We start from the raw sequence: 72089 nt of genomic DNA, 5'->3' as shown, positions 1-72089 counted from the left end.
ATATAAAATTCCTGTAACCTTTGTTTTTTCAGTGAATTTCTAAGGTTTTTGTATTCTATTTCCTAACTATAACATCCCTGTAACTTCTGTTTTTTCAGTGAATTTCTAAGGCATTTTTAAATGTTTTTCCCTAACTTTAATGTCCCTGTAACCCCTGGTTTTATAAATAAAATGCTTAGGTTTTTTAAATTGTATTTCCTAACTGTAACCACTAGCCTTTGACAGTGAGTTTGTGAGAGCATACATGTCTCAGTAGTTCTGTGAGTGGGTGTGAGAGCATCTGAGTGGGTCTGTGAGTGGGTGTGTAAGTGTCTGTGTAGGTCTGTGAGTGGGTGCGTGAGTGTCCACTTGGGTCTGTGAGTGGGTGCGTGAGTGTCTGATTGAGTCTGTGAATGGATGCGTGAGCCTAAGTGGGTGTGTGAGTGGGTACATGAATGTGTGAGTGGCTAAATGAGTGTCTAAGATGGTCCATGAGTGTGTGTGTAAGTATCTGAGTGGGTCTGTGAGAGGGTTCACGAGTCTCTGAGTGGGTGCATGAGTTTCTGAGTAGGTGTGTGAGTGAGTGCTTGAGTCTCTAAGTAGGTCAGTGAGTGGATGCATGAGTCTCTGAGTGGGTATGTGAGTAGGTGCATAAGTCTCTGAGTGTGTCTGTGAATGTCTAAGTGGGTCTGTGAGTGGGTACGTGAGTGTCTGAGTACGTCTGTGAATGGGTACATGAGTCTCTGAATGCATCTCTGAGTGAGGACATAAGTTTCTTAGCGGGTCTTTGAGTGAGGGCATGAGTCTGAGTTGGTCTGTGAGTGGGTATATGAGTCTGAGTGGGTCTGTGAGTGGGTGGATGAATGGTTGAGAGAGTCTGTGAGTTGGTATGTGAATGTCTGCATGGGTCTGTGAATGGGTGCATGAGTGTCTAAGTCAGTCTATGAGTGGGTGTGTTAGTGTCAGTGGGTCTGTGAGTGAGTACATGAGTCTCAGAGTGGGTCTGTGAGTGGGTGCATGAGTGTCTGAGTGAGTCTATGAGTGCATCTGTGAGTGGGTGTGTGAGTGTCTGTATGGGTGTGTCAGTAGCTGTCAGTGACTCAGTCACGAAGGAACCTCAACTGCCCTTTTATCCAACAAGACTCCACAGTTTTTTACAAAATATCTACCCGAATTGAGTTCTTTCTGTCTTCTTGGGTAAATGTCCTCTCCACATGCTCCCCCACCTTCTATTTAGATGAGCCGCCCTGGGGATGTGGTCGGCCCCCTCTTTTTTTTTTTAAAGAAAGCTCTGGGGAGGTGGTGGTCCCCTGGGTGAGGTGGGGGGCCTGCTCCACATTTAACTCTGCCCCCGAGAGGTGGTGGTCACAGAGGTGTGGGGTATGCAGCCCTCCCCCCCAGTCAATGTATTTTAGGCCAGGGAGGTGGTGGTGTGTGAGTGGGTGTGTAAATGGCTGTATCGATGTATCAGTGGATGCGTGAGTGTCTGTATTGGTGTATGACTGGGTGTATGAGTCACTGTATCAGTATATCAGCATGTGTGAATGGTTGTATAAGTGTGTCACTGGTTGTGTCTGTGACTGTTTTGGTATGAGTGGGTGTGTGATTGTATCAGTGTGTGAGTGGGCATGTGAGAGTATCAGTGTATGACTGGGTGTGTGAGTGTCTGTACCGGGTTACGACTGTATGTTAGTGGCTGTAAAAGAGTGTCATTGGGTGTGCCTGTGGCTATATCAGTGTGTGAATGGGTGTGTGAGTAGCTGTATCTGTGTGTGTCTGGGTATTTTAGTCACTGTTTCTGTGTATGAGTGTGTGTGAATGACTGAATCACTTGTTTCAGTGTGTGAGTGGGTGTGTGATTTGGCTGTATCAATGTATTGGTGGGTAGGTGAGTGTCTGCATCATGTATTACTGGGTGTGCAAGTGTCTGTATCAGTGTATGTCAGTCTGTGAGTGGCTGTAACAGTGTATTGGATGTATGAGTGGCTGTATCAGTGTGTGGCTGGGTGTGTGAGTGACTGTATTGGTGTATGAGAGTGCGTGAGTGGCTGTCTCAGTGTGTCACTGGGTGTGTCTGTGACTGTTTCAGTGTGTGAGTTGGTGTGTGATTGGCTGTATCAGTGTATGTTTGGTTGTGTGGGTGTGCTGCATCAGTGTATGGCTGGGTGTGTGAGTGTCAGCATTGGTGTCTGACTGTGTGTGAGTGGTTGCATCAGTGTGTCGCTGGGTGTGTCTGTCGCTGTATTGGTATGTACCTGGGAGTTTCAGTATTTGTTTGATTGTATGGTTGGGTGTATCAATGGCTGTATTGGTTTTTACCTGGGTGATTGAGTGTCTGAATCAGTGTATGGCTGTGTGTGTGTCTGGGTGTCTCAGTGGTTGTATTGGTATGAAGGTGGGTGTGAGAGTTTATCAATGTGTGGCTGATTGTCTGAGTAGTCATATCAGTTTATGAGTGGGTGTGTCAGTGGCTGTACTGGTGAAAGTATGGCTATGTGAGTGTGTCTGTTGTTGTGTGACTGGAACTAGAAGTGGCTGTATAGGATTTTACATGAGTGTCTCACTTTGTAAGTAGGTGCATCTTTTTTGTAATTTTACTCCTGAATCCCCTCACAATATAATATTACACTGCAACAATGAAGGGATTGATATTGAGCTATATTACTGCAATTCATTGTACCACAGATCTCTATAAAAAGAAGAAAAATAGAATTGGAATACATAAAATTAAGAATTCAATGTAAAAAGTAAGCATTCCTTTTTCCCTTCTTCTACTGTTCTCAGGTTCTATAGTTAATAAACCATAATTGATGTACTGTATATTGAATCATCCTTTAACAGTGGAGAAAAAAACAATCATAAAGATTGTAGAAAAAAATCCAGATCTGCACAGTATGCCACTATAATTAAGCAACACTGTATAATGCAATCACAACAAATCTTCAAACTATCATTTTACCTATACTTGCTCAACTAATCTAAAGAAAAATATGCAAAAAATAACTAATTCATCATCAGAAATGCTACATTACTACTAATAGATATGAGGCACCAGCATATGGAAAGCCTTATAAATACATCACCCCTGGAAGCCCAGAGGATGTCATAAACACTGATAATACATCTACTCTAAACACACTATTTCACTTTTTCATAATTAAATCCTCCTTAGATCCTTGGTTCCAGAAATAAAAGAAAAACATTTGGTAGATTTTAAGACAATCTTAGCTTGATTTTAGGGTCGCTGTCATGACATTGTGTCAATCCACTTTTACTCTTTCAATACACAGTGCAGTGCCCAGATGTTGTGGAAACTGGCTAAATAATCCTTTTTGTATTTTTCCAGGCCTATCCTCATTCTGTGATATGCAATGATGGACAGGTCTGCAAAAAGTATGCAAAAGTTCAGATGACCTTCATTAAACTAATGTACACTGACAGAATGCCTGTAATGCAAGGCTTGCTAAAAAAGAGACACCCCACGTGACATGCATTGCTTCATTCAGCCAGCAACAGACAGACAACTGGATGGCCACATAGGTCTGGAGAGGGGTTGTAAAGAAATTGTTTTGTTCAAACCTTGGAAACTCCCAACCATTTCAGTAAATGTAAAGGTCACGCTTGTGGTCATCTTATATCACACTGCCATCCCTAAATGTTGTTTTACTGTGATTGGTTAGATGCCTAATATATGTGTAACACCATGCATCTTCAGTTCAACAGCACACCATGTGTTTGATAAAGAAATCTCCTTTCTATTGTTCTGACTGGACAATGTGTTTTCGTGCCGTTGTGATTTTCCTGCATAAAAGACATGAGGGAAATTCTCCCAATTGGACATGTTATTTCTAAGCACATGGCCCCATGAATTCATTAATAAAGCTCTGTATGAAACTTGACATTGCCTCTGTCTCTTTATTTAGCCTCAACAAAGTAACAGCAACTTCTTCATTAAATATAATAGCAATAGTAGTATATCTTTTTCCAGAAATAAATGTTTGTCCTGTTTTAAAGTTTGTAATCTCTGTTCCCAATTTAGTGAAATTTTCTCTGCTTCGCTGTAGCATTAACCATACGCCAGCATATGGAAAGCCTTATAAAGACTTAACCATGGTAGGTTGTAAAATGTCAGAAATGTTAATAATATATCTACTAAAACTACACAATTTCATATTTTCAATTGAAATCCTCCTAAGAACTTTGGTTCAAGAAATAAAAGATGAGAATCTGGTAGTTTATAAGGTACTCTTTGCTTGAATTTGAGGTTGCTGTCATGACATTCAGTCCATCCACTTTTTATTTTTTAAATAAACTGTGTAGTGTCCCAATGTAACACTGACTCCCACGTGAAATATTACAGCCATAGTAGTATATGTGTTTTCAGAAATGGATATTTGTCCTGCTTAAAGTTTGTTATGTCTGTTTCCAGTTTACTGCCATCTGCTCTGCATGATTGTAGCATTACAAAAAGATACTTGCTGCTTCTTTGTATGCATGAAGTTGATAGAACTGATCAACACTTTTGGAAGGTATTGTTTTGTGTAGCTTATTTAAACAATCTGTGAAAACTCACAGTTTTGCAATCTGATAGCATTAAATAAATACATCACTCTGAAACTACTTTTGTACTTGACGTGAATGAGCAATCTTCACACTCATGGTTTTACAAGTAATTAAGCCCAAATAACTCGTCAATAGGTTCTTCCTTTTGTTCTAAAATAGCAAACATCACCATTTAATACTCCTGGGCCTCTTCTTAAATGTTTCACGGAAACTGTACAGATCTACTGCACACTTCTACACAGTCTTTAATGTGTGATGGAAAATGTGTTTTAGTTCTGTCACTGCAGTGACGTTGCAACAAAAGAAACAGTGCAAAACATAATGGCCCTCATTACAATCCTGGTGGTAAATGGAGCTTGCCGCCGTGCAGAAGACCACCAACATACCGCTGCAGCCGCGGAATTCCGCTACAGCTATTACGACCCACAGCTTGGAATCCGCCCTAATCCAGACACCCACACAAGTCCCCACACCAAAGGTCAGTGATAAACTGGCGATAAGGAAACCTCCACTGTCACGCCAACAGGAATACACCCACACTATCACAACCCACGAATCCACGCGGCGGTCTTTCAAACGTAGTATTCCATTGGCAGTACACACCGCCGTGCTCAAAATACACACACATTTACAAAACACAACCACATTGGACAATTCGAAATACACACACCTAACACACATACACACACCCACACACCCAATCCAGTTTAGAACACACACCCACATCACCCACAAACCCTTACTACCAGAATTCTGAAACCACGCCAGAGAGAGACACCACCATAAACAACACCAGCATCCACAGACACACAACACCATCACTCACACAACATCCACACACCTCAAACAACACACAACAACAAATCCCCTCACACATCACAACACACACCACCTCACACATCACCCACATCACATCATGGCACCTCAAAGACACCCCAGGTTCTCTGAGGAGGAGCTCAGGGTCATGGTGGAGGAAATCGTCCAGGTAGAACCACAGCTATTGGGATCACAGGTGCAGCACACCTCCAAGGCAAGGAAGATGGAGCTATGGCGCAGAATCGTCGACAGGGTGAACGCAGTGGGACAGCACCCCAGAACACAGGATGACATCAGGAAGAGGTGGAACGACCTATGGGGGAAGGGGCGTTCCGTGGTCTCCCGACACCAGATTGCTCTACAGAGGACTGGCGGTGGACCCCAACCTCCTCCCCCACAAATAACAACATGGGAGGAGCAGGTCATGGCAATACTGCATCCTGAGGGCCTCGCAGGAGCAGCAGGAGGACTGGACTCTGGTAAGTCAAAGCTTTACAACTATATCCCCCACCCTACCTGCATTCCATCACATACTCCCACCCTCACCCTCACCCCATCAATCCAACACCTCACATTTGCCCCACTATCATAACCCACCCATCCCAATACCAAGCCCTGAATGCAACACCAAAGCATGGACACCCATCACCAAAGCATGTCCACTACAGATACCCACACAGACCCCAAGCCAAATATCACACAAGGACCAAGACAAGAATGCAAGCACTGAAGTAAAGGGTCACTCACTCATTGCACACGATGGCACACACAGATACAATAATCATGCCTTTACACCCCTGCAGGACCCCAACCCAACGTCACCGAACAGGAGGTACCAGACATATCCAGTCCCCCCACAGAGGAGACCCACAGTGATGACAGCAGCTCTGCACAACTGGATCAGGATGACCAGCCCGGCCCATCAGGGACCTTGGGACAGTCGGTTCCCCTGACACTGGCACAAGCCACCACAGACCCTCCTCCCTCAGGAAACATCAGCACAGCACAGCGGGCCCATCCCTCTGTCCCCAGGACACGTCAATCAGCAGTGTGTCCACCACTAGAGGGAACCAAGGCAAACCCACCAACCCAAGAAAATCAGGGTCCTGGGGGCAGTGGGCACACGGTACAGGGGACATAGGCTCAGGAAAACAGGGAAACTGGGAGGACTGCTGTGCGAAAGGGGAAGGACAGGCCCAGGGAACCCACTCTCCAAGAGGCCCTCTCCAACATCATGGGAGCTTACCATCATTCCCAGGAGATGATGGCAACGGTACTGGCCAAGTTTCAGGAGACCCATTGGTTGCAGGAGGAACACTATCTGGGGATCAGGGAGGACCTGAAGTCCATAAACAACACCCTGGTCACCATTGCAGGGGTGGTGCAAGACCTTGTCAACACCAGGAGGGACACTGTGGCACAACAAGGGGCCCCTGACACTAGCCTGGATGATGAACAGCCCTCGACCTCCGCCGGCGCTAGTGGACAGGAGGCACCACCACAGGAACACAACACCAGCACCCCACTCTCTGCAGATGGAGAACCACCCCGCAAACGGTCCCTGAGATCCAGGAATAAGACAGAGAACATTGCTGACATCAGGTCTGGCTCCAAGCACGAGCAAGTCTGTAGGTGACTATTATGTGTCTCTCTTCCATTGTCGACAGGTCCACCAGCGGTCTGTACACAGGAGGATGCTGCCATCTCATCACCTGCCCCAGCAGACATGCCCTTTGGACGAGAACAGCGAGCAGAGAGTCAGCCAACACTGAGGTATCACAAAATGTCATTTGCACACATTTATTAATCAGCAATGTGCCTGTTACTGTGTTAAGTCAAGGCCTACATTGGTGTGATGCAGTTAATATTAATGCCATGTGGCCCCCTGAAATGGCGCCTGCCTGACCTGTAAGGTGCGACAAGGGGATATGAGGTAATTGTGCTGGCGTTGAACACCGTCGCAGTAGGCGGTCGAAGACCGCGGCGCAATCCAGCATTGATTAACATTGGACCCTATGGGTCCGAGGAGCCAATGATGATGTATGCCGGCGGTGATGGTACGCACCACTGTGGACCTGACAGCCATTTTCTGTCTGTTCACTTACTTGATACCTGACCTTCAACAGGAGAGTACCTACACTGCATGTGCTGCTGTGACCTCAGTCTGGAAGCGACAATGGCTCATGTGTCTGGAGAAAGGGCCCCTGCCTTCACTTTGGAGGAGTTGGAGAAACTAGTGGATGGGGTCCTCCCCCAGTACACACAACTGTACGGTCCTCCAGACAAACAGGTGAGTACACTGTGAGCATGCTGCATGGGCAATGCCTGTTTGGAGTGGTGTGGATGGAAGATAAATGGGGGGTGGACTGAGGTCTGCATGTGCAGACTGTGAGTGTATGTGCATCAGGGCAAGGGTGGGAATGTGGGCCAATGAGTTTGATGGTCCAGATGGGTAAAGATTTTCCTTTTCCCCTGTTCTATTCCTCTAGGTCAGCATCCACCAGAAAAAGGCTATTTGGCGTGCCATCGCCAAAGACGTCCGGACCCTGGGGGCCCACCAAAGACGGAGCACCCACTGCCGTAAAAGATGGGAGGACCTTCGCCACTGGAGCAAGAAGACAGCAGAGGCCCAGCTGGGTATGGCCTCCCAATGTGGGAGGGGTGCCCGTCGCACCATGACCCCCCCTGATGTTCTGGATCCTGGCGGTGACGTATCCTTAGTTGGATGGGCGCTTGAGGGCATCACAGCAGCCACAAGGGGGTGAGTACACTCTCATTCAGCTGACTGCGCGCATTACGAGGTGTCTGGGTGGGGGAGTGGGTTCCCCTAGGCCAGGGAGAGTTTGGTGGGCAAGGTCCCTTGTGAGGCAGGCTCAGTGGCACCCATCCCCACTAGTGGTTAGTGCCATCTACACCTAGTCAGGCTCCTGTGACTCCATGTGTGCAGCAATCGGGCTTAGGCCTTGTACCCCATGGGCATGTGATTAATCTAGCAACTATAAGTGCATGGCGTAGTGCAGAGGGCTGCTGTGTCTGCTGTGTCCACCAACAGTACTGGTGTTGCATCCACTGAACATGTCTTTCTCCTGTATCCCCCTCCCCTTTTTGTGGTCTCCCTGTTCTTGTGTGCAATAGCATCATCAGGCAGAGGAGCATTGGCACCCAGGGAGCATTGGCACCCAGGCAGGAGGGACCTGCATCCCACTTGGCCCTGGAGGGTGAAACAATGGAGTCTGAAGCCACCAGTGGGACGGAGGGCGAGGGGAGCTCCATGGTGGGGACGGGAGTAGACAGCAGTGACAGCGACTCCTGCTCTAATGGGAACTCCCTTGCAGTGGCAGGCCCCCGTGCCCTCCGCATCAACAGGTACAGCCGCCAGCCCCCCTACCAGCACCGCCCTCCCAGCATCCCCTCAGCGTCTGTCCAATGCCCACTCTCCCAGCAGGGTGGGCATCTCCTTCACCCCAGGCACCTCAGGCCCTGCCCCAGTCAGCCCTGCTGCCCTCAGTGAGGAGGCTATTGACCTCCTGAGATCCCTCACTGTTGGGCAGTCTACCATTCTGAATGCCATCCAGGGTGTTGAGAGGCATTTGCAACAAACAAATGCATACCTGGAGGGCATTCATTCTGGTCAGGCGGCCCAACAAAGAACATTTCAGTCTCTGGCCTCAGCACTGATCGCAGCCATTGTCCCTGTGTCCAGCCTCCCCCCCTCCAACTTCCTCCACCCAGACCCAATCCCCTGTACCTCAGCCTATCCCAAGCACATCTTCAGACCAGCATGCACACACATAAAACACACAAGGGTGGCTCAGGCAAACATAAGCACCACACACCCAACAGGCACTCACACAAGCATCATACCCATGCACACATACCAACATCCACTGCCTCCACTGTGTCCCCCTCCTCCACGTCTCCCTCCTCCTCCCAGTCTTGTCTCCACTCACACCTGCATGCACTACTTCCTCAGCCACTACCTCCATCACCAGCAAGCTGATCACCACACACCGCTCACGTGCAATCACCACTCCCATTACCATTCACACATCCCCAGTGTCCTCTCCTAGTGTGTCTGTGAGCCCTCCTCCCAAAGTACACAAATGCAGGTACACACCCACCCAACAGCCATCCACCTCACAACAGCCTCCAGCCCATGCACCTTCACCCAAATTCAGCAGACGTACACCTCCTACAGACACTACCTCTTCCTCCACTGTCAAACCTCCTCCATCTACCCGTCCCAGTGTGTCTAAAAAACTTTTCCTGGCTAACATTGACCTCTTCCCTAAACCTCTCCCCCGTCCTTCCCTTAGGGCCAGCCTTTCCAGGTCCCAGCCAAGCACCTCCGGCACCACATCCCCAGGCACAGTGGTGCCAGCAACTGTGGGGTCATGGAGTGCGCCAACCATCAGGGCTGCCAGTGTGCCACGGAGCGATGGCAAGGACATTCCAACACCTGCCAAGGTGAAAAATGTGCCCACACCCCAGAGGGAGAAGCAGAAAACACCTGCCACAAAGGGGTCTGGGAAAACAAAAGGGGATAGTGGCAAGACAGCTGCGCCACCATCAAAGGTGGGGAAGGGCCAAAAACTGAAGGGCAGGTCAGGAGAGGGCATAGTGGCACCGACTGAGGGACCAGTGTCACACCTTCTGTCCACGTTGACGCCAACCTGTACGGTGGAGAACTCCACCACCTGCACCGCCACCTGCACTGCCACAGACCCTGCCGCCAGCACAGCCGCCACAGACCCTGCCGCCAGCACCACAGTCACAGACCCCGCAGCCAGCACCGCAGCCACAGACCCCGCCGCCAGCACCACCGCCACAGACCCTGCAGCCAGCGACGCCGCCACAGACCCCGCCGCCAGGACCGCCGCCACACACCCCACAGCCAGCACCACCGCAACTGACACCGCCGCAAGCACCGCCGCGACTGACACCACCGCAAGCACCGCCAGTGGCCCCGCGACATGCTTACACAGTGGTACCACGGCAGACATGGCTACCATCCCCAGTGGTCAATCGTCCAAGGCTGGTGGTGAGTTCCAGGACCCTGGGCAGCTTCCATGAAGCAAAATGTCACCTGCATATGGAATGCGAAGCCGCAGCAGTGTGGGGTATGTCTCTGCCTCCATGGCGTATCATGCTGCCTGTACCTCGGCAATCTCGTGTCACACACACCCAGGTGAGTGTATTGTTCGCACCACACTGCACGTGGAACACTCTGGGCACCTGGCCCCCTCCAGAACCAGTGGAGTATCTCATCCACTACCTCAGTCCTTGGCAGGATGAAGCACTCTGGGGACCAAGCCCCCCCAGAACCAGTGGAGTATCTCATCCACTACCTCAGTCCTTGGCAGGATGAAGCACTCTGGGCACCAAGCCCCCTCCAGAACCAGTGGAGTATCTCATCCACTACCTCAGTCCTTGGCAGGATGAAGCACTCTGGGCACAAAGCCCCCTCCAGAACCAGTGGAGTATCTCATCCACTACCTCAGTCCTTGGCAGGATGAAGCACTCTGGGCACAAAGCCCCCTCCAGAACCAGTGGAGAAAGGCATACACTACCTCAGTCCTTGGCAGGATGAAGCACTCTGGGCACAAAGCTCCCTCCAGAACCAGTGGAGGGTCTCATCCACTACCTCAGTCCTTGGCAGGATGAAGCACTCTGGGCACAAAGCCCCCTCCAGAACCAGTGGAGTATCTCATCCACTACCTCAGTCCTTGGCAGGATGAAGCACTCTGGGCACCAAGCCCTCTCAAAAAACCAGTGGAGATTGTTATCCACTTGAGAGACTGTGGCTTTGCACTCCCCAGGATAAAGCAGTGGGCAAACCACCCACTGAAAAGACTTGAGAGACTGTGGCTTTGCACTCCCCAGGATAAAGCAGTGGGCAAACCACCCACTGAAAAGTCTTGAGAGACTGTGGCTTTGCACTCCCCAGTATAAAGCAGTGGGCAAACCACCCACTGAAAAGACTAGAGAGACTGATGCTTTGCACTCCCCAGGAAACAGGCCACTGTTAAGCCTCTCTTAAAAAAACCTAGTTTGGATTCAAAGCTATTGAATAACTTCCGTCAGATTTCACTGCTACCTATAATGGGTAAACTATCAGAGAAGCATGTACATACTCAGCTCTCTGCTCTTCTGGAAGAGAGAAAGATCTTACATCCCACACAGATGGGTTTTAGGCCATTGCATGGGACAGAGACCGCACTGATCGCGATTACGGAGGAAGCAAAAAAAGAGGATGGATAATGGAATTAAAACAGCCATCATCCTCCTAGATCTGAGTGCGGCATTCAATACAGTTGACCTTAACATTCTTAAAGATACAATGCGGGGGATTGGAATCTCTGGAGTAGCCTTAGATTGGATCCTATCACTTACTCATGGAAGATCCTTCCAGGTGTTGGACAGATCTTGCACATCCAAGCGTATCATAAGCAGCTGTGGAGTCCCACAGGGTTCTGCCCTGAGCCCTCTGCTTTTTAATATCTATATGCTGCCATTAGCGGAGATTGTTCAGTCATTTGGTCTGAACTTAGTATCATATGCAGATTATACTCAACATATTGTCTCCCTTTCCAACACACAACCGGATTTGGGGACAGCATTAGGTCCCTGCCTAAAAGCAGTTGCTGTATGGATGTCGGGAAGTAAATTGAAGTTCAATGATGGAAAAACTGAGGTTATGTTCTTTGGGCAAACACAAAATGTATTAGCTAATCCAATTATAACAACAGGAGTGGCCACTCTCCAGCCCCCTTATAAAAAGCCTCAGGGTAGGGTTGGACCCCCAACTCTCAATGTCGCAACAAGCCAACAGAGTAGCTGGAACTTCCTTTGCCCTGCTTAGGACTTTGAGGAAGGTTTTAGCAATCCTGCCTTTTCTAGCCAGAAGATTGGTTATTCAGGCATTAATAGGATCTCGCCTTGATTATGGCAATGCTCTGTTTGTAGGATCACCAAGATACGTAATACAAAGACTACAGGGGGTGCAAAACGCAGCTGCACGACTGCTTTTAAAAACATCCAAGTAACAATCCATACGGACCGGAATCTCCTCCTTACATTGGCTCCCAGTAGCCAAAAGGCTTCAATTCAAGGCATTATGCCATATTCATAGAGCTTTTATACAATCAAGGCCCTGAAATGCTCAAAACATTGGCCTCTTTCTACACACCAGGCAGACCTCTCAGATCCTCCTCAGCTATGTTAGTCACAGTTCCAACAGTGAAGAAAGCAAGATGGGGAGGAAGGTCGTTGTCATATCAAGGTGCTTTTTTTGGAATAGTCTTCCTCTTAATATTAGATTAAGGGCCAGATGTATCAACTGATTTTGCACTCGCAAACAGCGAAATCGGCCGTTTGCGAGTGCAAAATCGAGGTCTGCAATGCATCAAATGCATTCGCAGACCAAAAAAAGAAAATCGCAAAAATTGCGATTTTCTGCGTTGCAACCTGGATTTTGCGAATCGCAAAGCAATTCTGCAAAAAATCGCAAAATACCATGACCTGCAACCAGGTGGTAACCTGGTGCAAAATTTAAAAATGCATTAAAACTGCATTTTTAAATTTAATATGTAAAGCACACATGCCCTTTTGGCATGTGTGTACTTTACATGTGCAAACAAAAAAAATTGGGGTGCAGGAAAGGGGGCCTTAGGCCCCCAGCACCCTGGCCTTTTGCATTTCCCAAATTGCGATTTCTGTTTCAGAAATCGCAATTTAGGAAAATGGAAAAAATTCGCAGCTGTGGGCCAACAGGCCCATAGCTGCGAATGGGGCCAGTATCGCAAATTGAGATTCGGTAATTGCATTTGCGATTTTTAAGGAATCGCAATTACTGACTCGCAAATGTGATACATGGCCCTTTGCGAGTCGGTAATTGCGATTTCCTAAAAATCGCAATTACCGAATCGCAATTCATACATCTGGCCCTAAGTTCTCAAGAGATCCCCTTTAGGAAGGCCTTAAAAACCTGGCTATTTAGAGCGTGATTTCCTATGTGGTTATGAACAGTGATGATTCTACATTGCAGTATAAGCGCTACGAGGCCCCTGGGCAGTTTAGGCGCTATATAAGCAATTTTAACATAATATAACATAAAGCAATGGGCATGGAACCCCCTCGTGGAGCAGTGGCATTGTGCGTTCATCAGGCTGAGGTGCACCCCTCCCCCTCCCCCTGAGGTGCCTGTATATTTTCTATGTGATGCCCCTGCAGTGTTCTCTCCGTTTGGAGTCAGGTATCATGTGTGGGCCTTGCCCATGAATTTTGGGCCCAGTGGTCCACGGACAATGATTGGTGCACTATCCAGACTTGTGTAGTTGGTGTATATAATTGTATTTACTAGATTTTGACTTTTGACTAATGGATTTATTACAATTGTTACAATGATTTCCTTTTGTCCTTGCGTTATTCAAGGGGGGTGGGGGATGTATATGTAATGTTGCTGCATGTATTTGTGTGTATGGTGTTGTGGGTGAGGGTGGTGGTTGGGTTATTGCATGTTGCGTGTATGTGTCACTCTCTTTTCCTTCCCCTCTCCCCTGTGTTGTGGGTGCAGTACTCACTGTGGTCATCGCCGCCATCATTGGAGCTCCTGATAGAGGAGCAGGAAAACCATCACCGGCAGTATCTGCAATTCGGGCTCCATGGCGTCCTGGTTCCTCGTGGGGTGTGGAGAGGTGAGTGTTTTCCCTTCTGTGTACTGTTTCCGCTGTGTTTTTATTTGTGTTGGTTCTGCCCCGGAAAAGGTGGCTGACAGGCGTGTTGTGATAGGGGGGGCGCTACATTGTCTCCTGCCTGTCTGTTGGCAGTGTCTGCTGCACTGTTTGTTTGTACCGCCATGGCAGTCGGAGTGTTAAAGTGTCTGTCTATGTTGGCGGTTTCCACCATGGTCGTAATCCCATTTTCTTTCCGCCAGCCTGTTGGCAGCATTACCACCTATTTAACACCGACAGCCAGGGTTGTAATGAGGGCCAATGTCTTCTGTTGTTTCTGTTCAATTGAATGAGCAATATGAGGTAATGTAAAATGGACATTTAGAACAGTAGCACAGCAGTTACAGCAGAGGCTTTTGACAACAGGTAACCAGAAATATCTGCCTCCTTGTCATTTTTATTTTTCTTAAGAACTTCCTTGTTGTCTTTCTTTTCCTTCTTTCAACAACATCACTACAGTCCTTTGAATGTTTTTGCTTTGGGCATATGGTGCATTTTTCATAAACAGGATACTGTCCTAAATGAGGAGCATAGACACTTCTTAATCGGCATATTCTTTCACACAACTTGGGTTGCCATTTACTTTGCTATCATCAAATGCAACAAGATACAAACCAGACAACTTCCTAACTCAAGTTAAAGCTACATATGATATAACTTCCTTAAAAGCTGCACTACCAATATTAATAAATGACGAATCTACACTTAAACCTTGAGATTTATGAAGTAGCAGCTTATGCGAAAGTAACTGGAACCTGTTTCTGTCAAACACGTGCCTTTTACAAGCAAAAAAAGTACAATAGACCTTCCAATCTGCTTTGTGCTATCAATCTGATCAAATTTTATTGGCACTCATTCCTGTTAGGAAAGCAAGTGTAATCAATAACTCAAAACATCGCACTATTAACTAAGCCTTTCCCAATATTTAAATTTCAATGCAAAAGTACACTATAGTTCTTGCAAACACTTAAACGTTTTTCCAGTCCTGCAGCTCCTCCAATCCTAAAACAGCTTATTCCAATGAATCCAGTCATGCTTGTAACCTTTCATTTAACAATACTGTCACTCCCTGTTGATCCATTTCATCTATTGCTATCAGCTTCGAATTTCTTCCTTTTCCGAATCCAGCAAATATTTGTTGAAAGACGTGCACTCTGCCATTGTAGGCATTATGCACACAAATGATTGTCCTTCTTGAATGAAAGCAAATATTAGCTCTGATGCTGTCTTGTTTGTTAGAAATAGTTTTTTAAGAAGCTGACTTTCTAGCAGAAGCTTCTCCTCTTTTGAGAGTACACCTACTCTAATATCCGTGAGAATAAACAAATGTTCACATGTCCAATACATCCCAAAGAATTCTGAGATTCAACATGGAGCAGTGTTTTGCAGACAGTCTGTCCTTTGACCAGTATAAGTTCCAGCAGATGCAGAAAACAATTAAGTGTTTTCCTCCAAATAGTACATCGTAATCTGTTCTTAACATCTGCTACATTCTTAAATGTACAAAGGCAAGCATTAAGTTTGAGACCATGCTCACCTCATCGATAATTAAAAGTTGTAATTTTTTTAGTACTCTTGAAGCTTCATGACAAGCTTCACCAGATAACTCTTGATATTCAAGTTTATCATGTTCCACAGACAGTATGTAAGTCAATGTAAAGTAATTCCTTTAATATTGTGTGCAGCTAATCCAGTGGGAGCTGTTACTACACATGACACATTACACTCTGTATTCTTCTGTAGGAAAGCAGTAAGACCTTGTATTAGAACGCTGTTACTGGTCCCAGCCTGACCTCTGACATACAATAGGTTTAAGTGATGTGCATCCAGAGTTTTTCCTGTCTTAGGGGAGTGTATGCTCATCTCTTTTTTCACCTCCATATATATTTCTTTATGCTCATCATTTATTTGTTCAACTAACTCTTCCAAATCAATAGTTTCCTGTCTGGCTTGTTCCATTTTAGTCTCCACCTAATTCATTGCAATGGAAGCTGCATTTTCAATTATTGGCTGCCAAAGAGGATCCTGAGCTAGAGGACCTGAAATGTGGTTGCTTTGTGAACTCTCCTTAGTTATCTCAGAAGCAATTCTTTCTTCCAGTTCTATTTTACCATTTAACATTTTAAGATAGTTAGGATATACTGAACACTCAAGGCTATCTATTGCATCAGTGAAAGAGTCTTCAAAGCAGTCAAACTCGCCAAGTAATTCTGATTTGGTACGCCAAGGTTTAAATAGCTGCAAAAGTGTCAAATAGAAAGATTCTCTTTTTTGAGCAGTCTGACAAGTCAGTTTGCTATTGTTAACTAGCATGCCTTTGCTGTGTCTTGCCAAACAAACAACTACTGCAAGTTTACCTTCATCTAAATTTTCTGTAACGTTGTTTCTATATCTGTAGTTTGAAGTATTTAATAAAGAAATAGATTTTCGAGATGTGAATTCCTTTTTGGATAGTAAGTGTCCAACATGTTTGTTTTTACAATGTACGTACATTCTGGCTGAAATTCTGCTAGGCATTGAATTTCTTGAAAATATCTCAAAACTCTTTTGCTCGGCATGATAGGCCTATACTCACCCAAACAATTCTTCTCATCTTCCAGTATAAACTACCTGAACTTAACTGGTCACAGCACTCAGAGGGACCAATTTCCCTATGTGAAAGCATCTTCCAACTGAAGCTTTACAATTTCTTTGTTAAAGGCTTTTTAGCAGAAATCTCTTCCCACATAACTTTCATCACCGACTTCTCAGATTTTGGTGTGTATGAAACCATAATAATGAGCAACATTTATGGCATTGTCTGCCACAAATTGAAAATCCATACTGGCATTGCACATTTTTACAATAACAGAACTATAGTCATTCATGTATTTGGATGCTTCTATTCTTCTCAGGTTGTATGTGATGTAGGTGATTTTTCGAGTGAGTGTATGTCTCATTTTAGAAAAAAAAACTGTTGTCTCTTCCTTTTGAAATAACAGGTCGTATTAATCCCAAACTACATTTAGTTTAAAATTTTCCTCTGGCTCTGTATTTCCACTAACAATACTTCCCACGTCTATATGACTGAAAATGCAGCACCTATTGTTTTAGGACTTTTTCCTCACTGTCTTTTGGGATGGCACATATAGCACACTTTTCTATGAAAGGAAGTACAGAATCATCTGTACCTGTTTCAAATGTTGGTGCATCTTTTATCGACAAAAATATATGAATATGAGGAGCACCACTTACTTGGTACTCCATAGTTCAAATGAAATCTGTAACTTTCTCCAAGAGGTGGATTCTTTTTGTTACAAGGACAGCGTGGCTTGAAATATGTGGTTAAAATACCTACACACATTTGCAGGATCCAAAGACTAAAGTTCTCTTACTATCATCAAATATAGTCCCTTTATATTACAGTTAGATTCTATCAAAACGTCATGTAAATCATCTCAAGCATAGTCTGCACAACTCAAGGTTACAAACCAAGGGGCATATTTATACACATTTGCGCCAAATTTGCATAATTTTTTTACACAAATTTGGCACAAACCTAACTCCAAAGTTATACTTTGGTGCTAGAACAGTCTAATGCCAAAGTTGTGGAGTTAAAGTCATTTTTTGCCTGCGGGAAACTACCTTGCGTCAATGAGATGCAAGGTAGCCATTCCTGGGCAAAAAATGATGATTTGGCCTTAGCTTGTTTCTCCAGATAACTCTAATTTCAGCACTCCCCCCTAGTTCTTTTAACTTAGAGGTTGAGTCCGTCCAGGTGGCGTTATCCTACCTGGATAGGGCTAGGTGGTCATATGATGGAGCAAGACACTATTATGTGTGTGAGACCACCTAGTCCGTAAAGTAAACTTTCCCTTCCTCATCACAGTTACTCCTGACACACTACCAAATCTCAAAATCTAGGATTCTTGCACTAAGGGCAACTTCGTTGCCACTGGTCCTCTCACCACACCCCATACTCTTTGTGTATATGATATAGCCTTAGCGCCATATCTATCCCCCGTGCTAAAATCAAGCACGGAGGAAGGGGGGCTTAAATAATGGCACCAAGCTTGCTTAGCACCATGATTTACCGCCTTGCACAGGGCAGGCGTTAAGGGACCTTTGTGACTATTTCCATGGTCAGAGACCATGGAGTGGGCTCACAGGTGCACTTCCCTAGCCCCAGGGACACCCCCACCCACACCAGCGGATGGGGGACCCCATCCTCTGGCGAGTAAGGTAAGTACAGGTAAGTATTTTTTTTAAGAAGTGCCACAGGGGGGTCTAACTTGGGACCCCCTACGTGGCACTGTGCCCAATGGCAATGTCCAGTGGACATAATTCCCCTGGGCATGGCCATTGGGGTGGTGGGCATGACTCCTGTCTTTACCAAAACAGGAGTAATGCCCCTGGGGGTTGTGCGTCAAGGGATGATGCTAGTCTGACTAGAGGCATTATTTATGCCTCTGCCCATACTAGCGCCATCCTTTGACGCACAACCTCCTGTTCCGCCTACGCCTCCCCCACCTGGCTGTGTCCTTTTTTATGACGCTAGTCAGGGTTACCGCCGGCTACCATCATACCATAGATATGATGCCCGGCTGGCATCTTGGGATGGCACTAGCCAGCGGTATACTTTTTCACACAAAACTGTATTAGTGCACTTCTGCGTGAAAAAGTATAAATTGGGGCCCAAGTTGTGCACCTAAAGTTCACAACATACACTTCAGCTCACCCTGGCAACTATATCAATATTCATTAGTCCTACATTGGCATTCCATCAAATTCATCTACTCCAACTGCTTGTCTTTCCACATGTATTTTGTCTTTTGCAGACATATTTTGTAGACTAACTCCTGTTTTTAGAATATGGTTAAAAGTGTATGGTAGTGCAGAAAAGTCACTTTCAAGTAACAGATGATATATATGGAACATTTTGTCTAAATCTAGGGTCTTCTAAATATGATCTTGTTGATCTGTACTCAGGAACTTGCAGTGGGCAGTCATCATAACCTCTGTCTACTTCAGCTGGAAACAGTTGTGAAAATCAACAAGTCTATAAACTCCTCTCCAACACACTCATTGGAGCTCCTTTAACTTGTTTTCATCTGATACTGTTCTATGGCATCCCCCATAATCCCTTTTGAATGAGTGGATGAATACTCTAGTGCTATTCCGTCCCAACAAGTTTTGTCCACTTTTTTAAACTGTCCACTTGAAGGCAACTTTTCTTCCTCCATACAAGTTGCTTATGTAAGAACATCTACATCTTTGTATGCACATTATTCTGTTTGAGATACAATGTAGCTTTCGTCACCATATTCAGATCCACTAGTTCCTGTCAGACTTCTTATGTTTTTTTGTGGGCAAACCATTGACTAGAACTATAAGGGGTTCATCTACACCTCTCCCTACACCCACAGTTTCCATACTGCATAAGTCTAAATTTAAGTATACAACTCTACCTTTAAGGCCTTTCTGTAACTCTGTTGGTGGTAGTTTCCCAGTCTTTGGCTCAATACAAAGTATTGCTTAAAAAGGATGTATAGATTACATTCACCTTATTTCATTGGCAATTAGATGTTAAAGCTCCTCTGGTATTTGAACCAACTCTAACATATTATGTATTGCTCTGGCAGGTTTTTTGTTTTGCTCTAATTTGTCAAAGTAATACTTACATATAACATGACAAGTGAAAACATTCTTCCACAAACAAGTACACTGCATATTCTAACCACTTATCTCTATTTCCTATTCAGTTTTTAATAACATATCAACTTTTCTGATTTAAATTTTGTAGTGAGTTTGGACTTTGTAGTGAGTGCGCCGACAACAAATACAGGCATAGAGTAGTTTCCCTATAGAAACTGCATTCAACTTTGCTATTTCTCATGCAAAGTTATCAATACCCATATCTGTGTTCTCTTCCTCAGCACCTGAAAAAAAACAACCCTAATGCTCCCTATGCTCCTTTTCAGGACCAAAGAAACATAACTGAATATCTTCACAAACATTTTCAACTTCAAACACTGTACCATACAACATGGCTTTGCTCATTTCTCCTTAACACAATGCAGGACATTTTACAACACAAGTCTTCTAACTTGATTTAGCAAGTTTAAATGATGAACAGTCAACATTTGAAAATGATGAAAGGTTTTTATACATATTTTCCTTGATAGATATGCCAATGAGTGTCCTTATAAAATTGGTGTATTTCCTGACTTTGCATGGTTCTAAACCTTGAAAGATTGCAATTTTCTGAATCACAATTCTATCTGGAAATTGATGTAGAAAATGTCTTAATATATCAATTGATTCTCGGCGAACACTAAAAATACTACTGCAATACCATTTATACTCCAGGGCATGGCTTTACCTTTCTTGTACTTTTTCAGCTTTCTCTTCCTCTGCATTTCTGGAACTACCTCCTCTTGTAGAATGGGAGTACCATTTTTCCCTTCTAGCATTTACCAGTTGTTTGAACTGCATGCACTAATTTGTTCTCTTGTAAATAGCTTTCTTCATTACAGGCAGCCTCATTACTAGATGTATGCTTCATTTCTCCTTTGAAAATGTTAACAAAAATACTTTTATTGAATATTTTGATCTTTTACTTTTTCCCTTCATATACAAAATGGTTTTATCCAGTGTTCTCATCCTGTTGAGTTTTAAGATAAATAGTTTTTGCTTCAGAGCAAATTCTTTCTCAACCACACTTTTGATATGCTGTATTTGCTTCAATGCTATCCTTCTCTTTCACTCCCTCATATTTCACAGCAAATTCGGTACTACTCTACTTCCAAACATTCTCACTTGTATTTCCTTAAATGTTTTCTGTCTTCTTATCAAACTAGGAATTTGCTGAGAACATTTCCTACTTTCAGTATGAGTTACTACTTCTCCATTGTCATTTGATTTTAAAACGGACTTTTTGTTTGAAACTTTTTCCACATTAAGCACTTTTCTATATACTGTTTTAACAAACCCTTTTGTTCTCTTACTAGCAGCTCTTTTTTCTGAGTACATTCTCCACATCTTGCACCTTTTTGCTTTCAATTGTAAGCAGATAGTAGTGGTTACTCTTTTTTTATCACCTAAAGTAAACTTAAAATACATGTAATTTTTTATTAAATAATATTTCATTACATATCAGAGGCAAATTAATATATATATATATATATATATATATATATATATATATATATATTTCATAAACAAGTCCCGGAATACAGGAGCTCCATACAGCGGTCCTGGATGGGCTCCGAGAGGCCCTAATAAATCCTCCAACACTCCCTTAAATATCAGGAGAACCAGGACACCTCCAAAATGAAAATATTTCTTACATTTAATTTATTCCAGCATAAACATCCAAATGTTTATGCTGGAATAAATTAAATTTAAGAAATATTTTCATTTTGGAGGTGTCCTGGTTCTCCTGATATTTAAGGGAGTGTTGGAGGATATATATATATATATATATATATATATATATATATATATATATATATATATATATATATATATATATATATATATAACTTTATCTAATTTCATAACATACCCTCTAACTCTCTAACTATAACTTTATAAGTATGTTTATAGTTGCTCTACTGGCAGACATATGAATGTGTTTCTGGTCCAATGATTATCTCACTAACTGTATCACTGTTTCCGTGTGACTGGATATGTAAGTAACTGATTGTGTCTTTAGCTGGCTGTGTTATTTACTGTGTAGGTATAGAGATTGCTAATCTAACTTCCTGTATGGAAAGGTAACTGTCTGTGTTTCTCCATCTTTGCATGTACAACTCTCTTAAGTACTGTCTATATTAGTGGCATATCCATAACTCATATATGGGTGGGTGAGCGGATATGCAATTATCTCACTTTCCATGTCACTGGGTTTCCAAGTAACTGTTTGGTTATATAAAGAGGTGTATGAGTGCTTATATGTGTAGGTGAATGACTGTATAGCTGGGAAATGCATGTGCAGGTTTTCTTTTACCTCAATGTCTGAGTGCTGGGTATATGAATGGCTCTATATATGTATAACTGTATAAAGCATTGCCAGTATGGATCTCTGAATGGCTACGTAACAGGATCTATAGTTAGGTACATCCATATATGGATCCCTCTACTGGTGCATTTTGGAGTATTTCCGTCAGTTTCCAATTATCCCAGTGGTAGATATATAAGTTATTTTCTGTTTATGTAACTGGGTGCACCATTCACTACCTAACTGTGTTTAACCAAAGTGAGATCCCAACATAACTGATTATCTGTCTGTTTAAGTGCCGCTGTACGTTTATCACTTTACATGTAGAAAGTATCCTACATCTGCTTGATTCCCATACTAATTTATGCACTGTTACACCCTATGCTTTTTTGAAGGCTACAATTTAAATCTCCCACGTCCACTCTTCTTTCATCCTTTGAAGTTATTTACAATCAGTAGCATTCAGTTGGGTAATAAAAACCAATTTTTATTCTATGCTAACATACCTTTTTGGATAAACGTGTGCTTTAAAAATACACATGTATTCATCACTTTTATGAGCACCTCTACAGTGGGTCAATAGTGTATAGTTTACTACATAAATCCTCTCTGGGTGTGTCAGTGTATAGGTAAGTGCCTCTATCACTCTCTGATTGTGTGCAAGAATGTCTCTATGGTTTTGGAAATGTATATGTCAGTGGCTGTGTGGGTGGGTGACTGCATATATAACTGGCTACATGGCTGTGTATATCTCTCTCCAACTCACCCAATACTAGGTACATAAAAAGCTTTCTATTTATCAGAAAGGATCTGACAGTACATGTTGTATTTTATTTCACCTTGAATACACTCAAAACCTTTCATATACATGTTCTTTTTAAAAGTGCATCGCAATTGACATACCTGTGAACTCTCTTTTTGGGCTCCAATTTTTCCAGTATTTGTCTCAGTATCAGTTACACTCTCTTATCAGTAACTGTCTGAAATCAACAGTACGGGAATGGCATACCACTCTCATGAGAAAGGAACCATTAATGGCAACCCTTCCCACTCTCATTTCAGCGATACCGATATTGGAATCAAACCACAACCTTCCTTTCAAAATTTTGTTTTCTTACATCACTTCTGAATGGTCACTCTTTATTAACCCTGTGAGAGACTACTGCTATGAAGCCCATTTTGGTATGGATTTTGGCAGATTCAAGGATCTGCTTTGGAGCTCAGCGAGGCCCTAACTGTGTAAAATCACTTTGTGAATCCATATGGGAGCCCGTAAAAACATTTCAGAATCTACTGATAAAGCATGTCATTTATAATCTACTTTGTAAAAATGACTAAATTTTAAACCAAGCACTTACTAATCACCAATATTCCCATACCACTCTCCTTTTCAGATTATCAGTCTAGTCTTTGTTCCCTTAACCCATGCTGTTGTAGCTCTATTTCCATGGTGAACATGTTTGAAACATTCTCAGCTAGCATTAGGTCAAAAGTTCACCATACTTTCTCAGGGCAGCATACTAGCTTCAAATTCAACTGTAGCAGGTGAGGTTGAATTACAAAGCCAATCACACATGTAGTTACTTTTATCTCAATATCACTACTTACTTTTAGCCACATGCATATTTACACCATCCAATCAAATACAATCTTTTAAATTCCAGGTGCTATCCTCAATTTTAACTGTCTTTCAGTTTGAAATCTGTCTCAGTCAGCTGTAGCCCTTTCCTGTGTGCTCCTCCTGCTTGCTTCCAAAATTATCAGAATGTGGATTGTGGGTCTTAGTTTTGAGTTTTGGGTGAGAGAGACTGCTAGAAAGTGTGGCATTGACAGGGACTTTGGTTTATCCATGTAGACATTACTTGGGTTGGCCAGAAAGGGTTAAAGTGGCATTAATTGCTGCCTTTGTTTGAAATCAATAAGGACTGCCAGCATCCTGAAATCATGGTTGTGCACTGTGGTGACAATGACCTAGGCAGACCATCTGGTGTAGAACTGAAAATACTAATGAAGGATACTTGTCGTAAATTAATGCCACTTTCCCCGAACATTGCCTTGGTGTTTTCCAACATTTGCCAAAGGCAGAGGTGGACGTGGTCAAATTAATTTTGCCCATTAATAGATAAATCCTAGAAACATGTCAATAAAACTGTTTCTGCATTTCTCGGAGACCACAACATGGGATCCATAAATTACAACAATTGACTATTTGATATGGATGGAACATATAGAAACAATGGAATTAATTTCACAGAGAAAGGCAACGGGGTGACTGCATCCTATTCTATCTGAAGGAATCATCTACAGATCATAAACACAAATGTTCTTTTCAAAGCCAATCCTTTTTTCAACCACTGGCTTCTTTAATTTTCAATTCATTTCTTATTTAAATCTAGTTAGGATCCACTGATCTGTTGTGGAAGCACACATACAATACACAACAGCAACAATTATGAATGTGTCAGTGGATGTGTGAGTGGTTTTATGACTGCCTCATGGGCCTGTCAGTGGGTGTGTTAGTCTGTTCAGGGGTTTGTGAGTGGGTGTGTGGATGCCTGAGTGGGTGTGTGAATGTCTGAGTGGGTTTGTGAGTGGATGTGTGAGTATCTGGGTAGGCCTCTGAGTTGGTGTGTGAGTGGGTCTGTAAGTGGGTGTGTGAGTGGGCCTGTGAGACAGTTTGTGAGTGTCTAAGTAGGTCTGCAAATTGGTCTATGAACATCTGAGTGGGCCTGCAAGTGTGTGAGTGTCTGAGTGGGTCTGTGAGTTTGTGTGTGAGTGGGTCTGTGACTGGGTATGTGACTGTCTAAGTAGGTCTGTGGCTGGGTATATGTGCATGACTACGTCTGTGAGTAGGGTTGTCAGTAGGTCTGTTAGTGGGTGTGAGTGTCGAAGTGGGTCAGTGTGTGGGTGTTTTTGTCTGAGTGACTCTATGAGTGAGTGTTTGAATGGGTTTGTGAGTGGGTGTGTGAATGGGTGTGTGAGTAGGTCTGTGAATTGTGTGTGTGTCTGAGTGGGTATGTGAGTGGGTGTGTGGGTGTCTGTGGTTGAGTGGTCTGTGAGCAGGGGTTTGAGTGTCTAAGAGGGCATGTGAGTGGGTCTGTGAGTGGGCCAGTGAGGGCGTGGGAGTATGTATGTGGGCCTGTGAGTGTGGGTTTGTGGGTCTTTGAGTGAGTGTCTGAGTGGGCCTTTGAGTAGGTGTGTGAGTATCTGAGTGGGTCTGTGAGTGTGTGTGTGAGTGTCAGAGTGGGTCTGTTAATTGGTGTGTGAACGTCTGAGTGGGTCTGCGAGTGGGTGTGTGAGTATCTGAGTGGGTATGTGAGTGTGTATGTTTGTCAGAGTGGGTCTGTTAGTCGGTGTGTGAGTGTCTAGGTGGGTCTGTTAGTGGGTGTGTGAGTATGGATATGTTGAGTGGGTCTGTAAGTGAGTGCCAGAATGGGCCTGTGTGTTGATGTGTGTGTCTAAGTTGGTCTATGAATCAGTGTGTGAGTGTCTGAGTGGGTCTGTGAGTAGGTAAGTGTGTGAGTGGGTATGCAAGGGAATGTGTCAGTGTCTGATTAGGTCTGTGAGTGGGTGTGTGAGTGTGTCTGTGACTGGGTATGAATTTTTCTAAGCGGGTCTGTGAGTGGATGTGTGAGTATTCGAGTGGGTCTATAAGTGGGTATGTCAGTAGGTCTGTGAGTGGGTGAGTGAGTGTCTGATTGGCTCTATGTGTGTGTGTGTGTGTGTAAGTGTCTGAGTGAGTATGTGAGTGGGTGTGTGGGTAGGTCTGTGAGTGAGTGTATGAGTAGGTCTGTGAGTGGGTGTGTGAGTAGGTCAGAATGGGTCTGTTAGTGGGTATAGGAAGCTGGATCACAGGACAGCTTGATGACCTTGACCTAAAAACAGAAGGTGACACTTGTGAGAGCACTGCTTGATTTTATATGTATTTTTATATTTTTCTCCCATTGATTCCTATATTGCGTAATTACACACAAAAAATACTATTTTTGCTACACTTTGAAAAAATCATATAAAATCAGGCAATGCTCTCACAAGTGTCACTTTCTGTTTTTAGGTCCAGGTCGTCAAGAAGTCCTGTGAGCAACTCTCCCACATTTGGGGGATCAGCGATGGAATACAAGACTTCACATTGGCTGATACCACTTTGTCACTAATTAAACACTCAAATAAAAAAAAATTGCCTGTAGTTGTATTTTTCATAATTTGACTATTTTTTAATGTTTTAAAACATCCCTAAATCAAGTGATTCGAATTTAAAAAATCTTTACTGAAGTGAGGCATTGGAAAAAGGTTCCAAAGGTTTGCAAAAGTTTTTGAAAGTTTGCAAGCGTTTTCCAAAAAGTTAAAAAGGTCCCAACTTTAATAAGCAAAATGTCTTATGCAGAGAACCATGCACATGAACTCAACTAAGCTCAACTTAGCTCCTTGGAGGGATTGAGATACCCCCAACTAAGGTTACAAAATTCATACTGATGCTAATGCCACCACAGAAACGCTTAGGCAGCTTGTGGCAGAATATGTGACTGCTAACCAGGTGGAAGGGGGGGATCCTTCAACAACAGAGAATCAAGACAACTCACAAGAAGCTGAGGAGGTGCAGGTCGGATCCTCTGTCTCAGAAGTAGGAGCCCCCTCCAAGGAGGATGTGGCTCTGGCTAGGTTGACCAAAATGCTGGCTTTAGAAGTTCAGTTTTTGGAAATAGAGATAAAAAGAAGAGAGTTGGGCCTAGCAGCCATCTCTAGCGGCAGCATTCAAGTAACTAGGGAGAAAGAGAAGTCTTGCAACCTAACACTCCCAAAAGGGGTTGTTCCACCTTTTACAGATGGTGATGATATCGCCAAGTGTTTTTTGTGCCCCTAGGAGAGCCTGCATAGCCAGGGAAGTAGATATAAAACATTGGGGCTCTCTGTAGTGGGAACTGTTCTCAGGCAATTATGGGGTAGGCTCCTGACCTTGAATGAGGCAGATGCCAAGTCCTATGACCTCATGAAGTCTACCATGGTCGAGGGCTTTGGGATAACAACTGAAGAATGCAGAATTAAATTCAGGGAGACTTGAAAAACCCAGAATCAGTCCTGTGTAGAATTCATGGACTATTCAGTGCAAATGCTGGTTGGCTGGTTAGAAGGTAACAAGGTACAAGATTTTGATGAGCTTTAAAATTAACTTATGAAAGAGAATCTTTTGAGTAATTGTTACAATGAAAAACTACATGATTCCTGGTAGACCTAGGTCCACTTTCTCTTCTAGAGCTGGGGAAGAAGGCAGACCATTGGGTCAAGAGAAAGGTGAACAAAACAGCCACTGGCGGGGGAGACAAAAAGAAAGAGGGCAAAAAGCTCCCCCCTCCCCCACCAAGGGAAAGATGGGAACCAAAATACAAAGAGTCTTCATCAGGCTCCCAAAAACCTGTTGGGGAGAGTGGGCCCTGAGAGTCCTCACAACTTAAGGGTGGGTACAAAGGTAGGAACCTTGATCCCACAAGGGCTCGGTGCCATGACTGCAAAAATAAAGGGCACCAGTGGGAGACCCTAGGTGTAAAAACAAGAAAAATGCCTCTAGTCCAACTGCAGTAAATGAAGTTGTCAATCTCCAGATGGGATCACAGTTGTGCTCTGACCATGTCAGTGAACCCACAGAGGCAACATTAGTCATTGAGTGAGGGTTAGATCTATCCTGTGCTGCCTGGCCCACTAATATGCAAAAGTACAGACAGCACCCTTTGATTAATAGGACTAAGGTGGAAGCCTTGAGGGACACAGGGGTCACCATGGTGACCCGGCACCCCTGGACCATTCAGATCAGTACCTGACAGGGAAAACATATCTTGCCACCAATGCCGACAGTGTCACAAAGATCCATCCAATTTAAATGGTATCTTTTGACTGGAGGAGATAGTGGAACAAAAGGAAGTGGCTGTGTCTCTGTCCCTTCTTGTAGACCGTCTGCGTGGAAATGATTTGGCACAATCTCCCTGGGCTGAAGTAGAACTGAGGATTCATGCAGCAATTCTTGGGCTCCCAGAATGGGTATATGCCAAGACAAGGGAACAGAGCAAACTACCGAGTGAACAAGAGGTGTTGGATCCTGTAAGAATGGATGAACCCTTCAAGAGAAAAGGCATACAAACTGGGGGACCAGTTTCTGAACAGACCTCAAGTCAGAACCCTTCTTCCAATGGAAAGGACTTGTTAACCCCTGAGGGTAATGAGCCTGCAGAACTTGGGCCTTATCACTCAGAGCTCTTGGGGCTGGGGGGCCCTCTAGGGAGGATCTGTGTGAGGGACAGAAAACCTGTCCCACTCTTGAATGCCTGAGGAAGCAAGCTGCATGTGAAGAAAATGGTAGTGTCAGGGATACCCACAGGGTTTATAGGGAGGATGGACTCCTATTTACTGAGGTCAGAGGCCTGGGGCAACTAGGAGGGTCGTAGTGCCCCAGCAATTCAGAGAGTTCCTTCTCTCTCGAGCCCATGACATTTATCTAGCCGGTTATCTGGGGCGAAACAAAACATGGAGCAGGCTAGTTAATCATTTTTACTGGCCTGGACTGTCCCAGAGGGTGAAGGATGTTTGTCAGTCCTGTGTCACCTGCCAAGCCAGAGGCAAGTCAGGAGGCTACCTGAAGGTCACTACCTGTTGTTGGGGTACCCTTCAGAAGGGTAGGGGTTGACATTATTGGCCCCCTTGACCCTCAAGCAGCTTTAGAAAACAGGTGCATTTTAGTGGTAGTGGATCATGCAACTAGATACCCTGAAGCCATTCCAGTTGGGACCATCATTGCCCCTGCAGTGGCCAATGTCCTCCTGGGTATTTTCACCAGGGTGGGGTTTCCTAAGGAGGTAGTATCAGACAGGGGTTCAAACTTCATGACTGCATATTTAAAACACATGGGCAGGAATGTGGAGTGACTTATACGATCATTACCCCATAGCATCCACAGACCAAGGGCCTGGTTGAAAGATTTAACCAGACATTGAAAGACATGACTGGAGGACTCCCTGAAAAACTCAGAAGGAAATGGAATGTCTTACTTACATGTCTGTGTTTTGTCTACATGGAAGTTCCACAAAAGGGAGTAGGGTTCCCCCTTTGAATTTTAGGGGAACATTGTGTCTAGTGAGGGAAGGCTGGGAGAGGCCTCTCAAAGAGCCTAAGCAGGACATTGTAGCATTCATTCCAGGATGGCTGAATACATGGAGAAAGCAAGTAAAAATCTTCAGGTCAGCCAGGAGCTCCAGAAGCATTGGTATGGCCAAAATGCTGGACTGGTGGTGTTCCACCCAGGGCAGAAAATGTGGGTTCTGGAGCCTGAGTCTCTTAGGGATCTCCAAGACAAGTGGTTTGGGCCATACCCCATACTTGAAAGAAAAAGGGAGGTCACCTACCTGGTTGACCTTGACAGTTGCAAGAATCCCAAAAGGATTATACATGTCAACCACCTGAAGCCCTATTTTGACATAGTTAATGTGACCATGCTCATGGTTACAGATGGTAGACAGGAAGATGAGAGTGAACCACTCCATGATCTCCTCTCCAGCAACCCACAAGATGTTTCTGTGGAAGTAGTTTTGTCAGACACCCCATCAGGCTGATTTCAAGCAAGTCCTTAACCAGTATGCTGACTTATTCTCTTTCACCCCTGGTAGGACTAAATGGTGTACCCATGATGTAGACACTGGTGACAGATTGCCTGTCAAAAACAAAATCCAAAGGCAGTCAGACCATGTCAGTAGTAGACATCAAAAATATGCTGGATTTGGGTGTCAATGAACCCTCTGAGATCCCATGGCTACCCAGTAGTTTTAGTCCCCAGGCCTCACTCCAAGGGAGGGAAAAAGGAAATTAGGTTTTATGTGCACTACATGGGCCTCAACTCAGTGACCAAACCAGATGCGCACCCAATTCCAAGAGCTGATGAGCTCATAGACAGATATGTGGCAGCCAAATACCTGAGTACCTTTGAGCTCACATCTGAGTTCTTGCAGATTGGACTGACCCATAGAGAAAAAGAGAAATCATCATTCTCCACCACAAGTGGACACTGTCAGTTTACTGTTATGCCTTTTGGGTTAAAGAATGCCCCTGCCACCTTTCAGAGGTTGGTCAACCAAGTCCTGACTGGGCTGGAATCAGCTACAGCCCATACAAATTTCAAGGGGAGTTGCAGGCGGGGGGAGGGCACGGTGGAAATAAAAAAATGATTTTAAAAAATCCTTACCTGTTTCTGCTGCCATCGCCAGCCATCTTGATCCTCTTTCCTCGATGGTTTTGGTGTCCCAGCAGTCCCTAAGATACCAACACAGGCCCCCCCCCACCCAATCCTGGTGCTGTTCGCATGCTATACCTAGCGTGTCAGGATTTGTGTGAGTGGCTTGGTCTGTCAATCAGACACTGCACGGGGGTCTGTGCAGAAACCTAAGTATGCATGTCAGTTTGGCTGGTCTAAGAGACGCCATTGCAAAGGAGCCGTCCCTGGATTGAATTCTTTAGTACAGCATACCTAGATGACATGGCTGTCTACAGCTCCACCTGGTAATATCACCTGTTTCACATTGGCGAGATCCCTGAGGCCCTGTAAAAGGTAGGTCTCACTATCAAGGCCAGTAAGTGCCAGATAGGGCAGGGGAAGGTTGTGTACTTGGGCCACCTGGTAAGTAGAAGCCAAGTTTAGCCACTAGAATTGAAGATCCAGACAGTTCGGACCCGGGAAGCTCCAACTATCCAGTCTCAAATCAGGGCATTCCTTAGCTTGACTGGATACTATAGGATATCTGTGAAGGATTATGGCACCATAGTGGCCCCCCTTACAGAACCTACCTCTAAGAAAATGCCCAAAAAGATCAACTGGACAATGAGTTGTCTAAAAACATTTGAGACTCTGAAGAATGCAACATGATCCCCCCAATCCTGAAAGCTCCAGATTACTCCAGGCAGTTTATTGTCCAAACAGATGCCTCTGAACTTGGGAAAGGAGCAGTTCTAGCCCGGGCCAATGATGACATTACCAGCCTGTTGTTTTGATAAGCAGAAGACTACTTTCTAGGGAACCAACATGGAGTGCCATAGAGAGCTTTTGTTGTGGTCTGGGCCTTGAAGACGCTGAGGCAACACTTGTTTGGCTCTTACTTCATAGTCTGGACTGACCACAGGCCTCTCAGGTGGCTTCAACATGAAAGGTGAAAACCCCTTATAGCTTAGGTGCTTAGGTGGTCTCTATCTCTCTTCAGGGAATGGACTTTAAAGTAGAACACATACCTGGGACTGCCCATGCCATTGCTGATGGCATTGCCAGGTTCTTCCATTTAGAAGATCAAGATGCCCCAGGGAAGGGTAGTTTTCTCCCCTTTCGTTTGGGGAGGTGGTTCAGAAAGGGGCTCTTTTGACTTGGTAGCTCCCCACTTTTGCTTGAAAATGATTCTGGTTTTAAACTGTAAGTGCCCTGGGCCCCTGCTAAATAGGTTCTCAGGGTCAGGTATCTTTCCCCAAAACTGCACTAGGTATTGGCACTTCAGCCACCCTTGTAAGTCCCTAGTAAATGGTACCTCTGGCACCTATGGCATGGGTACTGATGAGGGCCTCCCAGAGCTGTCACACCAATTGTGCCACTCTGAGAGGTCCCACATCAGCCTCATGTAGACTGATGTTGCAAGTGCATGACAAGGTGTGTTTAAAAGTTGCAAACTGGACATGGCACTCAGCAAGAGTGTCCAGTCCTCTCACAATTTACACTATAGGTAAGTCACCCCTCTAGCAGGCCTTATAGCCCTATGGCAGGGTGCACTATAATTCATGTGGCGGAATATGTTTGCATGAGCAAATATGCCCCTACTGTGTCTTTACAAAACCTTAAGACACAGTAAATGTACAGGAAAGCCATTGCAAATATATGTACTGGACACTGGTCATTACGAGTTCCCTAGCTACATGACGGCCTCTCTGAATAATGGGCTGTTTGGTATCAAACAACTCAGAATAAAAACCCACTGTGGTGCCAGTGGTGCATTTATTTTGCCATGTACCCATAGGGCACCTTAAAGGTGCCCCTTGCAAAACCTACCAGACCTGGCATGGTTGAAGATTGTTTACCAGCCTGCCACCACCAGACAGAAGTCTGGACTCCTGGGGTGAGAGCCTTTGCTCTCAGGAGCCAGAACACAAAGTATTTCCTTGGTGAAGGTGTTACACCTTCTCCCCCAGGCAGGCACCCTGGCCCAGCGGTTAGCATCAAAGGCTTTACCACCTTTGACTTCTGGCCTCTGACTCTGCTGCTAGCAGCAGATGGCCACCCAATGTTCCCCCCCCACTCTGAGTGGGAAAAACAGCAGGAAAACTTAGTCAGAATAGGAGGAGTGCCCCCTCAGCTTGAACTACCCCCAAGGTGTGGCAGGTGAGACGACCACTTCATTTTGTTTCCTCCATGTTGGATTGCACAAAAATAGCCAATCAGGGTTAGGAATGTGACCTCTTCCCACAGGAAGTGGGCACATAGTAGGTGTAGCCACCCTAGGGTAGTTGACCCATTGGCCACTACCAGGTACTCCCCTAAATGCCCACTAAATTAAGTATTTAGTTGGCATACCTAGACTTGAAGATCAGATTTGACCGAAACAACAAGACCAATGACAAAGAAGACCCAAGGATCGAGAACAGAAGTCCTGCTGCCAGATGAAAAAGGCACTAAACCCTGCCTGCTGCAACCCGGACTCAACAATCACTGCTAAGGGGTCAACTGAACAATGCACAGACTCTAAGAAACCCCAAAAGACTCCACAAACCAGTCAAGCCCAGTTTACTGAACAGCAGCTGACCAATGAATCGGGTACAACAGCTTGATTAAATTCCACTTGACAGACCTGGAGGACAAACCCTACCTGTGTGCCAAGTTTGGTGGTTCTGTGACCTCCAGTGGCTGAGATGCACCAGAGCCCATGGTACTAGACCCCCCCAACGTGGGACAAAATACTTAGAACCAAGATAAAGAAACAGACAGAGAAGTACCTATATCATCTAGCGAGCAAAAGGTTTACACACACCAAATAAAAACAATAAAGTGCACTTCATCATACTAACATGGTTTCAGGAAATTATACCATTTCATCAAGGTTCACCTTGTGATATAATAAATGAATTCCTTACACTTTCTTGGTCTGGACTACACACATTTGTAAGGTTAACGTGGACCAAATGTGCTGGTCTCAGGTTTTTCAAGCACGTTCATTCTTTTCATAAGCCAGTGTCGGAACCTTCCTTCCAGGTCCACCCAAGCAAACGTCTTATCCTCTCATAGTTGCTCAGCAAAATGTGGGGTGGTGATTCTAGATTCTAATAAGGAAAGGACAGTCCCATAGAATTCTGAAAACATGGAGCTGTGTAGAAGGCCATTGGGTTTTCATCAAACTGAGTATTCTGGATAGAAACAACAGTTTATGCTCTGTTGCTCCTTAGTGCAGCAAGATAGTAATCAGGCCCTCAGTTTCAAGATCTGCTGAAGGATCACATCCTATTAGATGTGTGGCACTTATGGAATGTGGTACAGAGTATATCTTTTTTGAACAATATTTAATCCAGTGTCTGCTACAATGATGTCTTTTGTTTCATGTCACTCATTGTTACATCCTGAAAGGATGCCTCACTGATCATAACCTTGTGCAATTAACATTATACCTTGGATATCTAGTGCCTCGATCTGTCAGATACTGCATGAAGGCTTCTGTCTGTATATTTTCTAAGGACAAAGAATAATTCAAGCATTCTATATGTTCCTACATAGAGGATGAAGGTTCCATAGGTTCACAGGGGGCACTTTGGGATGCTAGGAAGGCATCTTTAAGGAGGAGGCAAATGAGGAATGCTGCTATAGTGAAGTGCTAGATTTGTTTAGCTCAACATATACTAAAGATAGCAATAAGAGGTTATAATATACACCATGCAAATACCCCAACCCTGAATCTGCAGAAAGAACTGAAGGTAACCAAATTATGCTTAAACACATTCTTTACTGATGCAGCCAAGAAAGCTATGGTCAGGCTTCAATGGCAGTATGACCAGGGGAGAGAACTGGGAGGCTTCAGGTGGCACAGCCGACTCAGTGAGAACACAGATGACTGTACTGGTAATATGTAATGCTGAGTATGGCCTATTGACGCACTCCCTCCACATAGTGGTCACTTTGACTCATTATTCTACCTTCTACTACCCTAAACATAAGGCAATGCTTGCCTAAATCCTTGCTTTTCCCAGTCCTTTAAATCTCCTTACTCCATATGAAAAGTGCTCAGCACTTCTTGAGTGTGAGATCACTGAAGAGTGGTTACCCAGTGCCACTTTGGCCTCACAAACATACAAATCTCCTAGGGAAGGCTCTTTCTATGAGAATTTATATATAATGTGCAGGACCTTATTGGCACCTATGTTACAATAGGTGTATAAAGAAGTAGGAGCTCTAATTTTGTGTGAGCTCTGTCTAATAAGGCCACCATTAATTTCCTGCTTAAGGAAAATAATGATCTGCTGGAGTGTGCCAGCTATCACCCTATTTGATTGTAGATCTAAAGATTATGGCCATAATATTGGTGATTTGCTTGTGCAAAATGATTCCTCACCTGGTTCATAATTCACAAGTTGATTTAATGCCAGGTGGCTCCTCAATGCAATCATTTATGGACATTGGGCCATCTCCTCTTGCAGAGGAATTATGAATTTGAGGAAGAAGCCCTTTCATTTGATGCTAAAAAAGCTTTCAATCAAGTTGAATGGATATACATTTTGAGTCCTACCAAGGAAGGTTTAGGTGAGGATGTCTTGGGTAAATAGTGCCTTCTTTTTTACTCTCCTACAGCTGACATGGGCTGTGACATGTTTCTGTCTATGACAATGGAGATAGGGTAAGGAAGAGCTGGTCTAATTTTAATTGCCTTGGAACCTTTTTTGATGGCTATTCAGCAGTCCCATGATATCCAAATAGTTCCTATAAGAGTCAAGAGGTTAAGGGGATATTATATGCAATTGATATCCTATTTTTGTTGTCTGATAGTAGAATCTCATTTGCCACAGTATGTTCATTATGGGCAACTTCTTGCATCTATATGGCTAAATGATTAACTGGACCATAGTGTAAAGCCCTTCACATGTCCAGAGTCACTACTAATGCTAACCTGTGTGACAATAACATGAGATGGGTGCCCTGAGGACTTTGTTCTCTTGGTGTACGCATCAATAAAGGGCTCACACCTATTGTGGCAGACAGTTTTCTATCGCTTTTCCATTGTTCCAAACAAGACTTTGTGAAATGAACACATCCGAACTAGTCATTATGGTGAGTACCAACAATGAAAATGATGGTTGCACCCAGATTCAATTATCATTTGGCATGTTACTCCCATGAGTACATAGACAATTACTCACTCAGATTGAGATGGATATTATGTTATACCTGAAGCAGACACAAACTCAGGTTGACAGCCTGTAGGTTATAGACACATACCATGGTCAGTGGCTATGTTTATGTCGTATGCTGTCACATAGTGTTGCCTTCCATTTTTCCCAGTGGTCTTCTTATATGCAAGATCCAAAAGAACCTCTGATGTGGTTCTTGTAGAGCCTTTTCTGATGGGGTGCCCAATTCTATCATTGCATGTTTATTTACCTACTGATAACCAGGTGGTGGTAAGTAGCCTGATTATAACTGTAATCACAACAGCAAAGCAAATGGTCCATAAGCATTAGGGGTGGGTGAAACTTGTGGAGTTACATAAAAACTCAGCGACATTCTGCAGAACTGCACCAATGGGCAGAAAATCTGATTGTTGTGCTTCTTGCACTGCAATTTAGCGCTCGTAGTGTGAGCAGTGCTGAAAAATAAGCATCACAAGACCACGTGGTGTCAAAAGAGCTTGAGGCCATTCAAGTTGATTTTCTTGCTGCTCAAGTAGAAAATCTACTTGATCAGCAGCAAATCTACTTGAGAAGCAGCCGCTCACTGCAACTGCCCACTTTAGAAAATTTCCCTAAGGGATGCCAAATCTCGCTCACTATTCTGTAGCCTTGCTGAGAAAAAATCCACCACACGGCAACTTGTGGAATTTGGACAGAAATCCATGTTACCTGAGCAACACAGAGTCACCAAATTCCACCAATTTTGTGGGTGGGCTTAAACATTCCACCCACCCTGATAAGCATATGGGTGTTCCCCCATTCATTCACAAAATGGAACCAATAAGCCAATACAAATTAGAGGTACATTAATGTTTTGAGTTTTCTGGTGTGATGTGGCATAAAGCACAGTGATCAACTATATAATGAGAGACATCTCAATTCAAGTCATACTCTGAAGACTGAGTTGGGTTTCCGGGACCCTGATCACTGTAGGTATCCCCAGTAAGCACATTTTCTCCATGCACATTAAGAGCCTCATCTGTTGATTTAATAGCATCCCTTATGGGGCCAATTCAGAAGTGTGGTATCTGGACAGTAAAGGACTACCATTCAAATCCTGTATTCAGGCTCTATTCTTAATTCGGCCAGAGTCACTTGCCAAGAGCTCTTGAAAGGGGAATACAGACCTGAACATTGGGTGGGTTTGTAACAGGGCTGAATACTTAGGACATCTAGGCTAGAGATTTTAGATTTTAAGATCATGAACAATTGCTATGGACACCACAGAGGATATAAATTACTAACTTCTGATCAGTACTAAAAATGTAAAGCTGATAATTGGGCTCTATACTGTATTATGTGGTTATGTCCAGCTCGAGAATCCTATTGGAAAGATTTTTGCCTGCATGAATTTTAAACTTACACTTCTTATGTAGAATTACTGAAATTGTACCTTTAGGTGCAGCTGGTGGTCAATAATTATACAGAATGCAGAGGAACAATGAACCATGACCGGTTGTTCACTGTGCTCTTGTTTAAATGCAACCTTCCACCACAAATTGAAACGAGTATTAATTTTGTGCTACAATAAGGAGCAAAATTACTAACTTGCATTCCACTTGGTTTCACGTTATTTTATCCTAATTTGGCATAATTAAACAAAAGCAAATAAGCAAACCTTGCACACCGCTAAACATTATATGAACCCACTTGCAACACTTTAGTTGTTTTTCGATACCCTCCACCTCAAACTTGACTATCTGATATGATGCATCAAACATTTTGTAGTTGAATACCCATAGGTGGTTAGCTACATCACTGGCAATAGCCAGGATAGGCACTGTCAAGCCTCTATGCACTGTCAAGCGTCTATTTCTAAATGCAATGATAAAAGTCCCCAGTTTACCCTTATTAAAGGGTAGATTTAAGAGCCTCTTGAGCCATATATCGTCACATTAGTGTTATACTGTTTATGCCAATGTGGCGATATTATGGCAAAAATGCAGCACCAGATTTACGAAGTGGAGCAATGCATGCATTGCGCCACTTTGTAGCCCTGTGCGTCACATTATGACTGTGCCAGGCATAATGTATGCAAGGGGGGGTGTTCCCCCATTAGGTGGGCTGAAAAAATGGCGCAAAGAAATCTCAAAGATTTATTTGCACCATTTTGTTTGCCATTTTAACGCCTTCTCAGAGCAGGCATTTAAAGGGGGCACATCATTGGTTACAGTGGACCTCTTTGTACTGTTCAGGGTTAGCATCAAAATTTTGGAGCCAAGCTTGAACAGTATATCAATAGCATCAAAAATTCTGACTCTATTGCCCTCTACACTGCGCCATGGTGCGCCGTATTTTAAATACTGGACACAAATGGTGGTGGTAGTGCGGTTCTAAGGAGCACAAGGAAAGGAAAGTGGTGCTGCACTTGGTGCAGCAACACTTTTCTTAAATATGCCCCTTAATGATAAACTTGAAATGTGTGACAGGAATCTGGGTGCCTTATTAGAATTGGAAGAGATCATTTTTGTTTGTCCTTCATAGCTCATAAGCCTCATTGTATCTACCGTCTATGTGCATGGAGGACATTGTACTGTTTAAGAGCCAGTCTTTAAGGAACTAGTCTTTGATATATCTCCCTTGTATTTAATGCACTGCTATTTTTTCTTATATTTCTTCTATTCTTTTTTCATCCTACACCACTATGGATGGCTGAATTTTACATGTCTATGATACACTTGTTAACCAACTTTGACATATATCCTATGAGCTACGCACTTAAGTACACACAACAGAGCAATGATCCAGTTCTGTGTATATTTCTGTTTGCATGCGGGATCAATGCATTGGAGTTGTTCTTTATCCTCAACACTTATTGTTTTTCAGGCTGATATTTGCCTTGACCCTCTCTTTATTCCTTCCCCATTTCCTTATTTACCCCATTTTGAATTTTGTAAAATTGAGTAGATGGTGAAATAGGTGGATTATTTGAGTACTATTTGACTTGCGGACAGTTCAGGAGTCTACAGATTACAAGATGGAGCCTTCTGACGAAAGCGTTACTTTCTAATGTGTTTTCTTTGTACAATGAGACTCAGATGCATGTATACTCATATGATTATCACAATAAATAAAAAGTTGCAAAGAATGTGTTTTGTAAAATTGCTTCATTGTTGAAATCTGGAATAGAGCCATTAAATTGTACCCACTGAAGGACAGGACTGATTAAAGAGGCTCGCCAAAAATAATCAATTTTGAACTTTTAATAAAACTCGAGGGAGGCTATCTTGTCCTTCTGCAAGCGATTATTTGAAATTCTCAATCACTATGGCCAAAAGGCCATTTTCCTGCAGTTGTGATACACCAGGGTCTCATGGGGAATGATCCCTGGTTCATTTAGCATAGAGCAGTAACAAGACTACACAAGTGTTTTTGGGGAATCAAGCCTTCGAAGCTTGATAGTGAAACTGTGATCTCCTTGTTTAGTAAAGACCAAACCTTTTTTTTTACCACTGCCTACATTAATGACTGAAAGCACTTTGAGCCAGAGAAAATTATAATACTCTATTTTTTTTTTTTTTTACAAAAGCAGGCCACTTTATCACCTTTTCAGTATGTTCCAGAATTCCTACTCTTAAGGATTGTCAAATGAGGCAAATTCACCTTATTCCATAATTTCTGACACTCTAAACAGAAGCAACTCATTTGTTTAATATTTTCCACTGGGACAACAAATGTATGGTGACTTCTTTAGCCTTCAAGATTTGAAAGCCATTATCAATCATCAATCTATACCAAATTCGAACAGAAGCCCCTATCATAGAGGTCAAGGTCAACTGAAACTAAGCTTTTTTAATTCAAAGAGATTATCATCCATAATGTGGACTCTTTTCTTATGAAAATATGTTTATTTAAACATTAAAATTGGAACCAAAGAATTAGCACTGAAATAGTTGGTAGAATTTCAAGAGTCGGATGATCTCAAAATCAACCACCCTAAAATAAGATGTTCAGCAGAATCAATCAGACCCTTTTAGTGGCGATGCATAAAGGTTGGAGGAGCAGAGATTGCATTGTAAAGCGAGTATTTCGATTTACTAAATTATTTTGTGCTCACAACAAAAGTATTCAGACTGCTTTTAATAACCGAGCTCAGGATAATACTATTGTATCCAGTATGTCAAATGAGAGAATTATTTCAGCGAGTACATTGTTCAGGTGGTCTAGTAGAGGCTTACACTGAAATCCCTTGAGATGAGAAACCTTGCCATAGTGTGCTGAGCGCTTAAAATGAATAAGTCTCTATCAAGTTTTCTTAGCTCATCTTCAAGTAAGATTAGGAGGAGTACACATTTTCACAGACCAATTGCATTTAGGCCAAGACTATGTAATCAATGTGTATACTGCTAAGACCCAATTGTATTTACTAACATTTCTGAAGGAAGTATCCTTAACATTTTGCACAACTGCTTGCCAGAAACTAGACCTGTTAAAAAAATCATATTTATCATATACTAGGGCCTCATTATAGTGTGGCAGTCCGAGGACCACCACATTTGCATTGGAGGTCGGACTGCCGCAACTTTGGGAGTCTGACCGCCCATTACAACTCTGGCCAACGGACCCACCAGAGGCACGCTGTCCCTGCTGGGAACATGGTTCCTGACAGCATGTTGGCAATCAGGCTTGCAGCCAACCAGGGCAGCCATGACCTCAGCACCGCCTGACTGATTACAACCCCTCTTTCCGCCAGCCTTTTCATGGTGGGGATCCTGCCATGAAAATGTTGGCAGAAAGCCAGTGCCGGGGGCCCCACACCCTTTGGAAGGGGTTTTGGTGAATCCTCGCATGGGCTCAACAATTTCCTAGATGTTTACAACTTTAGCAGGTATTGATCTAGAGGAAAAGAGCAATAAATAATGGTCATAAGCCGAAATCTAGATCATTGGGTAAGTACCGGATGGCAAGGACCTCCTATTTTAAAGGAATTAGGATTTTGGAAGTTATGACATTGTATCCAGTGCCCATAACTATAGCTGCACAAATGTTCCCTCCCCTCCCCATGGATTTAACAATGCCTCAGTGCCAACTGCATATTTGAAAAAGGAGCACCCTCTCCCTCCGCCAATTACATGCTGCATGTGAGATAAAGACCTCAAGTGCAAGCTGGGCAATGGGAGAAGAACATATATGCAGTTTCAGAATGATTAAGTAATTGCCAGTTGTAGAGCTGTTTTATGTTTGATCTATTTTAGTCTTAGTCACATTAAAAGTACCATTTGTAAAGGTGCATGTGGTTTTGAAATGTGTACCTGCAAAATGAAAAGAATGCGTATTATGCATATTATAACAAATACCAAGCATTAGGTTTAATTTCAACATAGTAACTACAGCAAAACCAATACAATTTGTCTTTTAAAAGGAACTGCTACTGTTCCTGTATTTAAAGAGCTTCCCACAGCTATGAGCACATTGATCTTCATCCGTCCCTTTTTGCACACAGATTGAATCGGCGTGACACTCCATGTTTCAATCACATAGTGGTGCTATATACAACTTTTCCATTGCCGTTTACTCTTACATATGTTTAGTTCACACTTGTAAGTGAACTGGGGAAAAGGAATGAGCAGTGTGGATTTTATCCTCCATATTATCCTTTGTTTGAAATATTATCAATTGCAATATGTTTTATTGCTCTCTAGTTTCCTTAGTCATATTTTATGTTAGACAAACTTCTTTATCAAACACGCTTCAAAATACTCCTGTGTACTGATACAAAATGTGAAACATCGACCTCCAGGCCTGAATTTCATGTGGAAAAATAGAGAAGGGTTTTTCCTGCAACTGATTCCTTGGGGAGATTTGTACCCAGTGCCATAAATGCGTGCAATTTGAAGGTTTATATTTAGAAATGAGGCATAATGAGGAATTGGAATTTACATTGCAAAATCCAATTGTGCCTTTCTTTGATACTTTTTACTTTGCCCTTGATACACGCCTGTTCATGGAGGCATCAACATTTAAAATTCCACTGAGGGATATATTTATACTCTTTTTGCGCTGAATTAGCGTCATTGTTTTTACGCAAATTCAGCATAAAGTTAACTCCAAATTTATGTTATGACTCCAGACCCAAAATATAAGAGTTAATGTAATTTTTGGGATGTGTGAACCCACCTTGCGTCAATGAGATGCAAGGTAGGCATGTCCAAAAAATGACTCAAAGCCCGAGTGCCTTATTTATCCTCCTGTGCAAAAATGGTGCATGGGGGAGGCGGGCCTAAAGGATGGTGCTAAGCCTGCTTAGTGTCATTATTTAACGCCTGGGTCAGAACAGGCGTTAGGAGACCTGTGGACCCATTTCCATAGTAAACACTATGAAAAGAGCCCAAAGGTGCCCCCCAAGCCCCAGGGACACCCCACCCACACCAGAGGGACACTAGAGGATGGGGGACCCCATCCCAGGTAAGTGGGGTAAGTATAGGTAGGTACTTAAAAAAACAGTTTTAAGTGCCATTGGGGCCCTGAAATGGGCCCTCTACATGGCACTAGGTGCAGTGGCAATGCCCAGGGGACACTTGTCCCCTGTGCTGGCCTTTGGGGTGGTGGGCATGACTCCTGTCTTTTATAATGCAGAAATCATGTGATACGGATGGTTTTGCATCAGGAAATGAGGCTACGCTGGTTAACTGCATTTTCTTTGCCTCTAACCAGCCTAGCATTATTTTCTGAGGCAAAAAAACCCTTCCCCTGTAACACCACCCCCACCTAGCTAATGTCATGTTTTCTGACACTAACCCAACCTGAGCGCCGGCTTGCGGGATTTTATAATTTTGCCACCCGGCTGGCACTCTAGAATGACACAAGCCGGCATTATACTTTTTGATGAAGGAACTGCATTTGCACAGTTTTGCATCAAGAAGCATAAATATGAGCCTGTGTGCCTCCGATTATTTGTGTGTGTTCATGCCTTGATCTCTGGCAGAGAACTTAAGCTGTATTGCCAGTCCTAACACAAATAGCACAATATAAAAAAAATGAGGAGAGAATTATTAGTCCAGGACCCACAAGTGACAATTGCAGTTGGCTTCCATGTCAGCAATGGATGCCAACTGCTCTTGAAATCAGCTACTTTTTACTGACTAAAGGAGCAGTTGCAAACTATAATACATTTCATTCATTTGTATCATAAACGGTATTCCCCATTAGAACCCACGTTTTCTATCTATTTGTAAGGAAACACAAAATGTACATTTGGAGTTGAAAATCAATGGTTTGTTATGAATTGATTATTGCACCTGTAATGTCTTGCAATCTGTGCGGTATAGATGGGTGTGGCAATACATGTACATATAGATGGTTAACTGTAAATAATGGGGATGTTCTTCCACGTGGAAAAACATCCCCATTATTTACAGTTAACCATCTGTATGTATTCCATGCCTACAAATTTATATTAACAGGGTTAAACCTTTCTTAGGCTTTTCAGATCGTTGTATTTCAAATATAAAATAAACCTGAACTGAAGGAGGCAGGAATCGGAAATGCTCATGGTAATGTCATAGAACTGAAAACTAAGCTTTGTATCTCACTGTTGCGATGTAATTCCACTGAAGAGAATTTTGAAAAGCCTGCTCACGATAGTGAATATGTCAGAGTCGCAAATATATATTAAAAAAACTATGCGCATCTCCAGGCCATTATTGCATGCTAAGAGTACTTTCTAAGATATACATGTTGTTCTTGGCAATCTATGAAACATAATTCATGTGTCACATTTGCTTCCTTCTAATAGGGCCAATGCAAAACTGGATACACTACTGCCTGCAGTCAGGCCTCTAGATTTTATGTTATGCTGATTATTTTCCTAAAGTTTCCTAAAGCAGGTATTATGTGTCATTAACATTTGCAATAATGATTTTAAACAAAACTGTTATGCAGCTTCCATAGAACTATCTTTGAGCAATTAAATGTCCTATTTAGGAGTGAGAAGAGTTCTTCTTAACCACAATTCCTGTAAGTAGAGCAATGTTGTAATGTTGCAATGCAACATATGATAAAGGGAAATCAATGAATTATTATACTAGACACAGAGGAGATGTGTATATGCCAGAAACAAATAGTTTGAGTTCTAATATAATTACAATGGGAAAATGGGAAGAAGAATCAAGGCATTAAACAACGGTTCAGTAGTAGTGAAACACAAATGGAGCTAGAACTCATTCACTTTAGATGGATATACGAGAGAGGAAATAAGGTGCAAAGTTAGAATACAAGTCGGGTAGTAAATACCAGCTTATCCTGCTGTTTTAGGATATGTTATTAAAAGCAGTGATAAGCATGGCACCTTGGTAGATGGCAGTGCCGTGCTGAGTTCAGAACTGGGTCAGGAACTTGCTGTGAACATATTCTACAGAGAGTAGCCGTCCAAGATGCTCTCACCTCGCCCCAACTGTGGGTACTGCTGGTGAATCAATTGTGTTGACCTCTGTACAGTCGTTCAGAATTTTGGGTGCAGAGGTCATGAGCGAGGATTACGAATGCATGAAGAAGCCGCCCCTGCATTTTTTAATGTCATTTCACACACGCTCCCTCACAAGATTAAAGCAACATTTTCCCTGTGAGTTTCTAAGCGTCTTTTCTAATTACATGCTCCCAATTGCTAATTTTCTTTTTAGATACTGATGAGAAGGTATTTTCATCACTGGGGTCATGAACATTTCTCACCACAAAGCTAATTCTAATGCTATCTGATCTTTAATGTATGCCTGAGGTGTCTCTGACTATTTTGATGCACCTGTAATATAGAAAACTATGAAGACATGTCTCAACACCCTTATGGAGTGATTTGAAAAATAAACATTAAGACTCATGCAGTGGTCATCCCTGCCACAGAACTTTGGGAACAGCTATAGTCTCATATACATTTCTCTATATAGTATTACTTTGAGAGATCCTTAGTAACTCACTTCTGAAATACTTTGCTTCACATCTACTTCTTTGTTATGTGGGGAAAGTGAGGAACCTAAATCTTACTGGGTCGCACACTAAATTCCTCATTTCACATTTAATGGAAGATTTCACAACTCAAAAAACAGATATCACTCTTATTGTAAATCCAAAACCTTCCACCTCTGCTGAAATGCCATTAGGAGCTAACAAAAGACCCATAAAAGATCCTCACTTCCATATTAAAATATCTTCAATTTCAATGGAGGTAATATTGGGTGAAATTCGTGCTTTGAAACCCATTCATGAAGCAAATCAATAGTACATTACATTATCTCGATGACAAATAGTCTTCACTTGAGTCACAAATCTCCATAGTGAAACAACAGGTTGATTCTTTACAGGTTACTTCTTTTCACATCAACCACATTGCAGGCAGAAATCTCCACTCTCAAAAACTACACACAATCTTCAAATCTATAGTCTCCCAGAAGGAACAGAAGGATCCAATCCTATTACTCTCTTCCCAACATTTTTTCCAAAGCTTTTGGACTTAATTTTTTCCTTAGTGTTAAACATCCAAAGAGCTCATAGACTTGGCCCAAAAATCTCAATGAAACCTAGAGAAATCATCTTACTTTTCATTCAATATACAGACCTCCTGACTGCAGTTAATGCTAAAAAACAAATCATCTGGTCAGGTTGTCAACTCTATATCTCTCAGAATGTAGCCAAGGCCACTGGGATCGATGTAAACCATTTCTGGACATGCGACCCACCTTAAAGCTATGAAGGCTAGATTTGCACTCCTTCATCAATATATCTTTAAAATGACTTATAAAGATAAAACTAACACCTATGAAGATCCCTCCATCCTAAGAAAATTTCTCCAACAACCTCAAGGAGACGACAGAGAAACATTGAAAACAAGTTGACTGCTTAAAATCCTCCTCGCTTTGATTTAAACAGTCATGTTATCATAGTTGCTACAAGGGTTAGGAAAAATGTTGGGAGAAAAATCTATAATGTTGTTTTTATTGATATAATTCATTTTAGTTATTGTTGTTGTTAATTATCCTTAACATTTACTGTGGTCAATTTAACCCATACCTTCTTGATTCCTTTTCTCCCATGCAAGTTTCCAGTACGTGTGTTTGGTTCCATTTGTAGTTGTAGGTTCCTTTTATATGGCTGTTCTATCATATTTCCTAGCCCCCGCACCCTCTTCTGGAATTAAGATGTCATCGTAATCACCCTGTGGTGTTGTCACTCCCTTCATGTTATTTGTATATTTAGATACCCATTTCAGTTGACAGTCTTTGACCTGTACTGTCTCTTTTGTAATTTTTATACGTATTCTTCCTTCCCCTTTTTTCCTCTTCTAATTTTCCACTTTCAAACTTCTAATCTTTTGAATAGCTCTTCTCTCCATCCTATCTTTGCTCTCCCTTTCCAATTATTTTATTTTCTCCTATTTTGCTTGTTTCAGGATAATTTATTCAAATATTTCATACTCAATGTGTTCAATTTTAGTATGCATGAGGATATTATTCAAACCAATGATATGCATTAAAATTCAGGGTTATTTAATGGAATGTGAAAGGTTTACATAATCCAATTAAAGGACAATGGGTTATTTCACATCTTGCTAGACTCAAACCTGATATTGCCCTCATTAAAGAATCACATGTTTCCGAACTAAAAGCCAATAAATTGAACAAAATCTGGTTAAGACATGTTTATACTTACCCAGGTTTGAGCAAAAATAATGGTGTAATGCCCTTTGTCATAAAAAAAAATTGCAATTTTCAACTGTCTACCAAAAACACAATTCAGAAGGTAGACGGCTTATAGTTAAATTGCTCATTAACAATATTTAAATTACCATTTTTAATGTACATGGTCTGGTATCTGTGGGCAATGCCTTCTGGCTTAGTTTCTCCAAAAAATTAAAAACAATGTAACAATGGATACCTTATCCTAGGGGGTGACTTTAATCAGGTTATGATCCGTATTTTGGACAGACATCCTAAAGTCAAATTTGTTCCTAACAAGATGCATACACAGTTTGAATCCACAATCCATAACAAAACTCTTAATAACCTTTGGAGACTCTGTCATCCTGACTCTGTCATCCTCTACTCACTTCCACATCATTCACAATCTCAGATGGATTACCTTTTCTTCAGCAACAGCCTTGCACAACTTATCTCCCAATCTGAAATTGGCTCAAATTTAATTTCTGATCAAACTCCAATATACACCAATCTAGAGCTCATTTCTTTTTTGCCTCACTCCGGTAGATGCCCATTTAGCAATTCTTCACTTTTGGACAAATAATTTATCTCCCAGTAATTTACCTTGCTCAGGATTTTTTTCATTATTAATAAAACAAATGCCATCTCATTTCTAATAGTCTAGGACTCTTTTAAAGTGGTAGACAATGGTTTCATTATCAGTTATGTATCTCACAGAAAGAAACGTATGGAAATTCAGTCCACCAAACTTATCAATACTATGGAAAATGTGAATATAAATACTATAATTTCAACAATGAAGTTTCTTTACAGGCACTAATTGAAGCCAAAATTGAATTCAATCTTTTTACCACCAATGCCGCCTCTACTTACTTATTAAAATGCTTCACTTGCTATTATGGAGGTCAAAACAAAATTAGAAAATTACTAGCTAATTACTTAAATTGGGGATGTATTTATTAGAGACAAAGATATTCTAAACGAGTTTACACAGTTTTACACACTCTTATACACTTCAGAATCAAACCCTGCTCCTTTAAACATGTGTCATTTTTTTTTTCAAAGTATTAGCCCTCCTAATATAATTGATTTTGACTTTACATCTTTATACAAAGGCATTACTATAAAAGATATCAATAACGCAGTAAATCTTTATAAAAAAAGGGAAAACTCCTGGACCGGATGGTTTCACCATTGAATTTTAAATCCATTTTTCAAAATTGCTTTTTCCATACCTTCTTCTTCTATTTAACTCTTTCATTAAGCAGAACTCACCTCAAGGCACCATCTAGGAAGCAATGATATGCCTAATTCCAAAAGATAATAGAGACCATAACTATTGAAAAAATTGTCACCCCATATCCCTTGCTAATATGGATTATAAAATCCTTGCGGAAATACTGGGTATGCATATTGACCCAATCCTTTCAAATCTAACTGGACCAAAACATTCTGGCTTTCTGAAAGGTAGATTACTTTCTGAAAACACTCAGATTTTATTAAATATTTTGGGTCTTGCTGCCTCATTAAACCATCCTTTAGCTGCTATCACATTAAATGCTGAAAAAACATTCAGTGTGATTGGATGGGACCTTATGTTCACTACACTAAAATCGACAGATTTTCCTCCAAAATTCTGTACCTTAATTTCTCTATTTTACACAGATCCCAAAGCATCCATATTTGTTTACGGTATTGTATCTGATTATTTTTCCTTATCTAGAGGAGTCCGTCAAGATTGCTCTTATTTAGCATTGGATTTGAACCTTTCCTAACCAGACTTTGACAAAACCCCAATATATCTGGCTTTCAACTTGGAAACACTTGAATCAACTTTTAAGTTTATGCAGATGATATCCTTTTGTACTGCTCTAACCCATCCTCCTCTATTCCAAAATTAATGGAAAATGTTTTTCTTTTTTCTCACTTATGTAGATACAAACTGAATACTGAGAAGTCAGTAATTTTACCATTGCACATCTACTGTAACATAGAACAATTTGATTCAGTTGATTGTAAATGGCAGCCATCTAAAATAAAATATCTGGGGTTATGGTTTACAGGGGGCATTAAAGAAACTATAAAATTAAACTTGGATTGAATCACTGCCACACTACACGACACATTAGCAGATGGAATCCACTATTTCTTTAATGGTGGGGTAGACTGGATTCAATTAAACTCATGCTATCCCCTATTATTCTTTATACTATTTCATTGATTCCAACTCAAATTCCAAACTTGCATTTTAAAACAATAGACTTGATCCTCTCCAAATGTCTGTGGAAAGGAAAGAAATCTCGAATAGCCCTCTTGTTTATTAAAAATATATATATATCAGAAGAAGGTATTCATTTCCCAGATTTCAACCATTATCAATATGCCCTTTCATTAAAACAGGCTGCTCTTTGGATCTATCCTCTTCACTCTTCCCATATCCCACTTTGGTTTCTCTTACAAGCATTTATTAGCACTCCCTTCTCTTTCCAGGAGACAGAGGTGGTCATTCCAACCCTGGCGGTCGGTGTTAAAGCGGCGGCAAAACCGCTAACAGGCTGGCGGAAAAAAAATGCAATTCCGACCCTGGCGGAAACCGCCAACAGAGACCGCCACTTCAACACACCGCCCGCCACGGCGGGACAAACAAACAGTGCAGCGGTCACCGCCAACAGACAGGCGGGAAACAATGTACCGCCCACCCTATCACAACCCACCAATCTGCCACCTTTTCCGGGGCGGTAGCCCCGCCGATAAAAACACGGCGGAAACAGCCATTTCAAACGGAAAACGCTCACCTCCATACACCCCATGAGGAATCTGGACAGCATGGAACCCGAACTCCCCATCCTACCAGCCATTGTCTTCCTGCTCCTCTACCAGGAGCACGAACGCCGGCGCAGAAGACAACGGTGAGTACTGCACCTACGACACAGGGGAGGCAAAAAATTACGGGGACACACATATGCGACACACCCACCCTCACCCTCACCCACTACAACACACACATCAATGCATAGCAACACATCACAGTTACCCCCCAATCCCCCCGAAAGAATGCAAAGACAAAAGGAAATGATTATAATCTTTGGAATATATTGTATGACTGAGTATAAAAGATATCACACATCTAAAACTTTATATACAAAAATTGTCCAGTCCGATATGTGTATCAGGCATTGTTCGTGGGCCACTGGGCCAAAATCACATGGGCAAAGCCCACACAGGATACCTGACTCCAACGGAGAGAACACTGCAGGGACATCAGATAGGAAAACTACAGGCACCTCAGGGGGAAGGGAAGGGGGGGCACCTCAGCCAGATGAGTCCACGACGCCAGATCCACGAGGGGCCTCCATGGCCAATGTTCCATCCTGGGGAGTGCAAAGCCACAGTCTCTCAAGTCCAGACAGTGGGTGGCTTGCCCACTGCTTTATCCTGGGGAGTGCAAAGCCACAGTCTCTCAAGTCTCTACAGTGGGTGGCTTGCCCACTGTGCCATCCTGGGGAGTGCAAAGCCTCAGTCTCTCAAGTCTCTACAGTCGGTGGCTTGCCCACTGCTTTACCCTGGGGAGTGCAAAGCCACAGTCTCTCAAGTCTCTACAGTGGGTGGCTTGCCCACTGTGCCATCCTGGGGAGTGCAAAGCCTCAGTCTCTCAAGTCTCTACAGTGGGTGGCTTGCCCACTGCTTTATCCTGGGGAGTCAAAGCCACAGTCTCTCAAGTCTCTACAATGGGTGGCTTGCCCACTGTGCCATCCTGGGGAGTGCAAAGCCTCAGTCTCTCAAGTCTCTACAGTGGGTGGCTTGCCCACTGTGCCATCCTGGGGAGTGCAAAGCCTCAGTCTCTCAAGTCTCTACAGTGGGTGGCTTGCCCACTGTGCCATCCTGGGGAGTGCAAAGCCACAGTCTCTCAAGTCAATATCAGTCTCCACTGGTACTGGTGGGGGACTAGTGCCCAGAGTGCTTCGTTCAGCCCTGCCCGACACAGATGCGGGCCTGCCCCTTCCGCCAATGGACCAGCGGTGCTTGAGATGAAGGGCCCAGCGCAGCGGTGCTTGAGATGAAGGGCCCAGCGGAGCGGTGCTTGAGATGAAGGGCCCAGCGGAGCAGTGCTTGAGATGAAGGGCCCAGCGGAGCGGTGCTTGAGACGGCGGTGCCCAGCGGAGCGGTGCTTGAGATGAAGGGCCCAGCGCAGCGGTGCTTGAGACGGCGGTGCCCAGCGGAGCGGTGCTTGAGATGAAGGGCCCAGCGCAGCGGTGCTTGAGACGGCAGTGACCAGCGGAGCGGTGCTTGAGATGAAGGGCCCAGCGCAGCGGTGCTTGAGACGGCGGTGCCCAGCGGAGTGGTGCTTGAGACGGCGGTGCCCAGCGGAGCGGTGCTTGAGATGAAGGGCCCAGCGGAGCGGTGCTTGAGATGAAGGGCCCAGCGGAGCGGTGCTTGATATGAAGGGCCCAGCGGAGTGGTGCTTGAGATGAAGGGCCCAGCGGAGCGGTGCTTGAGATGAAGGGCCCAGTTCAGCGGTGCTTGAGACGGCGGTGTCCAGCGGAGCGGAGCTTGAGATGAAGGGCCCAGCGGAGCGGTGCTTGATATGAAGGGCCCAGCGGAGCGGTGCTTGAGATGAAGGGCCCAGCGGAGCGGTGCTTGAGTTGAAGGGCCCAGTTCAGCGGTGCTTGAGACGGCGGTGCCCAGCGGAGCGCAGCTTGAGATGAAGGGCCCAGTGCAGCGGTGCTTGAGACGGCGGTGCCCAGCGGAGCGGTGCTTGAGATGAAGGGCCCAGCTCAGCGGTGCTTGAGACAGCGGTGCCCAGCGGAGCAGTGCTTGAGATGAAGGGCCCAGCGCAGCGGTGCTTGAGACGGCGGTGCCCAGCGGAGTGGTGCTTGAGACGGCGGTGCCCAGCGGAGCGGTGCTTGAGATGAAGGGCCCAGCAGAGCGGTGCTTGATATGAAGGGCCCAGCGGAGCGGTGCTTGAGATGGCGGTGCCCACCGGAGCGGTGCTTGAGGTGAAGGGCCCAGCGCAGCGGTGCTTGAGACGGCGGTGCCCAGCGGAGCAGTGCTTGAGATGACGGGCCCAGCGCAGCGGTGCTTGAGACGGCGGTGCCCAGCGGAGCGGTGCTTGAGATGAAGGGCCCAGCGGAGCAGTGCTTGAGATGAAGGGCCCAGCGGAGCGGTGCTTGAGATGAAGGGCCCAGCAGAGGGGTGCTTGAGATGAAGGGCCCAGTTCAGCGGTGCTTGAGACGGCGGTGCCCAGCGGAGCAGTGCTTGAGATGAAGGGCCCAGCGCAGCGGTGCTTGAGACGGCGGTGCCCAGCGGAGCAGTGCTTGAGATGAAGGGCCCAGCGCAGCGGTGCTTGAGACGGAGGTGCCCAGCGGAGCGGTGCTTGAGATGAAGGGCCCAGCAGAGCGGTGCTTCAGATGAAGGGCCCAGTTCAGTGGTGCTTGAGACGGCGGTGCCCAGTGGAGCGGTGCTTGAGATGAAGGGCCCAGCGCAGCGGTGCTTGAGACGGCGGTGCCCAGCGGAGCGGTGCTTGAGATGAAGGGCCCAGCGGAGCGGTGCTTGAGATGAAGGGCCAAGCGGAGCAGTGCTTGAGATGAAGGGCCCAGCGGAGCGGTGCTTGAGACGGCGGTGCCCAGCGGAGCGGAGCTTGAGATGAAGGGCCCAGTGCAGCGGTGCTTGAGACGGCGGTGCCCAGCGGAGCAGTGCTTGAGATGAAGGGCCCAGCGCAGCGGTGCTTGAGACAGCGGTGCCCAGCGGAGCAGTGCTTGAGATGAAGGGCCCAGCGCAGCGGTGCTTGAGACGGCGGTGCCCAGCGGAGTGGTGCTTGAGACGGCGGTGCCCAGCGGAGCGGTGCTTGAGATGAAGGGCCCAGCGGAGCGGTGCTTGAGATGAAGGGCCCAGCGGAGCGGTGCTTGAGATGAAGGGCCCAGCGGAGCGGTGCTCGAGACGGCGGTGCCCAGCGGAGCGGTGCTTGAGATATAGGGCCCAGCACAGCGGTGCCCAGTGGAGCAGTGCTTGAGATGACAGGCCCAGCACAGCGGTGCTTGAGATGGCGGTGCCCAGCGGAGCGGTGCTTGAGATGAAGGGACCAGCGGAGCAGTGCTTGAGATGAAGGGCCCAGCGGAGCGGTGCTTGAGATGAAGGGCCCAGCGGAGCGGTGCTTGAGATGAAGGGCCCAGTTCAGCGGTGCTTGAGACGGCGGTGCCCAGCGGAGCGGTGCTTGAGATGAAGGGCCCAGCTCAGCGGTGCTTGAGACGGCGGTGCCCAGCGGAGCGGTGCTTGAGATGAAGGGCCCAGCTCAGCGGTGCTTGAGACAGCGGTGCCCAGCGGAGCAGTGCTTGAGATGAAGGGCCCAGCGCAGCGGTGCTTGAGACGGCGGTGCCCAGCGGAGTGGTGCTTGAGACGGCGGTGCCCAGCGGAGCGGTGCTTGAGATGAAGGGCCCAGCGGAGCGGTGCTTGAGATGAAGGGCCCAGCGGAGCGGTGCTTGAGATGAAGGGCCCAGCGGAGCGGTGCTTGAGACGGCGGTGCCCAGCGGAGCGGTGCTTGAGATGAAGGGCCCAGCGCAGCGGTGCTTGAGACAGCGGTGCCCAGTGGAGCAGTGCTTGAGATGACAGGCCCAGCGCAGCGGTGCTTGAGACGGCGGTGCCCAGCGGAGCGGTGCTTAAGATGAAGGGCCCAGCGGAGCGGTGCTTGAGATGAAGGGCCCAGCGGAGCGGTGCTTGAGATGAAGGGCCCAGTTCAGCGGTGCTTGAGACGGCGGTGCCCAGCGGAGCAGTGCTTGAGATGAAGGGCCCAGCGCAGCGGTGCTTGAGACGGCGGTGCACAGCGGAGCAGTGCTTAAGATGAAGGGCCCAGCGCAGCGGTGCTTGAGACGGCTATGCCCAGCGGAGCAGTGCTTGAGATGAAGGGCCCAGCGGAGCGGTGCTTGAGATGAAGGGCCCAGTTCAGCGGTGCTTGAGACGGCGGTGCCCAGCGGAGCAGTGCTTGAGATGAAGGGCCCAGCGCAGCGGTGCTTGAGACGGCGGTGCACAGCGGAGCAGTGCTTGAGATGAAGGGCCCAGCGCAGCGGTGCTTGAGACGGCTATGCCCAGCGGAGCGGTGCTTGAGATGAAGGGCCCAGCGGAGCGGTGCTTGAGATGAAGGGCCCAGTTCAGCGGTGCTTGAGACGGCGGTGCCCAGCGGAGCAGTGCTTGAGATGAAGTTCCCAGCGCAGCGGTGCTTGAGACGGCGGTGCCCAGCGCAGCGGTGCTTGAGATGAAGGGCCCAGCGGAGCAGTGCTTGAGATGAAGGGCCCAGCGGAGCGGTGCTTGATATGAAGGGCCCAGCGGAGCGGTGCTTGAGATGAAGGGCCCAGTTCAGCGGTGCTTGAGACGGCGGTGCCCAGCGGAGCGGTGCTTGAGATGAAGGGCCCAGCGCAGCGGTGCTTGAGACGGCGGTGCCCAGTGGAGCAGTGCTTGAGAAGACAGGCCCAGCGCAGCGGTGCTTGAGACGGCGGTGCCCAGCGGAGCGGTGCTTGAGACGGCGGTGCCCAGCGGAGCGGTGCTTGAGATGAAGGGCCCAGCGCAGCGGTGCTTGAGACGGCGGTGCCCAGCTGAGCGGTGCTTGAGATGAAGGGCCCTGCGCAGCGGTGCTTGAGACGGCGGTGCCCAGCGGAGCAGTGCTTGAGATGAAGGGCCCAGCGCAGCGGTGCTTGAGACGGCGGTGCCCAGCGGAGTGGTGCTTGAGACGGTGGTGCCCAGCGGAGCGGTGCTTGAGATGAAGGGCCCAGCGGAGCGGTGCTTGAGATGAAGGGCCCAGCGGAGCAGTGCTTGAGATGAAGGGCCCAGCGGAGCGGTGCTTGAGACGGCGGTGCCCAGCGGAGCGGTGCTTGAGATGAAGGGCCCAGCGCAGCGGTGCTTGAGACGGCGGTGCCCAGCGGAGCAGTGCTTGAGATGAAGGGCCCAGCGAAGCGGTGCTTGAGACGGCGGTGCCCAGCAGAGCAGTGCTTGAAATGAAGGGCCCAGCGCAGCGGTGCTTGAGACGGCGGTGCCCGGCGGTGCCCAGCGGAGCGGTGCTTGAGATGAAGGGCCCAGCGGAGCAGTGCTTGAGATGAAGGGCCCAGCGGAGCAGTGATTGAGATGAAGGGCCCAGCGGAGCGGTGCTTGAGATGAAGGGCCCAGCGGAGCGGTGCTTGAGATGAAGGGCCCAGTTCAGCGGTGCTTGAAACGGCGGTACCCAGCGGAGCAGTGCTTGAGATGAAGGGCCCAGCGCAGCGGTGCTTGAGACGGCGGTGCCCAGCGGAGCAGTGCTTGAGATGAAGGGCCCAGCACAGCGGTGCTTGAGACGGCGGTGCCCAGCGGAGCGGTGCTTGAGATGAAGGGCCCAGCGGAGCGGTGCTTGAGATGAAGGGCCCAGCGGAGCAGTGCTTGATACGGCGGTGCCCAGCGGAGCAGTGCTTGAGATGAAGGGCCCAGCGCAGCGGTGCTTGAGACGGCGGTGCCCAGAGGAGCGGTGCTTGAGATGAAGGGCCCAGCAGAGCGGTGCTTGAGATGAAGGGCCCAGTTCAGCGGTGCTTGAGACGGCGGTGCCCAGCGGAGCGGTGCTTGAGATGAAGGGCCCAGCGCAGCGGTGCTTGAGACGCCGGTGCCCAGCGGAGCAGTGCTTGAGCTGAAGGGCCCAGCGCAGCGGTGCTTGAGACGGCGGTGCCCAGAGGAGCAGTGCTTGAGATGAAGGGCCCAGCGCAGCGGTGCTTGAGACGGCGGTGCCCAGCAGAGTGGTGCTTGAGACGGCGGTGCGGAGCGGTGCTTGAGATGAAGGGCACAGCGGAGCGGAGCGGTGCTTAAGATGAAGGGCCCTGCGGAGCAGTGCTTGAGATGAAGGGCCCAGCGGAGCGGTGCTTGAGATGAAGGGCCCAGCGGAGCGGTGCTTGAGATGAAGGGCCCAGTTCAGCGGTGCTTGAGACGGCGGTGCCCAGCGGAGCAGTGCTTGAGATGAAGGGCCCAGCGCAGCGGTGCTTGAGACGGCGGTGCCAGCGGAGCAGTGCTTGAGATGAAGGGCCCAGCGCAGCGGTGCTTGAGACGGCGGTGCCCAACGGAGCGGTGCTTAAGATGAAGGGCCCAGCGGAGCAGTGCTTGAGATGAAGGGCCCAGCGGAGCGGTGCTTGAGATGAAGGGCCCAGCGGAGCAGTGCTTGAGATGAAGGGCCCAGCGCAGCGGTGCTTGAGATGGCGGTGCCCAGCGGAGCGGTGCTTGAGATGAAGGGCCCAGTTCAGCGATGCTTGAGACGGCGGTGCCCAGCGGAGCGGTGCTTGAGATGAAGGGCCCAGCGCAGCGGTGCTTGAGACGGCGGTGCCCAGCGGAGCGGTGCTTGAGATGAAGGGCCCAGCGGAGCAGTGCTTGAGATGAAGGGCCCAGCGGAGCGGTGCTTGAGATGAAGGGCCCAGCGGAGTGGTGCTTGAGAGGAAGGGCCCAGCTGAGCAGTGCTTGAGATGAAGGGCTCAGTTCAGCGGTGCTTCGGATGAGTGCCCAGTTCAGCGAATCAGCCCATGGCGTGGAGGTCATTCGCCACCTGACCTGTGGCTGGCTGCGCCTTCGTGCCCACCTGGGATGGGCCTGGTGTCGCCCTCCTGGGCTACAGTACCGGGCCTGTTGGTGTCCTCCTGCCCACCTGGGATGGGGCATTCGGGGCCCTCCTGCCCAGCTGGGCTGCTGGCGGTCTTGTCGGGCGTGCTGCCCTTCCCAGCCTTCCCTGGTCACCTGTGGCCCTTCCCCACCTTTGGCGGTGTGCCAGGTGGCACCACACTCCCTGCCGGAGCCATGGTAGGAATTTTGGTCCCAGGTGTTTTAGGCCTCTCGCGCTGGGCACTGACAATTTTGGCATGTTTTTGCAGCGGTGGGCTGCCCGTGCCTTGGCTCCCTACTGAGCTGGCTGCCCTTGAGGGTGGAGGACTCCACAGTCCATGGCAGACTGTGTTCACAGGGCCCGCTGTTGTGGTGGCTGAGGTGCTGACTGGAGTCTTTTTAGATGGACGGGGTGGGGGAGTTGTTGGGAAGAGGTCAAGTTTGGAAAGGAAAATAAGTTTAGGAAGAGAGGGACGGGTAGGTGTAGTAGGTATGGGATTGGAGAAGGAGGTTGTGGTTGTAGGAGTTTGAAGTCTGGTGTCTTTGGGTGCAGGTGCTTGGGCTGGAGGCTGTCGTGAGGTGGATGGCTGTTGGGTTGTTGGCTGCCTGCGTTTGTGTAGCTTGGAAGAGGGGGTGACAGACACACTGGGAGAGGACACAGGGGACGTGTGAATGGTAGTGGGGGTGGTGACTGCACGTGTGCGGGGGGTTCTGGTGGGTGTGCTGGTGATGGACGTAGTGGCTGAAGATGTTGTGCATGCAGGTGTGAGTGGAGACGTGACAGGGAGCGAGGAGGGAGACGAGGAGGAGGGGGACACAGTGGAGGCAGTGGGTGTTGGTATGTCTGCATGTGGATGTTGCTTGTGTGAATGCTTGTGTGATGTGTGGTGCTTACGTCTGGATGAGCTTCCCTTGGGTGTTGAGGTGTGTGCAGGCTGGTCTGATGGTATGTCTGGGATAGGCAGAGGTACAGGGGATTGGGTATGGGTGGAGGAAGTTGGAGGGGGAGGCTAGAGACAGGGACAATTGCTGCCATCAGTGCTGAGGCCAGAGTGTTGAACGATCGCTGATGGGCAGCCTGACCCGAATGAATGCCCTCCAGGTATGCATTACTCTGGTGCACCTCCCTTTCTACACCCTGGATGGCATTCAAAAGGGTAGACTACCCAACAATGAGCGTCCTCAGGAGGTCAATGACCTCCTCACTGAGGGCAGCAGGCGTGACAGGGGCAGGGCCTGAGGTGCCTGGGGCGAAGGAGATGCCCACCTTCCTGGGTGAGCGGGCACGGTGAAAACGCTGAGGGGCTGCTGGGAGGGCGGTGCTGGTGCACTGGGTGGCGGCTGTACCTGTTGTAGTGGGGGGCACAGATGTTGCCGCCACCAAAAGGGAGCTCCCTTCAGAGGACGAGTCGCTGTCACTGACATCTGCACGTGTCCCCGCTGTGGAGCTCCCCTCGCCCTCCGTCTCACTGGTGAAATCCGAGTCAGTTGCATGGCCCGCCATGGCCATGTGAGATGCAGCTCCCTCGTGCTCCGATGCCACTTCTCCTCCGCCTGATGATGCTAATGCACAAATGAACAGGAAGACAACAAAAAAGGGGGGTGGGGAAAAATAAAGAAATGTTGAGTGCATGCATTGGCGACACGGTTGGCGGACAGGACAGACACAGAAGCCCCCTGCACTATGCCGCGCACTTGGGGTCGACTACGCAATCCGTGGGACATGGCCTATAAGCCTATGGGCGACCTCTGCTCACATACATGACACAGGGCAATGAATAGCTGTACTTGGCACCCTACAGAGGTGGGGGGCGGGGGCACAGGGCCATGCCTTACGGAGGGGCCTAGCCTACAGATATTGCCCTGGCCTGGGGATACCCACAGCCCTCCTCCCCCACCCAGACACCTCCACTGCACGCAGTCACCAGGATTTGAGTGTACTCACCCCCTTGTGTCTGCTGTGATGTCCTCACGCGCCCATCTAAATCGGGGTAGGCCACCGCCAGGATCCGGGACATCAGGGGGGTCAAAGTACGACTGGCACCCCTCCCACGTTGGGAGGCCATCCCCAGCTGAGCCTCCGAAGTCTTCCTGCTCCAGCGTCGGATGTCCTCCCATCTCTTCCTGCAGTGGGTGCCCCGTCTCTGGTGGACCCCCAAGGTCCGGACGTCCTTGGCGATGGCACGCCAAATACCAATTTTCTGGTGGGCGCTGACCTATGTGACATGTACAAGGAGAGAAGAATAATCATCACCTTCTGCATGCTCGATGTGAGTGGCACCCCCATCCCCACCCCTGCCATGTGGCACATGCTCTCATCTGTCGTTTGATGCATGCCTCAATCGCTCCCCTCACCACCATCTTTCATCCACCCGACTCAACACAGGCATTGGCCACAAAGCATGGTCCCAGTGTACTTACCTGTTGGTCTGGAGGACCGTAGAGTAGCGCATACTGGGGGAGGACCCCATCCACGAGTTTCTCCAACTCCTGAACAGTGAAGGCAGGGGCCCTTTCCCCAGTCGCTTGAGCCATTGTCTCTTCCAGACCGTGGTCACAGCAGCACTTGCAGTGTAGGTCCTCTCCTGTCGAAGATCAGGTATCGATTGATTAAGCAGATAGAAAATGGCGGTCACGCCCGCGGCGGTGCGTACCACGGTGGTGCGTACCGCGACCGCCGGCGCACATCCTCATTGGCTCCTGAGACCCATAGGGTTCAATGTTAACCAATGCAGCTTTGCGACGCGGTCTTCGACCGCCTACCGCCACAGTGTCCCACGCCAGCGCATTGACCTCACATCCCATTGTCGCACTTCACAGGTCAGGCAGCCGCCATTTCAAGGGCCCACATGCCTTATTTTCTACTGCGTCACACATACCTAGGCCTTGCATCAACACTCATACAAGCCATTCAATGCATTCGGAATCGTGTTATGTGCAAGCTGTGGTTACGTACCTGTGGGTTGATTGACTCTGTGCTCGCTGTTGTCCTTCATAGGCACCGTCCGCTGGGACATGCGAGGAGATGGAGGAATCTTCCTGTGTACAGACCGCTGGTGGACCTGTCGACAATGGAGGAAAGACATGTCATACTGACATACAGGCTTGACCGAGCCACTATACAGGAACTATGTACCCAGTTGGAGCCAGACCTGATGTCACCAATCCGCCAACCCACAGGGATCCCCCCTCTAGTGCAGGTGCTGTCAGTACTCCATTTCCTAGCAAGTGGGTCATTTCAAACAACAGTGGCCATATCATCAGGGATGTCCCAGCCCATGTTTTCCAAGGTCTTGTCCAGAGTGTTGTCTGCCCTGCTCAAACACATGCAGAGCTACATCGTCTTCCCTGAGGTGGGGGATTTGGCTACAGTGAAGGCTGATTTCTATGCCCTTGGACATATACCCAACATCATTGGTGCCATTGATGGGACACATGTTGCTTTGGTCCCCCCCAGCAGGAGTGAACAGGTGTACAGGAACAGGAAGAGTTATCATTCCATGAATGTCCAGATGGTGTGTTTGGCTGACCAGTACATCTCCCATGTTAATGTCAAGTTCCCTGGGTCAGTGCATGACGCGTACATCATGCGGAATAGCAGCATCCCTTACGTGATGGGTCAACTCCAGGGGCACCGTGTGTGGCTATTAGGAGACTCTGGTTACCCCAACCTGTCATGGCTACTGACCCCAGTGAGGAATCCCAGGACAAGGGCAGAGGAACGGTACAATGAGGCCCATGGGAGAACTAGGAGGGTGATCGAGCGGACCTTCGGCCTCCTGAAGGCCAGGTTTACGTGCCTCCATATGACTGGTGGATCCCTAATGTACTCACCAAAGAAGGTGTGCCAGATCATCGTGGCCTGCTGTATGCTTCACAACCTGGCTTTGCGACGCCAGGTGCCTTTTCTGCAGGAGGATGGTCCAGATGGTGGTGTTGTAGCAGCTGTGGAGCCTGTGGAGAGTGAAGAGGAGGAAGGCGAAGAGGACGACATAGAGAACAGGAACACTGTAATACAGCAGTATTTTCAATGACACACAGGTAAGAATCCACACCGGCATATTACATATACTTAACCCCTACTACCTCTCTACTGTCTGTCCTTTTCCCCCAGTGTATGGTAACTGAGTTGTGACTTTCCCTTCCGATTTCAGAGATGTGGGCCCCACTGCGTGACATCTGCTTTATTTCCCCATGGACTACAGCTGCGTGACATTGGTATGTTGGTATCACAATGTGAATATGCCATTTGGCACGGTAATGTCAAATACATTTGTACATAATCACAGCCAGACTCCAGATTGTTTTATGCAATAAGTGTGTTTATTACAGTGCTCTAAATTGGTGGGTGGTTGCAAATTGTTGAGGTGTGATGGTGGAGGATTGTCCATGGCAGAGTCCAGACTATCAGTATCACAGGTGCATTGTCCAGATGCCTGTGGAAAGTGGAGCAGGGGCAGTGTAAGGTTGGACAGGGTGGCAATGTGAGACAGTGGGATGACAATCAGGGAGGTATCCTTTGCTGGCGGGGGTCTTGGCATCTTACTCTGTCTTCTTCCTGGATCTCAGGGCCCGCTTGCGGGGTGGTTCTCCTTCTGCAGGGGGTGGGGTTCTGGTGGCCTGTTGGTCTTGTGTCGGGGCCTCCTGTCCACTAGCGCCGGCGGAGGTGGTAGGCAGTTCTTGGTCCATGCTAGTGTCAGGGGCCCTTTGTGGTGCAACAGTGTCCCGCAATGTGGTGACTACCTGATTCAGAGCCACTACGATGGTGCCCATGGCGGTACTGATGTTTCTTAGTTCTTCCCTGAACCCCATATACTGTTGCTCCTGCAGAAGCTGGATCTCCTGAAACTTGGCCAGGACCGTCGCCATCGTCTCCTGGGAGTGGTCGTATGCTCCCATGATGGAGGAGAGGGCCTCGTGGAGGGTGGGTTCCCTGGGCCTGTCCCCCCCCTGTCGCACAGCAGCCCTCCCAGTTCCCCTGTTTCCCTGTGCCTCTGTCCCCTGGACCGTGTGCCCACTACCACTGCCCCCAGGTCCCTGTTGTTGTTGGGGTGGTGGGTTAACCTGGGTGCCCTGTAGTGGTGGACACACCGCTGATTGATGTGTCCTGGGGACAGAGATATGGGCCCGCTGGGTGGGTGCTGTGCTGGTGTTCCCAGAGGGGGGAAGGTCTGCTGTGGCTGTCTGAGGGGAACCGACTGTCCAGAGGTCCCCGATGGGCCGGGCTGGTCATCTAGATCCAGGGAGACAGAGCTGCTGTCATCACTGTGGGCCTCTTCTGGGGGTGGAGTGGACATTTGTGGACCCTCCTGCGCGGTGACGTGGCGTTCGGGTCCTGCAGGGGTATAAAAGTAAGATTATTGCTTCTGTGTGTGCCATAGCGTGCAATGGGTGGGTGCCCGTGTACCCCTGTGCTTGCATTCCTGTGTGGGGGCTTTTGTGACGGTGGTTTGGGGGGGGATGGGTATGTGCAATGGGCATGCTTAGGTGATGGGTGTCCATGCTTTGTGGTCGCATGCAGGGCTTGGTGTTGGGATAGGTGGGTTGTGAGGGTGAGACATTTGCAAGGAGTAGGTGTGATGGGGGTGGGGGTATGAGTTGGCATGCTGGTGGGGTTGGGGGGATGAAGTAGTTAAGATATGACTTACCAGAGTCCATTCCTCCGCCTACTCCTGCGAGGCCCTCAGGATGCAGGATCCCCAAGACCTGCTCCTCCCATGTTGTAAATTCTGGGGGAGGAGGTGGGGGTCCGCCGCCAGTCCGCTGCACCGGGATGTTGTGCCTGGATACCATGGAACGCACCTTCCCCCGTAGGTCGTTCCACCGCTTCCTGATGTCGTCCCGATTTCTTGGTGCTGTCCCACAGCGTTGACCCTGTCCACTATTCTGCTCCATACCTCCATCTTCCTGGCAATGGTGGTGTGCTGCACCTGTGTCCCGAAGAGCTGTGGCTCCACCCGTACAATTTCCTCCACCATGACCATGAGTTCAGCGTCAGAAAACATGGGGTCTCTTCGCAGTGCCATGGGGTGGTTGGGGTGATGTGTGGGGTGGATTGTGTGGTGCTAAGTGTGGTGATGTGTATTGGTGTGTATTTTGAAGTGCGTGGTAGTATTGCTGGGTGACAGTGAATTGCGCGTCTGTGTGCTCGGGTCTCTTATCTCTGTGCGTGTTCACGAATCTCTAGGAGTAGGGGTTTGTGGGTGATGTGGGTGTGTGTTTTATATTGTGTTGGGTGTGTGGGAGTATTGTTTGTATGTGTATCAGGTGTGTGTATTTCGAATTGTCCAATGTGGCTGTGTTTTGTATATGTGTGTGTATTTTGAGCGGTGTGTACCGCCAATGGAATACCGCGGTTGAAAGACCGCCGCATGGATTAGTGTGTCGTGATAGTGTGGGCGTATTTCTGTTGGCGTGACGGTGGAGGTTTGGTCATCGCCAGTTTCTCGCTGCCCTTTGGTGTGGCGGACTTTTGTGGATGTCTGTATTTTGGCGGTTTGCCTGTTGTGGGTCAGAATGACCGTGGCAGTTTACCGCGGCCGCGGCGGTGTTATGGCGGTCTTCTGCACGGCGGTAAGCGCCTTTTACCACCGAGGTTGGAATGACCCCGAGAATCTTTTCCTTTTTGTATCTCACATATGTACCCCTGTTATAACCTTTTCAGACCATATCCTATCTTCTCTTTACTCTTATACTCATATTTCTCTCTGTAGTCTCTGTCAACAATATCCAGGTCATATTCAGAACATGAAAATGAAAAGTCGACCTATCTATTGGATGTCTTGGAGGGACAAAGGCATTCTCTGGATATAACAGCTCCTCTTCAATAATCACATTTTACCCTTCTCAACAATTAAAACGACCTACAAGACTTTTTTCTGCCACAAACGATAGGCACTTCAAACTTCCTGGTCTTCAGCTCTGTCCTGAAGCTTTCTTGAATGTTTTCTTCTATGGCAGGATTTCATAAAATCAGAGCCAGGTTTGTTAATATACTCCACAGGTGCATTTGGACATGGCGCTGGTGCTGAGGCTATTTGTTGGAGAAAATTACTTTAATAATCCTAGGTGCTTAGAGGCTGTGACGGTCCTGGAATCAGTGAAAGGTACTGTTTCCTGAATTCCTGAACAAAGAGAAGTAATTAGTAGAAACACATATTAAGGACTGCACCAGAATTTGGCTTTGATTGAACTGTGTTTTCCTTTTCTATTTCTTAAAGTTATAGCATTGGAAACATCAAACTAGATACTGATATAAAAAACAGCAACTAACCAGTTTTGTGCACCACCTCCTGAAGCTGTTTTACATGATTTGAAGTTCTCACTGCATATGCATTGTCATCTTTGACATAATTGAGCTGGGAGTTTGACATCTGTGAGTTGGAGCTGCGGACCCAGTGCTGGCTTAACTTGTAAATGATTTTAATAATTCCCCACTGAACGCCATATAATGTTTAGACTTGCTGGATCTGCAGCTTTTTATCCCCTTTTCATAAAATATTTGTAAACTGGGAGAATACTGCAAGTTAAAAGATAGAGTATCCATTTGTATATGAGTCTTCAAACCAAATATGTTGTTTTATTGTGGGGAAAATCCTCTTATTTCCTACTTTTATACACTACTAAATTCTTTACAAGGGGTCCATATTCTTCAACTCTGAGACCTGGTTGTGGGAAATTCCTCAAATCCTCACTTATTGAATTAGATTAGAGATATAAAAATAAACATTGTAACTTTATTTTTTACGATTCAGGCCAACCTTTAATGGGCTGCATGATGCCATTGGAAGTAGAATGGATGCACCTTTACCCACATGTACTTCTGGGGGTGAAAAAATAAATAAATTCCTTCTACCTGAGTAATTAAGAACACATCCAGGGACCTAGCAATAGACAAGTCCTCTGCCAATGCTCGAGTGCTAAATAGGACATCTTAACTTACAATTATACAATTAAAAACATGTGTCTGCATTGTGGCATAAGGCTCCTCTTGTAAATCTGTCCCATAATCAAGCTATGTTGTCACTGAATGTTTAATTGACAAAATGAATTTATTAATCTTATCATATGTAATATAACCATCTTTGCCTACTACTGTAATTTGAGAGTAACTTGTAATGAGCAGTATATAAGAATCAACATAAAAAGCACATGGCCCTTAGCTAACCAGGATAGTTTCCAAAGCAGGTGTAACACCAGAGCCATAATTTATAGCAACATTATGTTCTGACTCATCATAGATTTTATTTACTGGTAGAAAAATGGCTACTTAGATAGAAGCTTCTAGCTGAGACTCCGAATAGTTGGAGATTTCATTTCTTTTTAAAACTTTTATTGCTTACTATCGAACCACTATAGGTAAGCTTCTCAATGTTTTGCAGACCTGCACTCTGCATCATGGCCTGAAATACCCAAATCTGTCAAAGCTCCCCAAAGACACCAATGACAGCCTGTAGGGAAAGTCACCATTGAAACTGGCGTGGACTGATTAAGAGTTTGTCTCTCTTCACCTGCCAGGCTCTGCTGTGCTTCTGACTCTAGATTCTGACTTGGGCAGTTAGTATTTTTTTACTTGGTTGGTTGGCATTCACCATTCATCATGCATCTCGAGAGTTTTCAGCCTTTTGGCAGCTGCAGCCCACTACCTACTCTTAAGCTTACACGCCTAAAGACATGCTCCTCATTCGACAAGCATCTAGCTCACTTTGCTGTCAGCAGAAACATTTTCACAAGCTCACTCACACCATCCTTACTGTGGACCATTCCATATCTTGATACAAAGAAGAAAAAAAAAACATTCTGCCTGGGGGCATGTTTCTCCAAATCTGGTGAAAACACTGATGTCTATTTTGCTTCCCTAGAAAGAGATTGTGCCCCCTACCCAGCATGCCACGAGCCTAACAAGCACAACATCAAGCATATTTGAAGTGCCTTTCCCACTGCCAATGAATTTATCTTCATTGACAATTCTGTCCCACTCTCCCAAAATTAGTGTTCATTAACCATACATCTATGATGTTTAGAAAAACTTTGATCATCATCAAGTATTCTGTGCAACTAATGGCTACACCTCTATAAACTACTGAAGGGCTGAGAGCACCAAAACAGGACTGAAAACAACCAAAAACAATACTCACTGTACCAATTCACTATTGCTGATCTTGCAGCACCAAAATAAGCCTCACCATGCTTGAAAACTAGAGTAACCAAAGAAATGATGATCTTGATCCTTTTGTCAAACAGAAAGAACTTTATTGAATGACTTGCTTCTACTGACTTACTGACCTCCTCCCCTAACCGTCTCACCTGGAAACTCTGTCCACCAATGAGTAATTTTGATGTTTTGTAAAATGTGTAAACCCAAACAAACCATACAACTCCCATAACCATGACTATGGTAATCTTGATCTCTATCCTTTCTTCTAACAAACAACTCTGCTGAATCATGTTGATGTTCTCTGTTACTTGGTATTCTCCCTACCTGACAGAATGTCTAAAAGTTTTACCAAATTAGAACTTAATACACATAAAATTTGGAAGTACCTATCTTATCTACAAATGTATCTACAAATTTTATAAATAAGCAATTGAAAGATCCTCATAATTTTCTGAAAGACTGTAATTTTAAGATGGAAGTTATGTTTTCCTCTCACAGAATGCCTTTCTGGAATTACATTTGTGAATGTGTATTAAATATCACTCATTAAATGAAGATCCCTTATGAACACAAACTAGTTAACTCATAGGCACCCTTCATTTACACCAAAAGTTCTATTTCCATCTTTGAGAATGGGAAAATTATTATCCAGATCGTGTTATCTTCACCACCGTTCACTCATATTGCCTCAAATAGGAACCTCCATAAAATACCCCCTCCCTCACTACCAACTATTCACCATGTACCCCCTTAAATTCCTTAACATGGAAACTCCTAAATTATTGCTGCATTCTCCTGCCACTACAGCTGCATTTTAACTTATTTTTATAACCACCTCCTGATGACCAGTTTGACATTGATGCTAATAACCTGTCCCCTAGACATAGTCTCACACTAATATCCATTACCCTCATTTTGATTTAACGAAACAGATATACATGTATCTTCATCTACCCATTATCAGCCATCTAATGACAGACTGTTATCGTATACCATCTGAATGGCCAGAGGTCACCACATTTATCCTTCAGAAATGTTGCTTAAAAACGATGCACCTTTTTGAAGAATAGTAACCCTTTAGCACGAATCTCTCAAAAAAATCTGACCTTGGTGAACCCATGCTTTAATTCCGTGAATAATAATGCTGTACCTGTGAAGGTTTTCAAATATGGATATATACCATAGATCCAATCAGCTGTCATGTCTACATATAACTGCACCTCCCTTACAATGTGGAAATTAAGGTGCTGCTGATTCATTGCAGTTTTCGTGTGCAGAGGTAGTAAACTAATACTCTGGCTATTAGTTGCTTCCTCTCCTGCAAAACTTTATGAATTAAAGTTAACATCTTATTTCCTTAACAACTCATTTTTGATCAGACCCCACCTGTGTTCACTGTCCTAGGGGACAGACTACACTCCCTAATCACAATGAAATCCCTCAAGCGTAGTCACTTTATGGGATCATTTTCTTCTCTACATTAAATATGCAGCATCATTGCTTATCAGTGGCTAAAACCGTACTGAGATTTCTGATCATAGTGTTCATTTAAACCTAGAACTTATAATGCTCATGGATCCTAGCTTCATGAAGCATTTCAAACCATCATGGATTTACTCTTGCCACCTATATATTCCATATGGGTTATGAGAGAGGGGATACTATCAGCAGACGTATAACAAATATCTACCACAAATACATTCATTGCACTTTAGTGACCTCTGACTGCCTCTGCATCTTTCAATTTCTCATAGTTGACCAAAAATCTGTCTCCACCACAAAATACACATGATCTACCACAACTTCTTATTTGAGCAATGTATGGAGCATATACCCTCCTCACACAAACTAACTAACATATAGCTGATTACTTCAGCCTGCACAGCAATAACTCTAATGATAGCCCAGCCTCCTCCTTTGCCTCCTTCCTGCAAGAAAACAACCTAATACCACACTGCCTGAAAATGTCTTATATCAAAGGAAACACATCAAATGGAACACATTAGATATTACCCTTGCTGAAGAGATTGCAATCTCAGTTAAACACCAAAGCTTAGTGAACTGGGATGATCATGTTCAATTCCTTCTTTATCAGCTTTGCAGAAACTAGCACTTAGGTACAATCAGAGAAACAAAGTGTTGGACTGAGACCTAAGAAGTGTTAACTGTAGTGATTTATCTTCTAGCCTCTCTACAAAACTTCCACTGCTCTCATAATTTGTGTCTGAATATCACAAATAATGTATTCAATGAGACACTGAGCAATAATACTCCATTTAATAAGAGGTCTCCACACTCATTCACAAAAGATCCTGTTGGCAATATATTTCAGAATAACTGAACTATCCTGTTGCACTAATCCCTGCAAGGACAAGTTAGATCACTAATGTGCAGCCAGAAGATTTAAACATATATCCATGAAGCTAAATCCATTTTCATTGAATCACAAATTGAATCAGCCAAAAACAAACTTTAAAAACTATTTAAGATATCCATATCTGAATAGTCGAACTCTATATAGTGTTGTTGCTCCAGGGAAAGAAACACAAAGACTTCATTTCTTTCTTTGCCATTAGCTTCAAAGATATTCAAGCATTCCCCAATCTCTTCACAGCTCTTGCCATCCCGCTGCATATAGAAAATCCCCCAACTGGTCTAGATTCAAAATATTCTCAAACCAAATTTCTCTGCAGTATATCCAAACTCAAATCTTCCAGCCATGCTACTAACTCACTACCAGACATCTAAAGAGGCATACTATCATTGTTTCCTTGTGGGCTCACTGGATTAATCTTTCTCTTGAAGGATAGACCACGACTGCCTCAATGTGTGACAAGTCACACCCTTTTTATACAAACCATCTGCAATCCTTGAAAAAATGTCCATCCTGTCTAAGGTTAAACTGTCCTTGCTAAATTATGCAAAGCTATTAACAATCAACTGAATCTATTTGTCAGTTACAATAATCTCCTTTTCTCATTTGTAATTTGGCTTTGGGTCTGGGAGCAGAATTAAAACTGCCATTCTGCAAACGATCAATGACTTTCTATATGTCCTAGACAAACTGAAATCTTATCTGCTAATGTTAACGGATCTATCAGCTACTTTTGTCTCTAAAAAAACACATGAGCTTCAAAGACAAAAACTTCAGCTGGTTCACTTCTCATCTAACAAACTAATCTTGAGTCAAATTGGTAGCATCTCATTTACTGCTGCAAGTTACCCAAGATGACCCTGGGTGACTATTCCTCTTCCAATTAATCTCTGGCTAAAACATTTGTGTCACATCATCAGATAAGAAGCTGTGACCTCTTTCATATCTGCAGTACTCCAATTATACATAGCCCTACCTGTAGAACACCAATTTTTTATGATATCTCTCTGGTAGCTTTAAGTCTTGGCAGCATTCAAATATGGATGACAGTCCACATCTCACTTTCAATGTCATCAAAGCTAAAATCTTCCTCATATTATCACAGCACTGCTCCATCCAAACCGAAGAATCTCTGGCAACTTATAACATCTTTGGGTGCAACCTGTCTATTAATGAAAATGTCAAAGCTCTGGGGTACACCCTGGACTTCCCCAGTAAACCTCCAGAAACACATTAACATTAGAGTTTATAGTGCTAATGGTAGGCTTCCACTGGGTTGTACACTTAAACTACTCCATTGAGAATAAGACTTCAGGGAAGAGACTCAAGCACTGATACTGCTGTCTATGAAGTATTGGGGTGCTATCTTATTGGGTATCCCCATAACCCAACTATTGGAAATGCCCCTCTCTATAGAGTCACCCCCAAATGTGTTGCCTTCCTCCTCCTACGTTTTGCTGTATTTTTCTTGTTGGCTTTAGGACTCTGTCTACTTTACTACTGCTAACTAGCGCTAAAGTACATGTGCTCAATCCCATAAACATGGTTTGATTGGCATATTTAATTGACATGTAAGTCCCTTGTAGAGTGGTATACCATATACCCAGGGACTGTAAATGAACTACTACCACAGCACATATTGTGCCACCCACTTAAGTAGCACCTTACAACTTGAACCCGACCTGCCACTGTAGTCTGAAGACAGTGTCCCGCTGCCATGTCAACTTGCCTTTTGAAGCCTCTTGCTAAGCATTATCCTCCCATTTTATTATATATGTTTCACACCTAATGTAGGCCTTGGTAGCCCAAAGGAAAGGGTGGTGTGTAAAGAAAAGGTAGGACATGTACTTTTCAGATTTACATGTCTTAGTAGTGAAATCCTCTTTAAATACTACATTGTAATTCCTAAACCAGACATGGTAGATATCTCATGTTTGGTATCTATGAACTTGTAATAATAAACACTCTTTAATGGTAAAGTTAGATTTATTATTACAAGTTTGAAAACTTTCAGAGGCCAGCCCTGCATCACCACCTGCAGCCACGGCTTCAGAAGTAACTCCAAGGGCTTGTTTAGCTGGTCTCCTGATCAGAGCCACAGGGACATAACAGGTTCCCACCATCTCAAACCAGTACCTTGAACCCAGCCTGAGCGAGTCTTGAACCACCAAGAGGTCTCCATCCTTTCCTGGACCCTTGGCTGTGGTGCTAATGGCACACAGGAGGCCATTTTTCAAAACTGAGGGCTTGCTAGTGGAACCCTAAACTTTAAAAATTAATTACTCCGGTTCTACTTATTGGATTTAGTTTTGGTGTCAAATAATTTATTCAAACTTTCCCTATGTTTCTTCATTGGTTTGGGGTTTTGATTGTGTTGTGTTTTCCCTGTATTACTGTTACCGTACTGTGCTGCATACATCATTAACCCAATTTAGTAAACACCAACCTGCTGGACTTAAAGCTTTTCTGCATGCTACAGCATGCCAGTCCCATGAGATTGGCAGCTCTGATAGCATTACCATTTATTATGCTCACAATGCTGTCTTCTTGTTGAAAGAACAACTACAGCTTTGCAGGCTAAAGCTACAAACTCTTCAACTCTGTCAACTGACAATGTAACAAGTATGCTGAAAATTCTGTGGGCCCTCACACATTTTGGAGCTATATGTAATGCTTCTCTACATGCCTCAGCATGCCTGAACGTTTTTTATTTCACAACCTCTCTTCGTTCTTTTTAGCAAATGGACATATACATTTTTTGGCCCTTTGATAATCATTAATCTTACTTGTCCGTCCTCTCTCACTCACTGGTGGCTTCCTGCTCATCAAACCAATGTGATGTCTTTGGTTCAGCACAGGCTATATATTAGCATACAGAGATACTAATTAGAACTGTAGTCTGTCTCATACAGATGTCATATGTTCCCAAAGTTCAATATTAATTACAAGAAGTTCATTTTTGTAAAAACCCGAGCTCCAACCACTATGGATAGACAGCAACCCTTGTTTATACAAGAGGATTTCACTTTAAATGGAAAAGAAGATTGAGGTGCAGTAAACATCAGTGGTTTGATAGTAACAGGACAATCTGTTTTTATGGTAATTTAAAAGTACATTACAGGATTTCAATGACACTGTGATACAAATAGATATTCAATGGTTGATGCTCTCTTACAGAAAGAGTGCTTCTGTTGTATGGGTAAGTGATTAAAGTGCAATCACTGAGACAGCTGAATACATTTATAAACTGCACCTCTGCAGGGTGGAGTCACTGTTGTCTAATTTATTATCTAACTACTTGTGTGGACAACATTTGCTGAGTTCCTACTTAGTTAGCACTGACGAGCCATCAAATCCACGCCCCTTCACTTTCAAGATCTCCATGACTAAATACATCTGCATATTTTTCCAGACTTTTTATTGCTTTTCATTAGAATTCATTGCTTAGAAAAAAATATCACTATCTTCTTTTTTAATGCTCCAGGCCTTTGTGGTTCCCATTTACCAAGTTACCAACAACACAGATTAAAAATACAAAGGAAAGAAACTCTCTGTGTAGGAAACAGCCACTAAGCTCTTTTGAGCTTGAGCACAGAATCAGCAATGGCAGTGAAGTTAAACTTTCTATCGGCTGGTCAGCTGAGCGCTTCCACTTTCTGCTCTTTGTTGATGTACAATCTTATATGGTTAGTCTTTAACATAGGTGTAAAAGTACTCCTGTGTCAAGAATATTGTGAGACATATATCATACTTAAGAAAAAAAAAAATTGCATTTTTATCAAAGAGTGCTAATCGGATATCTAAGTTAGACTACTGAGTAAGGTGCGCATGTAACTTTACTCTTACACTTTTGAGTAACGTTGTTACTTTTGGCTTTTCACAAAATCTATGTGTAAAGTTACTCAAAACTGCAGACTTACACATCTTCACCCCCTGAAAAATGGCATGGAGCCAAATTTATGAGTGCATGTTACTACTGCCAAAAAGATAGAGTAGTAAATCAAACATCACGCATGGAAATGTGATACTCACCCATAAAAAAAGTTGACATAGAGAGTTAAAATAAAACCTTATCGAAAATGCTTTTGAATTAAGTTCAATGTTTTAAAATAGTAAAAATATAAATAAATATAATTTTACAAATATATAAGAATAAAATATTTAATATTAAATAATAGATTACTGCAAAAAGCTTGTTACTTTAAAAATGATATAACATCGGTTGTTATACAAATATAATTAAATTATATGTAATTCTATATATCAAACTTAATAATTATTATTGCATAATAGAAAAATCATTTTTTTCTTTAGGTGGATATTATTTTTTTAGTTAAACTCTTGCAAAATATTTTAGTATGTATTTTAATGTAATGTAGTTAAATATTTAATTCAAAATTAAATTGATAGTGCTATAGCATTTTTTCCTTTGTTCTACAGTTAAGAAAATATATTAAATTAGCTTACATCAATATTTTACATAATGTTTTTACTATTCTTTTTCAAGTTTAATAAAGTTGTTTAATTTTCCCTACACTTTATCTTACAGAGATTTCCACGCCGAATACCTCCGGTAAGAATAGAGAAAAAAGATTATGGGCTTCATTGCGTGTGTGGCAGACCAAGGACCCCCACACTCATGGTGATGGTCTGACCGCCATACGCCAGGCTGTCTGACCACCACATTACAACCCTGGCAAGCGGACCAGCCAGGGTTCTGTGGCCACCACCAGAAACATAATTCTCGATGGGCTGACGGCGATCTAAACTCAGTGTTGCCTGGCTGATTATAACTCAGCTATTTGCCGGCCTT

The sequence above is a fragment of the Pleurodeles waltl genome, chromosome 10, assembly GCF_031143425.1.
Source record: "Pleurodeles waltl isolate 20211129_DDA chromosome 10, aPleWal1.hap1.20221129, whole genome shotgun sequence".
Classification (NCBI taxonomy): domain Eukaryota; kingdom Metazoa; phylum Chordata; class Amphibia; order Caudata; family Salamandridae; genus Pleurodeles; species Pleurodeles waltl.
This window is presented reverse-complemented; position numbering follows the sequence as displayed.